Genomic DNA, 72089 nt, shown 5'->3' with positions numbered 1-72089 from the left:
CACGGGGAAGTTGCAGCCGTCGCACGTCACGCCGGGGTGCAGGGGGCCGTGGGGGGCCGGGGCCGGGGCTCCAGGGGCCGGGGCTCCAGGGGCTGGGGGAGGGGGGAAGGCGTGAAGTGGAAAGTCTCTGCGATGTTCCTTCTTCTCTGTTAAGACAAGAAAAGACTAGGGATGATGTTTGATAAGAAATTATCGAGTTTGAGCCCATTATCGAATCCTCTTATCGAACAGATTCCTTATCGATTCTCTTATCGAATCCAGATAAGTTGTTGTATATGGAAAAAAACACAATATTTGGTTGAACAAAAGCTCACTTTTATTTTATAAGAAAAAAATAAAATAAAATAAATAAATATTGACTGTTACCCCCCTAAAAAAAAATTATAATAATATTGACTGCTACCCAAAGTATATTAAGTGGGATTTTTCAGAAAAACAAATATATACAGTAACACAAAAACAACATGTCTCTGTGATCACTATAAGTGTATACATAATAATATAGTGTTACATAAAATCAGTCCCTTGGGCACAAAACTGAAAATAATACAGCTCTCCAAACAGTGCACTTCTGCTGCTATTGGAACATACTAACTACACACACTATGATACTAAGAACACCACAGTCATTAATCAACAATTCTTCCCCCCTTACATGAGAGCGAAGCCTGGCAATAATTGCATATTGCCTGTTCTGCCCTCACTATACGTGTTGAGGTTATACAGCTTGGCAGACAGCTAACAAACAATCCAAAGCTGATTAATCCATTTAGGCTCTTTATTGTTGTTAATCTTGCTTTGTCTTTTCCTCTCTTTACTTTTGTCTTGCACTGGACTGTTTTTTTTGTTCGTTTTTTTAAACTGAAATACACACAATGACAAACGTATAAGCTATGTGATTCAATTAACATACTGAAATGTAATACACAATATGTAAATATTAGCTTCACACAAATATACAGTACTATCATCAAACAAATACTTCTGAGTGTTGAAACTATTTCGATGGTGGAAATATACGACTGGCAGCCATTTTAAGTCCTCAAAACATCCATTGAAACAGTGCACAAAAATCGTTTTTCAATAAACATCTTAGTATCAAACTTAACCACTTTCCACCTTAATATTGAGTTACATAAACAAGTTAAACAGTTTACTTACAGACTTATCTTTTCCAAGGCTTGTAAGAGCTAACAAAACTTGTCTACTTCTCAATTGTCTCAACCCGGAAGTGCCCAATGATGCGTAGTATTTTCATATCGCCACAAGATGTCAGTAAGAGTCTACAATCAAATGGGCATAACATTGCAGGTCCCACAGGGCATTTCCTGTATGTGGGAAGGGATTCGTTCCCAGGGATTCGAATAAAGAACCAACTCTTTTTCTTAACTATAGTGGCCTCGATAACGGGAACCAGTTCTCAAAAAGGGGTTCGAGTCCATGGAATCGGTTCTTTTCTTATCGAACAACCGGGAGAACCGATTTCGAACATCATCCCTAGAAAAGACTAAGGCTGTGCTCCTAAACACACACTTCCACTTCAGTAAGTGCACTCAGCTGTGTCCACTGCCTACTTAGGGTGCCGATTTCAACAATGTAGTGCCGTGCCAAATCCATGACTGTCGTTACGCACTTACAGGAGATGACCTTTGGGTGTGGTGAGTGTAATGATAAAAGTGACCAGTAGATGGCAGTACAGTAGATGTATTTGCTGTGTCTTCTCATGCAGCCAATATTTGCAAACAAAAACATGTCTTTTAAATAAAAGTACTTTTTTTAAAATCGTTTTTGGTTACAACTGAACATTATGTTACTAGCCTTTTCATTGGTCGGCCTTGACCGTATGAACGCGACCGCTGACCACTACTGCCCTCAACACATATGGAGGGGAAATTCCAAAAAACTAGGTTGGACAAAAACTGGCCAATAATATAAAAGCCAAAACTTTGTTTTTGTTTGTTTCAAATAAATTTTTGTTTACAAAACATTATTTTCCATTTTTTAGTTTATATTTTCTTTCAAAGCCATTATTTTTGTTCACAAATATTTCATTTTAAAATCCATTATTTTGGGTTGCAAATTTTTTTTTTTTTCATTCCAAATCCGTTACTTGTTTTTACACTTTTTTTCCAAAGCCATTATTTTAGAACAGTTTTCAAATCCATAGTTTTTGTTTACAAATCGCTTTCTTTCCAAATTCATTACTTTTATTTGCAAATCTTCTTTCTAATTAATTATTTTTGTTCAGAAATCCTTTTTGCCCCCAAAATCAAATACCCTTGTTTTTACTTCTTTTTTCAAAACCATTAATTGTGCTTACGCTTTTTTTTCAAATCCAATACTTTTGTTTACACTTTTTTTTCAAATCCGTCCATTTCTACCGCTTGTACCTTTTGGGGTCACGGGGGGTGCTGGAGCCTATCTCAGCTACAATCGGACGGAAGGCGGGGTACACCCTGAACAAGTCGCCACCTCATCACAGGGCCAACACAGATAGACAACACTCACACACTAGGGCCAATTTAGTGTTGCCAATCAACCTATCCCCAGGTGCATGTCTTTTTTCAAATCCATTATTTTTATTGTACTTTTTTTTTCTTTTCAAATCTATTATCGTTTACAATTTGTTTTTCAAACGTATTTATATTCCATTATTTTGGTTAGCAATTTTCCAAATACGTAATCTTTGTTTACATTCTTTTTCAAATATATTATTATTGTTAAAATTTTTTTACTCCAAATCCATTATTTCCGCTGTCATTTTTTTTTTTTCAAATGCATTATTTTTGTTCAAAAATCTGTTTTTATCTTATTTGGTGACTTATTTTTTTTCAACTACCGTATTTTTCAGACTATAAGTCGCAGTTTTTTTCATAGTTTGGTTGCGACTTATACTCAGGAGCGACTTATGTGTGAAATGATTAACACATTACCGTAAAATATCAAATAATATTATTTAGCTCATTCACGTAAGAGACTAGACGTATAAGATTTCATGGGATTTAGCGATTAGGAGTGACAGATTGTTTGGTAAACGTATAGCATGTTCTATATGTTATAGTTATTTGAATGACTCTTACCATAATATGTTACGTTAACATACCAGGCACGTTCTCAGTTGGCTATTTATGCCTCATATAACGTACACTTATTCAGCCTGTTCACTATTCTTTATTTATTTTAAATTGCCTTTCAAATGTCTATTCCTGGTGTTGGCTTTTATCAAATATATTTCCCCCAAAAATGCGACTTGTGTTTTTTTCCTTCTTTATTATGCATTTTCGCCTGGTGCGCCTTATACTCCGAAAAATGCGGTACATATATATTTTTTGTTGTTTTCTGTTACAAATCCACTTTTTGTGTAGTTGCTTAAAAATACATTTATTTTTCAAACGTATTCCATTATTTTGACTAGCAATTTTCCAAATATGTAATTTTTGTTTACATTCTTTTTCAAATACATCATTATTGTTTACATTTTTTTACTCCAAATCCATTATTCCCATTGTCTTTTTTTTCCCCAAATGCATTATTTTTGTTTACAAATCGTTTTAACTATTTTTGGTTACAAATCTGTTTTTATATCTTATTTTGTTGACTGTTTTTTTTTTCAAACACATATATATTTTTTGTTGTTTTCTGTTACAAATCCACTTTTTGTTTAGCTGCTTAAAAAGACATTTATTTCCATCCATCCATCCATTTTCTACCGCTTGTCCCTTTTCGGGGTCGCGGGGGGTGCTGGAGCCTATCTCAGCTACAATCAGACGGAAGGCGTTGTACACCCTGGACAAGTCGCCACCTCATCACAGGGCCAACACAGATAGACAACATCCACACACTAGGGCCCATTTAGTGTTGCCAATCAACCTATACCCAGGTGCATGTCTTTGGCGGTGGGAGGAAGCCAGAGTACCCGGAGGACCTTCGTATTGTGAGGCAGTCGCACTAACCCATCTTCCACCCACACATTTATTTCCATAAAGTAAAAAAAACTTAACATACAAAAGAGAAACGTTGATGTTTAGTTTTGATGAAAATAATATTCAAAATAAGGGTCCTTCCTATACTGCACACTCACCCTTTGGGGCGTGGCGAGCACAACATCCGGGTACTGGTGGCGCACTTCATTGAGCGCTCTTAAAAGCGGCCATTCGGAACACAATTGAAGCATTGCTAAAAGTGGTCTTGTATGACGGTACCTCTGATGTAAACACGGAACGTGTCGTCCTTCATGCAGGCCAGGCCCATCATCAGCTCATCATCCGAGGAGAACGCCACCAGGTCTCCCTCCTCATCTGTAACCAATCAAGCACATCGATGGTCTCCAACATGTCGCTCACACAAGCAGCTGCCAAGTGTCTGACCTCTGTAGAACATGTAGACTGACCTCGGTAGAACATGTTGAAGGCGGTGTTCTTCAGATTGGAGAACACCTCGCCACTTTTCCCGCTGAGATAGTCGAAGCTGCTGGACACGTCCTGGTCCACCGCGAACCTGCGGATCTCCCTCACCGTCTCCTCTTTGCCCAGCAGGTAGGCTTTCACCGTCACCGACATCTTTGCTTCTTCTTCTAGAATCTTCGACGCTGTTAACTCAAATGTGTCTTGTTCCGACTCGCCACTAAAAGTTCTGACTTTGTGACGCAGCCTTTAAAGCCCACTTGAATTCTACTTCCGTGATGGGCGTCACCGTCGAGAGTAAATATTTGCACGGCACTTGATTGGCTGAAATGTTAAGCCCCGCCCAGAGGGACCAATGAAATGCCGAGCCATGACTAAGCGTTTTCCAATCAGGTTTTTCCGGGATCACGTGACAAAGATGATTCACATTGAGGAAAGTCGCAGAATCGTAGTTAAATAAAGGCATTAAATCATTTCAGAACATTCCCAAATAATACATTTTGTTTAAAGTAGTCATTCGGTTATTAGGAAGTGAATACAAAGTGTTTCCACGCTTAAATATCAATATTTTAGTCTGTTGTTGGTGTTGCATAAGTAATTACGTATTGCCTTCTAGAACATTCTGGTAAGACCACGAAACAAGACATTCAAGTCCGCCTGGAGTCTCCCCAGTCAGGTGACGATGAGTGTTTGTTTTTGTTTTTTTCTTGCTGCCGATGACTCATCACTCAGCTGAGCCTTCCCCACGGTGACGTCACCAAGCGTGATTTTTTTTTTTTAAATTAATTTTCTTAGCCGAGATGTCCTCGTTTTGAAAAAGACAAGATGGCGACTTGAAAGGCTTGAGTAATTAAATGTTTATTTATATTTCTGCACATTGAACGCCACAATATGACCAGATACCATGAATTGATTAACGTGGACCCCGACTTAAACAAGTTGAAAAACTTATTCGGGTGTTACCATTTAGTGGTCAATTGTACGGAATATGTACTGTACTGTGCAATCTACTAATAAAAGTTTCAATCAATCAATCCAATTATCAGATTGAGAGGGGGGTTGTACTGGCGGGGAGTGATGAGGCGTTTGGGGATAGTGGGACATGTCAGCGCGAAGTTTGTGTCACGTGACATTAAAGGAAACTTACCACCATAATGACGTTACAGTAGCGTAGTAGGTCTGAGTATTTACAAAAACCCAAAAGCAGTGAAGTTGGCACGTTGTGTAAATGGTAAATAAAAAGAGAATACAATGATTTGGAAATCCTTTTAAACTTATATTCAATTGAATAGACTGCAAAGACAAAATATTTAATGTTCCAACTGAGAAACTTTTTTTTTTTTTTTTTTGCAAATAATCATTAACTTTGAATTTAAAGGCTCCTCTCTGAGCTGCCACCTTATGTGGTAGTATATATATATATATATATATATATATATATATATATATATATATATATATATATATATATATATATATATATATATATATATATATATATATATAGTCCAAAATTCAAGGGTAACCTCGGGGGTTAGCTCCTCCTGCTTGCCGAGGCTAAAGTTGGTAAGTGTACCATCAGTAATTCCTAGGCTGGGATGGGCGGGAATAGGAAGATAGATAATTAATCATTGTGAGTGTTGACCAATCAGCTCTCCTGGTCTGACTAATTGCAATTGAGATAATAAAATAAATGAAAGATGAAACAATTCTAATTGGAAAATGAATACACCAAATAGAAAAAGCATAATTGGGGAAAAAAAAATGGAGGAAATAAAGCAAGTTTAATAATTTAGTGTTGATAATTAATTATTATAATTATAATTAATTATCCATTTTTTGTATTATCTCAATTTTTTTTTCTCAATTACAATTAGACATGTTTTTAATAATCTTATTTTTTTATTATCCAATTATCTCTATTTTTTTGATTGTATCAATTGCATTTTTTTTTTTATTATCTCATATTGCAATTAGTCAGACCAGGAGAGCTGATTGGTCAACACTCACAATGAATTAATTATCTATCTTCCTATTCCCGCCCATCCCAGCCTACTAATTACTGATGGTACACTTACCAAATTTAGCCTCGGCAAGCAGGAGGAGCTAACCCCCGAGGTTACCCCAGACTTTTGGTCTATAGACTATTTGTTACTATTATTACCCATACTTACCTTTTTAACTATAAGTTAATGAACCAGCTACCACTTAACTTTACTGTGTGTGGGGGATGTGATACACCCCCACATAATGACCTTCCCCACCCTTGCTTACTTTGGTTTGGCAAGCCGATCGACCTGACTGGGATTGAACCCAGAACCCTTTGATTGGGAGCTAGTTGTTTAACCATTCAGCTATCCTTGGTCTTATTATTACCAGATTTCGGGCCCCAATGACATATATAATTGAGAAGCTGTCTCAGTAAACTTTCATACAAAAGATGAATTACTCTGACTCAATATTTACTAGTTTTAGAGTGACCTGACGGGGATTGAACCCAGAACCCTTTGATTGGGAGCTAGCTGTTTAACCCTTCAGCTATCCTTGGTCTTCCACTTCTCATTTTTTCACCAAACTTTTTATACTGTGCGTGAATACACAAAGGTGTGCTTTGCTGGTTGTTGACTTGTTGGAGTGCTAATCAGACATATTTGGTCAGTGCATGACTGCAAGCTAATCAATGCTAACATGCTATTTAGGCTAGCTGTATGAACATATTGCATCATTATGCCTCATTTGTAGGTATATTTGAGCTCATTTAATATCCTTTGCTCTTTGTATATAATTTACTTTTGCATGTCTCATGACACATTATCTGTATGTAATATTGGCTGCATTTCTGATAGTTGTATGTGCGCCATGTTGTTCCAGACCACAGCAAACATTACCTAGCTTGCCAAAGATTGTAATAAATCTATTAAAAGAAGACAGCCTGTCATTTCTTTTAACTTGGACACACACACACCTATACCTAATATCCAGGAGTTATCTCACCTTTTGAGTAGCCTCTGATTTACTAATGGTTTCCGATGTTGTAAAAATGTGTTGAAAAAATATTACGTTTCAACATTTCTGTCAACAAAGATTTGCTTCAGCCTGCGACAAAATTTCTGCAGGAATTTTCTAGTTTTATTTAGCCCTGTTTGACGTTATTCTATATATGTACATATATATATATGTACATATATATATATATATATATATATATATATATATATATATATATATATATATATACATATATATATATATATATATACATGTATATATACATGTATACGTACGTACATACATACATACATTCATACATGTATGCTCGCGCAGTCTGCTTCTCCCTCCTCGGCAGGAGCTCCTCGAAGCTCCGCTGCAAGCACCGCAGGACACGCCCCCGCACACGCCGCGCAGACCGCAGCCACGCGCCTCCACAGCCGGCGGCAATCATCAATCAACGCACCTGGTCTTGACGAGAAGCAGCAGCATAAAGGCTCACTCCACTGACTACTCCACCTGATTCAGTAAGCTTCACGTCTCTGGCTCCTCACCTGTGTCTCTCTCTTTTGCTCGCTTTGTCTCCCTCGTGCCTAGTCCTTATTTGTGCTTGTCATCTACTGTTCCCACAGTACCTCCGTGTCTCCGCAGTGAGCCGTGCGCCTCACCTGCCGATCTTCCCCCTGGACTCTGACTGCCTTTCTCGACCCTCGACCCCCGCACTCGGACCTGGACTTCTGGACGCCTCTCTCCTGCCCCCACGGACCTCGCTCGGATCACAAACCTCTTTTGCTTCGCCCCTCTGGACTTCTTTGCTGCCACAACCAACACGCACTTACAACAACCTCTGGTAACTTATATTTGGTTAACTTCTACACATAGCCCTGCATCCACACACATAGTAGCATAGTACCCTACGTAATTATCAAGCTCAAATAAAACCCGTTGAGCTAGACCTTCTGCTGTCGTGCCGTCTCCGTCCCCCTTCGTCTTACGTAACAGTTTCTTCCGGCCATGATGGAACCAGACGGCACGCGGAGATATCAGGCCACTCCTCTGTCCCGAGCCCCCTCGACACCTGAGATGTCTGCCATGCTGACAGTACTCCAGCAACACCAGACCCGTTTCTCCAAATTGGAGGACCATCTGAACGTCACCTTCTCTAGCCTGCAGGCTAGATTGAACACCCTCATTCCAAGCCAGGTGACACCACCTACGCCTGACCTGGGCACCCCAGCAACACCCCTACCCTGACCTGCCGACCGATGTCTCGCTGGACAGACATTTCCCCCGACTATGTCTCCTGCTACCATCACAGAGCCGATGCAGATAGGCAGGTCTCGATTGTCGATCGAGGAAAGGGAGAGAAGATTCCGGCAACGTCTCTGCCTCTACTGCGGCCTCGCGGACCACATCATCCGCCACTGTCCTTCACGACCGAAAGACCTGGCTCTCCAACCAAGGGGGAATCCTGGTGAGCCATACCGCCGTCCCCACCTTAAAAAGGAAGGAAAGAATGGATCCTGGCATACTTTTTACCGCGACCTTGGCCTGGAACTCGAGGACATTATCAGTTTTGGCCTATATGGACTCCGGGGCCGACGAGAGCTTAATCGACCTGGATTACGCACGAAAAGCCGGTTCCTCTCGAGACCTTCATCTCCGCTTAAGCCTTGGACGGACACCCTTTGGGCCCCATCAAACACCGCACTATACCCCTGTCGTTGACCCTCTCGGGCAACCGTACTGAGACCATCAGCCTCTGGGTACTGGATGTCCCAGTAGCCCCCTTTGTCCTCGGCCGCTCCTGGCTTTGTCAGCACGACCCCCACATATCCTGGTCATCTGGCAAGATACTGGCATGGAGCACTTCCTGCTACGCGCACTGCCTCAGGTCGGCAGCACCTCCCCCATGCAGACCCAAGCCCACTTCACCACCTCCCGATCTCTCCCGTGTCCCTTTGGCTTACCATGACCTGGCGGCTGTCTTCAGCAAGGAACAAGCTCTTTCTCTTCCGCCCCACTGACCCTACGACTGTGCGACCGACCTGATTCCCAACGCGGTCCTCCCATCCAGCCGCCTGTATAATCTATCCCTCCCTGAGAAGCAAACCATGAGGGACTACATCTTCGAGTCTCTCGCCTCCGGGATCATCACCCCATCCAAGTCTCCGGTGGCAGCGGGGGTTTTTTTTGTTAACAAGAAGGACGGTTCTTTAAGACCCTGTATTGACTACCGACAACTCAATGGCATTACCTTTAAGAACAAGTACCCACTACCCCTCCTGAGCTCCTCCTTTGAGCCCCTGCCACCATTTTCACAAAGTTGGATTTACGTAATGCCTACCACCTGGTGCGCATCAAGGAGGGTGATGAGTGGAAAATGGCATTCAATACGCATCTGGGCCACTTTGAGTACCGGGTCATGCCGTTCGGGCTCACCAACGCACCTGCCGTATTCCAAGCCCTTGTGAATGACGTTCTAAGAGACATGATCGATCAGTTTATTGTCGTTTACTTAGATGACATTCTAATTTTTTCTAAGGATCTGCAGGAGCATCACGGACACATCCGCCTCGTTCTTCAGCGACTCCTGGAAAACCGCCTCTTCGTGAAAGCAGAGAAATGTGAGTTTCACGCAACATCTGTTGACTTTCTGGGCTTTATCATTGAAAGAGGTCACATCAAGGCTGAGCCCAAGAAGGTGGAGGCGGTGGTGGAGTGGCCCCAGCCTTCTACTCAGACGGAGCTGAGGCGCTTCCTGGGATTCGCGGGGTTTTACCGACGATTAATTAAAGATTTTAGTAAGCTGGCTGCACCACTCCATGCTCTCACATCTACCAACATTCCCTTTCAGTGGACCCGGGAGGCCGGGATGGCCTTTTGGAGCCTCAAGAGGAGTTTTGTCTCCGCCCCCATCCTTGTTCACCCTGACCCAGACTGTCCGTTTATTGTGGAGGTGGACGCCTCCGATTCAGGGATCGGGGCGGTGTTGTCAGTATCCATCCATGTGCTTATTTTTCCAGACGCCTTTCGCCTGCGGAATGTAACTATGATGCCGGTAACAGGGAGCTGCTGGCAGTCCACAGCGCTTTAACGGAGTGGAGACACTGGCTTGAAGGGGTCAAACACCAATTTCAGGTCCTCACGGATCACCGCAACCTCCTGCATGTCCGGTCAGCTAGAAGGTTGAATGACCGGCAAGCCCGCTGGTCCCAATTCTTTTGCCGGTTTGACTACGTCCTCTCGTTCAGGCCGCACTCCCGCAATACTAAGGCTGATGCCCTGCCCCAGCAGTTCTCGGAGGAGCCCGCCTGCACCGTCTCAGAGGAACCCATCCTTCCTCCGGCCCGAATTATCGGAATGGTCACCTGGGAAGTGGAGAACCAGGTTCAGGCTGCCCTGCGCTCCAATCCCGGACCTGGGGGCGGATCCCCCAACAAGCTCTTTGTTCCCCGAGAGCTACGCGCCATCCGGGATTCCAGCGCACTCTCTCCTTCATCCGCCGGCGGTTCTGGTGGCCATCGGCTTTGGATACCCGTGAGTTTATCGCAGCGTGCAGTACCTGTTCTCGCAACAAGTCTTCCCACAGACAGCCGGCGGGCCTGCTGTGCCCCCTACCTTTCCCCGGTCGTCCCTGGTCACACATCGTGCTGGATTTCATCACATTTCTTTCATCTCGAGGTAACACCACCATTCTTACCATCGTTGATCGCTTCTCCAAAGCCGCACACTTTGTTCCCCTGCCTAAACTTCCCTCTTCTTCCGAGACGGCCGACCTCCTTACCACTCACGTGGTTAAGCAGCATGGCATACCCATTGACATTTTGTCTGACTGTGGCCCCCAGGCCACTTCCCGGTTGTGGCCGGCCTTTTGTAAGGGGATTGGGGCTACGGTCAGTCTTACATCAGGATACCACCCACAGATGTTGTTTATTTTTGATGAAAAGAATATTCAAGTAAGGGTCCTTCCTATACTGCACACTCACCCTTTGGGGCGTGGCGAGCACAACATCCGGGTACTGGTGGGACACTTCATTTAGCGCTCTTAAATGCGGCCATTCAAAAAATTGAGCGTGCTCCACCAAAACAAGGCCACTGGCCTTGACAATATCCCCTCCAGATTCCTCAGGGACTCTGCCACCACCATTGCACCAATCATCACACACATAATAAACCTCTCAATTAAACAAGGCCAAGTACCAAAATATTTCAAGATAGCAAGAGTAACTCCCATTTTTTAAAAAGGAAGTAAATTAGAACCTGGTAACTACCGACCTATTTCTATTCTCAGTTCCATTTTGAAAGTAATGGAAAAAATTTTTTATGAACAGGTCGATAGATACCTTTCAACTAAAAAACTCATGTACAAATTCCAATCCGGCTTCAGAACTAACCATTCCACTGACACATGCCTTCTCTATCTGACCGACCACATCAAACATGAGGTGGACGCGGGCAAATACTGCGGCATGGTCATGCTGGACTTTCAGAAGGCCTTTGACACCGTTAACCACGCTATACTGTTGGATAAGCTTAAAGCAATCGAATTTGACAAAACCTCATCGAGCTGGATGCAATCTTACTTGGAGGGGAGGAAACAGGTGGCAGAGGTGAACGGCACCGTGTCCCCCCCCCCCTCTCAGTAAGCTGTGGAGTCCCCCAAGGCTGTCACGACTTGGTCCATGGCGTGGTTTGTTCTCCCAGAAGGCAACGTAAAATTGGCGCGTGCGAGACGTGAATTTAAATACATTTTAATTCAAACTCAAAAAAAGTACAAACAAAAAGCGCTCACAGCGGAGGTAAAAACTTGACTATGACAAAACAAAAGACTTGCACAAGGGCACAAAAACTATTAAACAAAAACTTACTTGGCATGAGAAGAGGGGCATAACAAAGAGCAGCATGGATCATAAGCATTAGGGTGAACAGAGTGGCAGGAGTGTGAATGTGATGTCGCCAGCACAAACAACAGAAACAGACAGATTTAAATAGTGACACAAAACGTGAAACAGGTGCGTGACAGGACAGGTGAAAACTAATGAGTTGCTATGGAAACAAACAAACCAGGAAGTGCAACCAGGAACTAAAAAGAGTCCAAAAAACAAACACATGGCCAAAACAAAAACATGATCAACAGACATGACAGAGCCCCTCCCTTAAGGAAAGATCCCAGATGTCCAAAAACAAATAAAACAAGGCAGGATCAAGAGTCATGGGAGGGCGGGAGGGGGACATGGCGGTGGGTCGCCAGACCAGGTGTCCCCGAATCCACCGGGGCAGAGTGAGATGCCGGAGACGCGTAGAGCGCCGCTGTACCAGACGAGGTGGACGACCTGGGAATGGCCACATCCGTGGCTGACTAGGAGGTGGATGCGTCGTCATCGTGGCAGGCGGCAAAGCTTGGCGTGGCGCGTCATGCGGCGAAGCTTGGCGTGGCGCGTCAGGCAGCGAAGCTTGGCGTGGCGGGTCTTGGTCTTGGCGTGGCGGGTCTTGATCTTGGCTTGGGGGGTCTTGGTCTTGGTCTTGGCTTGGGGGGTCTTGGTCTTGGTCTTGGCTTGGGGGGTCTTGGTCTTGGTTTGGGGGGTCTTGGACTTGGTCTTGGCTTGGGGTGTCTTGGTCTTGGTCTTGGCTTGGGGGGTCTTGGTGGCGTGGCGCCGCGACTGGCGGCATGGCGCTGCGACTGGCGGAACTTGGCGGCGTGACGCTGCGACTGGCGGCACTTGGCGGGGTGGCGCTGTGACCGGCGGCGCTTGGCGCGGCGCTGTGACCGGCGGCGCTTGACGCGGCGCTGCGACCGGCGGCGCTTGGCGTGGCGCTGCGAGAGGCGGCGCTTGGCGTGGTGCTGCGACTGGCGGCGCTTGGCGTGGAGCTGCGACTGGTGGCGCTTGGGGTGGTGGAGCTAGGCACGTTGATCGCCTTGGAGCAGGGCGTGGAGCAGGTGGAGGTGGCCTAGCTGGGGGTTGCGGCTTGGCAGGCCGAAAGACTGGTGGTGGTGGCCGAACCGGAGGTTGCGGCTTAGCAGGCCGAAAGACTGGTGGTGGTGGCCGTGCTGGAGGCTGTGGCTTGGCAGGCCGAAAGACTGGTGGTGGCGGCCGTGCTGGAGGCTGTGGCATGGCATGACGATGCTGAACCACCCCACCTGAACAGTTCCCAGCCCTAGCCCCCCCCCCCCCCCCCCCCTCAAGGAGCGGATGCCAGACGCGCTCCCCGCGGTCTGGAACCGTTCTTTTGGGTGGTTGGAGGGAGGTCAGGAGGGGGGCAGAAACCTCCCCTTTAAATTGTCCATAAAGTATTTTATTCTTCCCCACCTGGGATTGAGTGGGGGTGGAAAAAAAATGTGTGACTTGGGCGTGGCTTGAGTCCTGGGGTGCGGGGGATCGAAAGAAAAAGAGTTGAAAAAAAATTTCTGATCTGTGCCGTCATCAGGGCGAAGCTGGGCTGCCTGCTGCTTGCTTCCGCCCGGAGGGGGAGGAGCTTGCAGGAGTGAGGCGTCCTCTCTGTTTGCGGAAGTCCTCCGTCTTGGGCGACGCTTCCGCGGCTGGGGTGACGTGCCAACGTCGTCCTCGGACCAAATGGAGCACAATGGCACCAGTCTTCCATCTGGCCCCCACATGTGCTCCATGGAGTAGTAGCGCAGCGTTTCCTCCTCCATCGCGCGCAGGACCGCCCAAGAAGCCTCGTCAAAAACGTCCAATTTTCGTGCGGGAGAATTTTTATGCTGGCGACATAATGTCACGACTTGGTCCATGGCGTGGTTTGTTCTCCCAGAAGGCAACATAAAATTGGCGCGTGCGAGACGTGAATTTAAATACATTTTAATTCAAACTCAAAAAAAGTACAAACAAAAAGCGCTCACAGCGGAGGTAAAAACTTGACTATGACAAAACAAAAGACTTGCACAAGTGCACAAAAACTATTAAACAAAAACTTACTTGGCATGAGAAGAGGGGCATAAAAAAGAGCAGCATGGATCATAAGCATTAGGGTGAACAGAGTGGCAGGAGTGTGAATGTGATGTCGCCAGCACGAACAACAGAAACAGACAGATTTAAATAGTGACATGATCAGTGAAAACAGGTGCGTGACTCAAAACGTGAAACAGGTGCGTGACAGGACAGGTGAAAACAAATGAGTTGCTATGGAAACAAACAAACCAGGAAGTGCAACCAGGAACTAAAAAGAGTCCAAAAAACAAACACATGGCCAAAACAAAAACATGATCAACAGACATGACAAAGGCAGTATATTAGGGCCTTTATTGTTCCTAATATACGTAAACGACAAGTCATCAGCATACGACTGTGAATTGTTGTTTGCGGATGACTCTGCCCCTGCTGGTATCCGGCAAGGACAAATCACAGGTGGAAAAAAACTCAGTGCCGAACTCTGTAGAATTTGCACCTGGCTCGCTGACAATAAGCTATCCATACACATAGGTAAAACGGAATCCATCCTATTTGGGTCCCAAATCAACCTTAAGAAAGTCAGTGACTTCACTATAACAGTGGGTGACATTGTTATCACCAGAAAAGATGAGGTCACCTACCTAGGTTCCATTCTAGAGGCTAATCTTTCCTGTGATAAAATGGAAATTAAGGTAATCAAAAAGGTCAACCAACGAACAAGATTTCTCTACAGAATCTCCTCTCTGGTCAACAAAAGCACCATGAAGATTCTAGCGGGAACTCTAGTTCAACCCTTTTTCGACTACGCATGCACCTCCTGGTACCCCAGCACCTCCAAAACCCTCAAATCAAGACTCCAAACATCCCAGAAGGAGTCAGGTTACTTCTAGACCTCCACCCCAGATCACACCTCACTCCAACGCACTTCTCCAAAGTGGGCTGGCTCAGGGTGGAGGACAGAGTAAAACAACTTGTGAGCCTAGTCTATAAAATCCACTACACCTCCCTGATACCGAAGTACATGTCAAACCACTTCGATAACGTAAATGACCGCCTTAACAACAACAACACCAGGGGGAGCTCCACAAACCACGTTAAACCCAGATTCCGATCTAACAAAGGTCTTAACTCATTCTCCTTCTATGCCACATCAATGTGGAATGCACTCCCAACAGGTGCAAAAGAAAGTGCATCTCTATCCTCCTTCAAAACCGCACTAAAAGAACACCTCCAGGTAACTACAACCCTAGACTAACCCCCTCCCCCCACCACATCCCACTCCTCCTGATTGTAAATAATCAAATGTGAATAATCAAATGTAAATCAAATGTATATACTTGTTCTTATGCTTTCTGAGCTCACTTTGGTCATTGCTCGCTGTACATATCCTTCGAAGTGAGACCGACACTGTTACAATGTCCATTTCTCAGATGATATAATTGTTGACAGAAATATGCTGATAGCAATCTACTAATAAAAGTTTCAATCAATCAGTCACCAGGAACTTGTGGATCTCAGTCACCGCCTCCTCTTCGCCCAGCAGGTAAGCTTTCACTACCACCATCTTGCTTCTTCTTGTTCTTGATCTTCTTGTTCTTGTTCTTCTTCTTCTTCAATGGCGGTTGGCAAGCAACCTTTTGGTGTGCATTACCGCCACCTACTGAAATGGAGTGTGGACCGAGGTGGATCCCTACTCTATATTCTTTTATTTAACCCAATGTTTTTTAAATATGTCACACAATCTCATTCACTTGCATTCTACAGTTAGTTTCCTGAACTATTATCATTACACTTGAGCACTTTACAATTACCTTTTGCCCTTTAATTAAACCGGAAGTAAGGAATTGCTTTTACTGGGAAAATTAAGTTTTTAGCTTCAAAGTTGAAGTTGTGTATTTTTGCAAATTAGCAAATAGCGATTTCAAATCATTATGGCTGTATTTTCAAAAGAATATGATGCACTCTATGAACCTAAAACATCAGTAAGGCCAGTAGCTTTATCTCTTACACCCATGCTACCAGCTATGTTTTAGCTAGCATGGCTAACTTATCTTCCACCGTTAGCGAAAAGCAATATTTAGTTTTGTGTTAGTGACATGTTCAGTATTTGTACGGTAACATAAACATTTATTCTAATAGTACCATATTTTCCAGGCTATAAAGCACACCGGAATATAAGCTGCACCCTCCAAATTTTAGAAGGAAAAAGTATTTTCCATATATTAGCCGCACTGGACTATAAGCTGCAGATATATATGTTGTGAAATGAGTCATCTACACAGAAATATTTAGTAAACCTTTATTTACAAACTTTGTGTATAAAACGCTGATCAAATAACAAGTCATCTTCATAGACCCAAACAGACTCAGAACTCGGGGGCGGTATAGCTCGGTTGGTAGAGCGGCCGTGCCAGCAACTTGAGGGTTGTAGGTTCGATCCCCGCTTCCGCCATCCTAGTCACTGCCGTTGTGTCCTTGGGCAAGACACTTTACCCACCTGCTCCCAGTGCCACCCACACTGGTTTGAATGTAAATTAGATATTGGGTTTCACTATGTAAAGCGCTTTGAGTCACTTGAGAAAAAGCGCTATATAAATGTAATTCACTTCACTTCACTTCAACTCCACGGAGACGTTTCGGTGAATTTATGGAACTGAAAAAATACAAAAAGTATGCCTTTGTAAGTAAATAACACTAACACAGACACTTCTTAGCATATTAGCTAATGCTAACTACGCTAGGGTAGTTAGCATTACATTACAATAGCAGGTACAAATATGTATGAAAACACCCCTACACACATCACACAATGGGCGGTTTAGAGAGTAAGAATTGTTTTAGTTATCTTGTAAAACCTACAAACGTTGCTTGGAGCGATGAATGAAGACTCCAAGCGAGTTGCAACGCCATGGATGGCTAGAAGACGGAAACGGCACTTCTACATCCGGTTCAAAGCTCAGTCTAAACAGAATGGCAACGCAACACTTGCAGTGAGTAAACTCATCCACAAGATGGAGCCATAGAACACAGATTCTTTGCTCTTTTTTTTTTTAATTTGTAACTATTTGCATTATGGCCGTCAGCAAAGATAAATCCATAAATTAGCCGCACCGTTTTACAAACCGCAGGGATAGTAGCGGCTTATAGTCCGGAATTTACAGTTTAATGCTTTTATTTTTTTTACTTATTTCCTTTTTTTATGGTTTGAAACAACACAGTTTGATGATTTGTCTCATTTTTTCAAATGTATTAGCTTGACTATGTTATTCACGCCACTACCTCAATGTACTTCAGAATTTTAAATAACTTTTTCTTGTATTTTTATGACATGTTATTGTTCAAAATACACAACTTTTGAAATTTTAGCAGACACATTACGTATATTTGCACAAAGTATACCGATACGGATATGCATTACCGTTCAAAAGTTTTGGGTCACCCAAACAATTTTGTGGAATAGCTTTCATTTCTAAGAACAAGAATAGACTGTCGAGTTTCAGATGAAAGTTCTCTTTTTCTGGCCATTTTGAGCGTTTAATTGACACCACAAATGTGATGCTCCAGAAACTCAATCTGCTCAAAGGAAGGTCAGTTTTGTAGCTTCTGTAACGAGCTAAACTGTTTTCAGATGTGTGAACATGATTGCACAAGGGTTTTCTAATCATCAATTAGCCTTCTGAGCCAATGAGCAAACACATTGTACCATTAGAACACTGGAGTGATAGTTGCTGGAAATGGGCCTCTGTACACCTATGTAGATATTGCACCAAAAACCAGACATTTGCAGCTAGAATAGTCATTTACCACATTAGCAATGTATAGAGTGTATTTCTTTAAAGTTAAGACTAGTTTAAAGTTCTCTTCATAGAAAAGTACAGTGCTTTTCCTTCAAAAATAAGGACATTTCAATGTGACCCCAAACTTTTGAACGGTAGTGTATATATACACATATATATATACATACATATATACTGTATATGCATACATACATACATATATACATACATATATATATACATACATATATATATACATATACATACATACATACATACATACAAAAATATATATATATATACATACATACATACATACATACATACATACATACATACATATATATATATATATATATATATATATATATATATATATATATATATATATATATATATATATATATATATACACACATGTATATACATATGCATACATACATACATATATTCAAATACATACAGTATATATTTTTTGTCGTTTACTGTTACAAATCCACTTTTTGTTTAGTTGCTTAAAAATACATTTATTTCAATAAAATAAAAAAAAACATTACATACAAAAGAGAAACGTTGGCGGTTTGGGCAAGATGGAGTAGACACGTGTTGAGTCTCCCTCCCACAACTTTTTACATTGCCACTCTTTTAAAACTCCATAAACAAAGCCAGCGAGCGGGTGAATATATTACTCCGGAGTTGCAACCGGCAAGAAATGCCAACTCGAAGCGGAACACCAGAGATACCGGGGCCGGACCTAGCTCTTCCGACGGAGGTGCCGGTGAAGTCAGTATGTCGGCTATAGCTAATCTTCTGGAAGAACACCGCCAGGCCCTCTCCACGGACTTCAGGACAGCAATTTCTACACTCGAGACAAAGATTGATAAGGTACACACCAAGGTCTCTGAACACTCTCAGAAAATTACCTCACTCGAAGAAAATGCTACTTTGCAAGACGAACGCCTGCTAGCACTGGAAGCAACATGTGCTAAGCTAACGGACATCGAGGCTAAGCTACGTGCTAAAGTTAGCGACCTCGAATCCCGGAGTCGGCGAAACAACATCCGAGTGGTCGGCATACCAGAGTCCGTGGAGGGGCCACGTCCAACTACCTTTTTTGCGGAACTACTGAAGGAGATTTTTGACGAGGATTTCTTTGAATCACCGCCGGAGTGCGACCGGGCTCATCGAACACTCGCTAGCAAGCCGAAGCCAGACCAGAGACCGAGGCCCGTTCTGATACGGCTACACAAGTACCAGGTGAAGGAGAGAATTATCCGCGAGGCCAGGGCCAGGAGTGGCAAGCTACAATACCGAGGGTACCCCGTCGCCATCTTCGAGGACTACGCACCTGAAGTGGTGGAACAACGCCAAAAATACCGCGATGTGATGCCGAAGCTCTACCAAATGGGCCTACGACCAGCATTACTGTTCCCGGCCAGGCTTGTCATAGTAACGAAGGATGGTGGTAAGAAGAGACTCGGATCGGTTACAGAGGCTGAGGACTTCTTGACATCAATCCGCACGCAAGATACCTGATGGGCTTGGATGGCTATTTACCACTAAAATACGGCTGGACATGACAACAATTTGCACCAGGACTGTGCAGCTCCTGGAATAAAGACTGTAAGTTCCAACTTTTTCAGAGGCCTGACTTATGATAACTTTACATTCACTGTGGACATTGTGGGCCTTTGTTTGTTTTGCTGTTCTAAGCCTTGACCACCATTTTAGACGTGTGTTCATAATAGGAAGCAATGTTTGAGTGTTGCAATTTACACACTGGCTAACGGTGGTCACATCATTTCCAACATGGATGGTCGTAACTATTTTTGGTCTGTTTGTTTGTTCCGCTCCGTACCGGGCGTTCTTTCTTCTTTTTCCTGAGGGGCCAAGCTATTTGTAACACATTTTGATTATGCATCCTAATTTGTTTTAATCTGAACTAGTTATTCGTACGCACATTATGAGGCACTCCTTGGTCCAAAAAACATCACTAAAGCTACTGGTGCAGTGCACTGTACATTTCGGTATGTGCCTTGTTTGTTTATTTCGGTTTAATATTTCCTATATTACTATACACTCAGGTTGGGATGCGTCTCATGATAGTAGGCTCACTTTAAATTCTTATTTCGCTTTATGGAGTTCATTACTGCTACTGTAAGGGAGGAGACTCCGGAAGTTAACATTAGTCAAGTTAGGCTAAGTAAGAGCGAGAGAGCTCAGATAAGGTTCTGATTTAGGGTGGGTAGTAAGGGTAATTGCATTCTAATCTGTTGGGGTTTGTTGAAATGTGTCTTTCTGTCATTACTAGTTTGGTGTTTTGTACTATTTTGTTATTTTTATTTTTTTTGCTGCTATGTTTTTTCTCTCTCTCCCTCCCGTCCCTCCCCGTGGGGTCTAAGGCGTGTCACACAGATTTACTGTTGGGGTCTAATAGATGGCGGATGCTGGTAGGATGACGAGTGACGGAGTGCGTATCATCTCTTGGAACACCAAGGGCATGAACAACGCGGTCAAAATTGGTAAAGTCTTAACTCGGCTGCAGCATCTTAAAGGGGACATTATGTTTCTGCAAGAAACACACCTGAAGACATCAGAAATTCTCCGTATTAAGAGGTCTTGGATGAGCCACATATTCCATTTCAAATTTTCTGCTAGGGCTAGAGGTTCGGCCATAATTATCCATAAGCGTGTTATGTTTGAGCCAGCAGACGTTATAGAAGATAATGAAGGTCGCTATGTTGTGGTTTCGGGCACGTTACAGAACACACCCGTAATTTTAGTCTCTGTGTATGCACCTAACTGAGATGATAACACTTTTTTCACAAGACTTTTTGCTAGGATCCCAAACGTCGATAGCCACCGCATAATCGTAGGCGGGGATTTTAACTTCGTCCAGGATGCGATTCTTGATCGATCCTCCCATACTCGAAATACACTATCCAAAGCAGTGTCATCTTATGCAAACCAAGTAGGACTTTCAGATCCCTGGAGATTCAGGAACCCGCATGGGAAGGCATTTTCATTCTTCTCACACGTTCACCATTCGTTTTCCCGTATTGATTTATTTTTAATAGATAACAATCTCTTGCATTGTATTAGCGCATGCGACTACCACCCGATAGCCGTCTCTGACCACGCGCCAATCTCAGTCGACATTAAATTTCCGCAAGGTGTGACCGGCCGCACAATGTGGAGGTTCAGCTCTCACTTGCTCTCGGACATTAAGTTCAAAGATTTTGTTGAAACAGAAATTCGTACCTATATTGAGTTTAATGACACCCCTGACATTGAAAATAGCATCTTGTGGGAAGCACTTAAGGCTACTGTCCGGGGACAGGTGATCGCTTATATTTCCAGGATGAGGAGGACTGAGAGGGCTAGGCTGACGGAAATTGCTAAAGAACTCCTCGACCTCGACAATGTATACGCTGTTTGTCCATCTCCATCCCTGTATAAAAAAACGTATTCTGCTACATTCGGAACATGACCTGCTTATGACGCACATAGTAGAAAGACAACTGCGACAATCCAAACAATGCTTCTATGAACATGGAGACAAGGCCGGCCGACTTTTAGCTCAACGGGCCAGGGCTGCTCGCGCATCGCGGTCGATTCCCAAAATTAAACTACCCGATGGTAGTTATACTTGTTATCCAGTTGATATTAATAAGTGTTTTTCTGAATTTTACACTAAATTATACACTTCTGAATGTTCTCCTATCTCCGCGATTTGCCCCAACCCCCTCGATTCATTAACATATCCTTGCATTGATGTAAACATTGCCAGGGAGCTGGGTAGACCCATTTCCTCGTCAGAGATACAGGAGGCAATTCGATCTATGCAAAATGGAAAGTCGCCCGGTCCTGATGGCTTCACAGTTGAATTTTACAAGGCTTACTCATTACTGTTATCCCCCATTTTAGCAAGAATGTTCAATGATTCCTTCAACGCCGGCCGCTTACCAGGGACTCTGTCAGAGGCTTCCATTTCATTACTTCTTAAGAAAGACAGGGATGCTACCTCTTGTGGTAACTACAGACCGATCTCACTTTTGAACGTGGACTGTAAGATTCTGGCGAAAGTTCTCTCTACGCGTCTTCAAACCGTGATGCCCTCAATAATTTTGGCCGATCAGACAGGCTTCATGCTGGGGAGACATCCATTCTTCAATACCAGAAGATTGTTGAACATAGTTCTCACTCCGCCATCTGATACTCCGGAGGTTGCGGTGGCGCTGGATGCGGAGAAGGCGTTCGATAGGGTGGAGTGGGGCTATTTATTTTTTATTATGGAGAAATTTGGTTTTGATCCTAAATTTATTTCTTGGGTTAGAGTCCTGTACGAGACTCCGCTTGCCTCCGTACATACCAACGGCATCCGTTCAGCTTACTTCCCTCTCCAGCGTGGGACCCGGCAGGGATGTCCGCTTTCACCCTTGCTGTTTAATATAGCCATTGAACCGCTTGCTATTTGGCTTAAGAATTCGGAGGAATTTAAGGGTATCACTCGTTTCGGTCGGGTTCATAAGCTCTCCCTATATGCAGATGCTCTTCTGTTGTTCGTTTCGGACCCATCGTCCTCGCTTCCCCATATACTATCGATTCTAGATCAGTTCGGTCGTTTGTCAGGGTACAAACTGAATATTCAGAAAAGCGAACTATTTTTTGTGAATAATTTGGCAAGGTCACTCCCGCGCTCACAATTCCCCTTTAGGATCTCGGAGGACGGTTTTAAATATCTGGGCGTGTTTGTCTCGAATTCTCCCACAGAGCTGTTTCGTAAAAACTTTCAAGCACTGTTAGACAAATGTAAATCGGACTTGTCCAGGTGGGCTGCCCTCCCCCTATCCCTGGTTGGCCGCATTAACCTCATAAAAATGATTTTACTTCCGAAATTTTTATATCTCTTTCAACACATCCCTATATGTCTCAACAAATCATTTTTTGTTGGCCTTGATCAACAACTTCTTGCTTTCATTTGGCAAAACAGGCCAGCCCGCCTTAGGAAAGCCATTCTACAGCTCCCTAAGACGGAGGGTGGTCTAGCACTTCCAAACTTTAGAAATTATTTTTGGGCCTACAATATTAATAAACTTCTGTACTGGGTCCGCTGCGACTCCCCAGCCGCCTGTCCACCTTGGGCTCACATAGAGGTAGCATCGTCTAATGGTTCCCTGCACGCGGTGATTTGCTCACAGCTACCCTTATGTTCATTGGGGACCTCCCTAAACCCAGTTGTTAAAAATACTATTAAAATTTGGACTCAATTTAGGAAACATCATGGCCTGCACAAAGCTTCCAGCGGTGCTCCGATTTTGAACAATCCCGCCTTTATCCCTGCCTGCTCTGATTCTGCGTTTCGCACCTGGTCGACTAACAGCCTTAAAATCCTCAACGACCTGTACCACGATGGAGTGTTCTCTTCGTTCGCTTCTCTGTCAACAAGATACAATATACCTAATACACATTTCTTTCGATACCTTCAAATAAGGCATTTTATTAAAAAACAATTTCCTCATTTTCCCAACCGCCCCCCAGAAGCAGAAATTGATCGGTTTCTCTCCTTTGACTCTGACAAACGACGTTTGATATCTGTAATATATAATGAAATCTGCTTTCTGAATCCACTCAACACTTCACCTGCCAGAGAATCCTGGGAGCATGACCTTGGGGCACCTATACCTGACGGGCGGTGGAGAGAGGCTTTGAGGCTGGTGCATTCATCATCTATATGCGCTAGGCATGGCCTAATACAATGTAAGATACTACATAAAGCACATTTCACTAATGCTAGACTGGCTAAAATATACCCCAACCATAGCGACGCTTGTAACCGCTGTAGACAATCCCCAGCTGACCATTTGCATATGTTCTGGACGTGCTCAAAACTCTCAAGTTTTTGGTCGGCTATTTTTGACACTGTCGGGCAGGCCCTTGATAGAACAATAACACCCAGCCCGCTGACTGCCCTTTTTGGCGTTCCGCAGGTGGACAGTTTACCTGCAACCGCTCGTCATGTCATTGCGTTAACGACTCTGCTGGCTAGGCGTACAATTCTTTTTAAATGGAAGCTTGCGTCTCCGCCGAGCCATAACAGTTGGATACAAGATGTCTTGCGGTGTCTGCAATTAGAGAAGCTTCGGTTCTCGCAGAAAGGATCTGTGGCATCTTTCCATAAAACTTGGGGCCCCCTCCTGGACCTTATTAGGGACAAGCTTGACATCACCCCAAGCGATTCGGGTAACACAACTTAGACAGAACTGACCGCTGAAGACACCCCCCCCCCCCCCCCCGCCCCCCCATTCCTTGTGTTTATTTACTTTTATGTTATACTTTATTGTATATCTTATGTATTATTTATTTATTTATTTGACCTTATTTACTCTTTATTTACCTCAATATAGTTTGTTAGATTGAAGCTAAGTTTGCATATATTCATGTGTGTCTATATTTGTTGTGGGCACTAGGCGACAATTACCTTGGGAATTAAGTGGGTGGGTATTGTAAGGGATGGGGTTTATTATGTTACATATTGAAAAATGTGCAGATACTCCAACTTGCTGTTGCCATGATTCATCATGCTGTATTGTCTGCAAAATTCAATAAAAATATTTGGAAAAAAAAAAAAAGAGAAACGTTGATGTTCATTTTTGATGAAAAGAATATTCCAGTAAGGGTCCTTCCTATACTGCACACTCACCCTTTGGGGCGTGGCGAGCACAACATGAGGCCACCACAGTGTATATGTTTCTTTGACTTTTTATTCGTAGAAGTGGCTGGTTGCATCAGCTCTGCTCTTTTAATGTCTTTAATGTCCTTTGATGTGTGCTATGGCTATGAGTTGTTTTTTCCCTTGGCCTCAGTCTGGAACCCCTCTCCAGGGACCCAGGCTTTGACCGGATTTTTTTTTAATCAGCCTCCCTCCCCCCCGTATCTCACCTTTTCTGTAAGGGCCGCCGGAAGTTGGCAGACCCGTCAGCGATCCTGTTCTGTCTCCCTGTAATGTTTGTCTGATCTTGAATGGGATTGTGCTGAACATTTTAATTTCCCCTCAGCTATTAATAAAGTATTTCTGATTCTGATCCGGGTACTGGTGGCACACTTCATTGAGCGCTCTTAAAAGCGGCCATTCGGAACATAATTGAAGCATTGCTAAAAGTGGTCTTCTATGACGGTACCTTTGATGTAAACAAGGAACAAGTCGCCCGTCATGCAGGCCAGGCCCATCTCCATCTCTTCATCCGAGGAGATCCCCACCAGGTGTCCCTCCTCATCTGTAACCAATCAAGCACATCGATGGTCTCCAACATGTCGCTCACACAAGCAGCTGCCAAGTGTCTGACCTCTGTAGAACATGTAGACTGACCTCGGTAGAAAATGTTGAAGGCGGAGAACACCCCATAGAAGAACAGCCTGGAAATTGTCTCTCGGAGTTCGCAGACGGTGGTGGGCGCGTCCCATTCCTCCTCACAGTCAACCTTGAGATAGCAAGCAGACTTAACACCTTTTTCACCAGCATAGCCACAACTCTAGTTAACAAGCTGTCCCACCACTCTGGTCGCTTTGGTGTAGAACACATTAAAGCCTGCTACAAAAAGCCAGGAGTATTCAACAACGATTTCCATTTAGAAATGGTCTCAGCTGATGAGGTGCACAAAAAATTGAGCGTGCTCCACCAAAACAAGGCCACTGGCCACTTCAGTGCAAAATAGTAGGACATCTAACGTGAGCAATAACCAATTCAAAACAAAAATTCCACAACATAGCATTTCAACTGCTATTAAATAACTGTGTATCTTACAGTAAATCTCACGTTAGCTTTAGTGTAATTTATAATATTTTGCAGAACAATATCAAAACGGGTCTTACCATTAGCAGAGAACAGGAAGTCTACTAATAGCTTCCGGTTTGCGGTCATATCTACAGACTTTTCAGGTACCAGCAGATGGCGCAATTGGACCTCTCATTGCATAACAAAACAATATTCATATTTTAGCAGGAATTTCACTCAAATAATCAAAGTATTTCTTATACCCGTTACATACACCCCCCTGAAATTCTGCTAAATTTAGGAGAGCAACACTTGAGACAAAAAAAAATAAAAATAAGTGCACTACTCGGAACAAAACTGGTGTGCATGTCAGTTCTAAAACTCTCTCAAAAAGGAGTGTGGAAAGAAAGAAGGTGATCAATCTCCTAACTAAACAGACTCAGAGATGCCTATTACACCTCTGAAATGCAAAATGTTGTTCCTATAGCTTCAAGTACAACTTAGACTCTTCTTTGGTCAAATACTTTCATAACTCAAACTGAAATTGCATCTCTAAAGAACTTAAACAAGGTACTAACTGATACTGTGGACACACAATCCTCATCTACTACGTGCTTATTCACCTGACAAATAAGGCGTTGTGGAGGGTTCATGGAACTACGATCCCTGAGACCGTAACGGCCAGGCTGTGTGCAAATTGCTTGAGCTAAAGGGCCTGGAACGTCACTGTTCAGAAAGTCAGTGTCAAGAATGGCTGTCTCAGGAGCATCAGTGTCCGGGGAGTCAATGTCTTGTTGAAGGTCTTTGTCAGGAGGAGCAACGTCTGTGGGGATATTGTCAGAAGGGGACATGTCAGTAGAGTCAGTGTCCAAAGGGGTCACATCTGGATGGACAGTTACGGGAGTGGCAACTTCTGTGTCAGTGACTATATCTTCAGAGCACTGTGGTGAGCTTTCCGCACCATTAACAGCAGCATAGTCAACATCTTCAGGGACTCGCTGACTGTCCTGATTGGACGCAGTGACTGAGAGAGAGTCGGACTGAGCAGCATCCGACCACCGGTCAAACGAGTCATCCTCCTCTTCAGAATGGACTTCCTCTTCTGAATGGACTTCCTCTTCACCCGTCCGCATCAGCCAGTTGACTGTACGTACATCACTGTCTTCCACCAGATCAGGCACGTCAGGACATACATCACTTCCATGCGCAGCAGCGTCACATTCAGAGTGCCCAGAGACATTGTCCAGGTCTCTGTCACATGGCAGGAAGCTAACAGAGAGTAGTAGATTCCGGTGAACGACTCTCTCTGCCTGTCAGGCAATCCTTGACTCTGTAGACATTGAGTTCAGGTCTGACTGAGATGACTTCATAAGGGGTCGACTCCCATTTGTCTGCAACCTTGCGTTTTCCTGGCACACCTCTGTTGGCGATCAGCACTCTGTCTCCAACGACGAGGGGTGAGCCCTTGACTTTGCGGTTGTACAGCTTGGCGTGGCGAGTCTGTTCCCTGAGACTGTTCCTCTGCACAATCTGAGCAGCTTCATGCAGATCTTTCTTCAGTTGGGACACAAAGTCTGAGTGACTGACAACAGCGTCATTGGTGAGAGCATGTTGAAACATGACGTCGACAGGGAGACGAGGGATTCTTCCAAACATTAAGTAGAAGGGTGCAAACCCTGTTGTCTCATGCTCTGCGCAGTTGTAGCAGAAGGTAAGTTGCTGCAGCATTTGTGGCCACTTTGCTTTGGACTGAAGGGGAAGAGACCTGATCATATCTCCCAGGGTCCTGTTAAAACGCTCTGTGACACCATTTCCCATGGGGTGATACGGAGTCGTATGGGACTTCTGTATCCCAGCCATCTCTAGAAGCTCCTTAATCAGATTGCTCTCAAAATTGGCTCCCTGGTCCGAATGGATGCGCCGCGGAAAGCCATAAATTAGAAAGAAGTCATTCCAGAGACAACGAGCGACTTGCCTGGCAGTCTGATTCTTGCATGGGAAGGCGTGTGCCATCTTGGAGAAGTGATCGGTCACAACTAGAACATCCACAGACTTGTTCCCTTGCTCAGCAGTCCAAAAGTCTATGCAGACCACTCCATAGGCTCAGAGGTGACAATGTTTTTGAGAGGCGCACGGCTGTGTGGCTCGGGTGTCTTCCCTACTATGCAGCGCTGACAAGACTGAACATAGTTCACAACATCACGTTCCATGCCACTCCAGAAGAATCGTTGCCTCACCAGAGACAAGGTACGATGCTGGCCTTGGTGACCTGCTGAGTCATGGAGACCTTGGAGGACTTTCTGCTTTAAAGAGTCTGGTACTATGAACTGGAGGATCTTCTTGTTCATCTGGGGATCCTTTCTTATCTTGTACAGCATGCCATTCTGTATGGTCAGTCTACTCCAATGCTTTAGAAGTTTGATCACACTATGTGACTCAACAGCTCGCTCACGCCTGGTAGGTCTCTTGTGTCTCTACACAAAGTACATGGCCCTGCCTACTGTCTTGTCTTGCTCCTGTTGACACACAAGCTGACTCTGAGGGAGTGCAGTGGACTGGTCTTCCTTCTGTAGAAGACTGAAGGCAGCGTCCGCCCCAATCATGTGACTTACACCTCCAGTGGACTGAGCACTGAAGATGGCAGTGACTTCCTCTGACGCAACTGAGCTTCTTGTGTTCGGTGAAATTGCCTCTTGCACTGGCCCGTCTGATGTTTCACGACCTTCGTCCACAACAGCCTGACAGTTGTTGGACACTCTGAACACCTCTTGCACAGTTCTGTCGTTCACACCGTTGACTTGTTCCAACAGTGAGGCATAAGGTACAGTGACAAGGCGATGACCCACACACAACTGAACAAATGGCTCACGGCTCAATGTGTCGGCTACGATGTTCATTGGGCCAGGAATGTACTTCAAGTCGAAGTCATAAGCAGCGAGCTTTGCCACCCACCGCTGTTCACACGCGTCAAGTCTGGGTTTGGTCAGAATATATGTCAAGGGGTTATTGTCAGTCCATGTGGTGAAATGTCTGCCTTTCAACCAGTGGCTGAATTTGTCGCATACTGCCCATTTCAAGGCAAGAAATTCAAGTCGGTGCGCAGGGTAGTTTAGCTGGGAGCGAGAGAGCGTTCTACTCGCAAAGGCGACAGGTCTGGCTACCTTTCCACCAGGCGGAAGTTGCGACAGGACAGCTCCAATCCCATCAAAGGATGCGTCGACAGCCAGAATGAACGGGGCATTGAAATCTGGGTGGGCTAGAGTGACACTTGTCATGAGGTCGTGTTTCAGTGTCTCAAACGCGGTCTGGCATGCGTTGGACCATCAGCAGAAGTCAGCTTCACAGGACCTCCTTTCTTCACAGGTTTGCGACCTTTCTTGCGCTTGCAGTGAGCGCTAGGTTCAGCTGTGAGCCTGAACAGCGGTTTAGCCTTCGCAGAACATGCCTCGATGAAACTTTGGTAGTACATCACCATGCCTAAAAACGATCTGATTTTACTAGGACAAGGTGTTTTACCATCAGATTCCATGATGTCTGCGACATTTAGGTCATTTATGGCTCTGACTTTCTCAGGGTCTGTTCGAACTCCATCTTTACTGATGACGTGCCCGAGAAATTTCACATTCCTCCTGAGGAAGAAGCACTTCTTGGGTGCGAGCTTAAGGTAGTGCTCCTTGAGGCGGGCAAACACCATCTGCAGGCGTTTTAGTGCAACTTCTTCTGTAGGTGCAAATACCATCAGATCGTCGAGGTAACACAACAGGCTCGTGAAATTCTCGTCACCGAATATTGACATCATCATCCTCATGAAGGTAGCTGGACTGTTGCATAGGCCCTGAGGGAGACGGTTATATTCATGAAGTCCAAAGGGTGATGAGAATGCTGTATACTTCTTGTCATCAGGGTGCAAGGGGACATTATAGAAGCCTGATGTCAGGTCCATCGTGGAGAACAGAGCATTTCCACCGAGTGCGGCTAGAGCATCTGCTTGATGCGGCAGTGGGTAGGCATCCTTCACATTTCTTGCGTTGAGCCATCTGAAGTCAGTGCATACTCTGAAGTCTCCATTCCGCTTCCATACGAGAACGAGTGCAGATGCATATTCACTGCTCGACTTTTGAATAATGCCTTTTTCCTCCATCTCATTCAGAGTCGTTCTCAGTTTCTCATATTGGCTTGGTGGTATGCGCCTGTATGGTAGATGGAACGGCTTGTCATCAACAAGGTGGATGCGATGCACAAACTCTTTGGCCTCTCCGCAGTCCATCTTGTGTCTGGAGAAGATTGACTCATATTCTTCAATAATGTGAACAAGCTTGTCTTTCCACTGCAGTGACACTTCGCATGACTTCAGATCAATGTCTTGCAGGCCCAGAGTCTCCAGTGCACGCACCATGTCCTCTTCTGACCTCGGATGCACATCTTCGCTCTGCACACACTGCATGTTGCACTTGACCTCCTCTGCTTTGGGTAGGTCCTCCACTGCGATACAGGGGGACACATCTGCGATCTTGGCGTTCCTTCTCAACACCACAGTTCTGTCTGTAGGGTTAATTACTTTAACGGGCACCCATCTATCTCCCCAAAGTGGAGTAATAACCCTTCCAACAAGGATTTGTTTAGGTCTGGCTTTAGACTGGGTCGGCTCAACGACCACGGTACTGCCTACTGACATCACAGCTGACTCAGGTAACTTGCCTCAGACAAGGTGCTCACTCTGTGGTTTCAGTGTTACACAACTCTTGACTTTCACTGTTCCCACCTTATCTGGAATGCATTCACCTCTCCATCTCTCTGTGTTGGACAGTAGTGACAAGAATTGGCAGTGGTCATCAGTCTGACCATTGTCGGGCGAGGAAACAAGCCTCCAGTAGCCGTCAGTGCTCTTCAGTTGAGTTAGGATATGCTTGATAGCATTGCTGCCAAGGATCATTGCTTCTGTCTGGCCAGGTACAACCATTACCGGAACGATCATCCTGCATCCATAAACGGTAACATCAAGGTTATACATGTCTTTGGGGGAAACGCGGTGTCCACCGCAGCCTACAATGACATAATCATCAGCTGTGTCCTTTGTCATGTTAGGGCATTCCTGCAGCAGGGACTCAACAGCAGACTCACTTATTGTACAGGCCACTGACCCGCTGTCTAACAGTGCTTTGAAAGTGGGGCCATTCTTCACAAGTACAGGCGTGTAGAACAGGCTATCAGTCTCTGCTATTCTCTGGGATCCCTGAAAGATCAGTTTCTTGGACGACACTACTGTACTGCCACTATAACTGCGGTGCGACTCATAGAGGGATTCAATATCAAGCATGTCGGGCTTCTCATAACTGGTTGGAGGTTCAAATAGCTGATCTGCACGGTCCTCCCCTGTGTGCAGATCGGTCAGTTTTCCTGAGGCTGTGGAGTGGTCCTCCTCGCTGGACAGTCATGACGTGAATGGCCTGGAGCATAGCACTTGAAGCAAAGCCTCTTCTCCCGGCAATGAGAGAAAGCACTGTGACCATCTTTGCAAATAATGCATGGCATGTCAGTGAACCCGTCAACTCTGTTCTCAAGACACCTAGGTGGAGCTCGCTTCCTCACTTGTGACTGGTTAGAGGTCCCACGTAGCAGAACCTTTTCCAACATAGCCATCACCTCCGCTAGGGGGACATACTGAGGGCTCTGGGTTTGAGGTGCCTTGTGACCACTGTGGTCAAGGGCTGGACTATGGCTCACCTCAGCTGCGTGTACTGCAATGTCCATCCTCTTCACATTGTGTACTGGGGGAGTTGCTCTGCAGCTCATCTCAGCATGGTACTCGTTCAGCACCTCCAGTACTTCACACGCTGACCATTTGTCGATTGTTTTGGATCTGAAAGTGAGGGCCAGGTCTTTGCAGGGACAGTTCCTAATAAACATGCGAGTCACCTCTGTTTCAGGGTTGTCCAGCGTCTTGCCCTGCTCTCTCAGACAGTCAATGGCGAGGTCAGCTGCTCTGTTCAGTCTCAGCCAGTAGTCATACGGGTCTTCCTGGTCTTTAGGCAAAGTCGAGTAAAAGTCAGCTAAGGGGACAGAAGAGTACCTAGTACAGCTAAAGTGTTTTCTAAGTAGACCATAAATCAGGTCGGGCTGAGCATGCATGTCAATATTACTGTTCCTAATGCCAAACTTCACTACATCCTTAGCTTTTCCCCTCAAATGCATAAGGATCTCCTCAGCCTGCTCTTCAACTCTCACATTACTCCTCTTAATGTTCTCATCAGATCTTCCCATTCATGCACTTTGATTGAATCCGACCCATCTCCTACAAATGATGGCGGTTCCTTAACCTTCCTATGTGTGACAACCTGAACCTGAGATACATTAGACACATGGCTAGTCTGACTCAGTGTGTTTGTTACATCCTGTGTGAAAGTTGAAGCAGAAGTTACTGTGTTATTTGGCTGCATACGCGACATGATGCTATCAGCTAACTGTTGACCTATCTCCTGAATGACAGTCCTCATCTGGTCAGCTACACACTCAGAGACGCTACCAATAGGATTTGGTGTAGACGTGACTTGAGGCAAATAAGAGCTAGTGCGCTGGTTAGCTGCATTATGTACGCTAGCATTGGAAACTGCCTCTAATGAGGGCAAACTAACACCTGGGGCAGGACTATCAACAGAAAAGGGGATGGGAGTAGGCATACCCCTGCTTCTGCCAACTTGAATGGGTGTGCCAAACTTTGGGAAAAGTGGATTACTCTGAAAAGAGATGTTTCAGAAATGTCTGCCACAATACAGTACAGTCCACCCCACTTTGAGAAATAATCAATAAGAAAATGGCAAATAGAATCAAAATGATAAAACAAATCAGCAGTCTGTGTGACACGTTACTGCTATGTCACATAAAATTATCTGTGCCGCTGTGACACACTATAATGAGCTTCACTGCAATATATGCTACCCTTGCAAACTGTGAACACACAAATACTGTGAACCGATGGCTTCATGGAGCGATGTGGTAGGCAGGACGGTCACCGGTTCGACGAACTTGATAGAAGTCTCAGGTCACGGCACCAATGTAACTGCCGTGTACCCGTCCCGCCAAGAACCCACACACAGGCTGGATTGGATGATGTGGTTCTTTACTGGTAGCTGCAATGAGTGATCAGAACGCACATACACACAATATGTGGTTAGCACCTCTGCTGCTTTCGATGTCATTAGCAGAGAACAGGAAGTCTACCCAAGTACATAACATTTTCATATTTTCACAATTACATGAAATGCAATTACAGATGTAACTTAATACAATGGTTTTTAACAGTATACTTTTTTCGTGTGTGATCGTATAGTGGTTTTAACTTGCTTTTATCTTTACTGGTATTACAATTAATTCAATACAACATATTTTTAACTTGGTTTTTAACCAACATCATCCTTTTTTATATATTTATGAAATAGAAAATAGAAAAATACAAAATACAATACAAGACATGACACAAATAATTAAATGGACTTTTAGCACCCTCTAATGGTGACTAGCGAATATGACAGACCACGTTGTTCCCATGTTAAAATGGCGAACAATACAAATTTAAATATGAACGTCTTGACACGTAAAACGCACATAGTGCAACAATTATTACCTGCAATGAGTGATCAGAACGCACATACACACAATATGTGGTTAGCACCTCTGCTGCTTTCGATGTCTACAGGGGGAAAATAATATCGACTTCAGTGCAAAATAGTAGGACATCTAACGTGAAGTGAAGTGAATTATATTTATATAGCGCTTTTTCTCTAGTGACGCAAAGCGCTTTACATAGTGAACCCCAATATCTAAGTTACATTTAAACCAGTGTGGGTGGCACTGGGAGCAGGTGGGTAAAGTGTCTTGCCCAAGGACACAACGGAAGGATGGCGGAAGCGGGGATCGAACCTGCAACCCTCAAGTTGCTGGCACGGCCACTCTACCAACCGCCCCCCAACGTGAGCAATAACCAATTCAAAACGAAAATTCCACAACATAGCATTTCAACTGCTATTAAATAACTGTGTATCTTACAGTAAATCTCACGTTAGCTTTAGTGCAATTCATAATATTTTGCAGAGCAATATCAAAACGTGTCTTACCATTAGCAGAGAACAGGAAGTCTACTAATAGCTTCCGGTTTGCGGTCATATCTACAGACTTTTCAGTTACCAGCAGATGGCGCAATTAGACCTCTCATTGCATAACAAAACAATATTCATCTTTTAGCAGGAATTTCACTCAAATAATCAAAGTATTTCTTATACCCGTTACACATATGAGTTGGGAAATTGTGTTAGATGTAAATATAAACGGAATACAATGATTTGCAAATCCTTTTCAACCCATATTCAGTTGAATGCACTACAAAGACAACATATTTGATGTTCAAACTGATAAACTTTTTTTTTGTTGTTGCAAATAATCATTAACTTTAGAATTTGATGCCAGCAAAGAAGTTGGGAAAGGTGGCAATAAATACTGATAAAGTTGAGGAATGCTCATCAAACACTTATTTGGAAAATCCCACAGGTGAACAGGCACATTGGGAACAGGTGGGTGCCATGATTGGGCATAAAAGTAAATTCCATGAAATGCTCAGTCATTCACAAACAAGGATGGGGCGAGGGTCACCACTTTGTCAACAAATGTGTGAGCAAATTGTTGAACAGTTTAAGAAAAACCTTTCTCAACCAGCTATTGCAAGGAATTTAGGGATTTCACCATCTACGGTCCGTAATATCATCAAAGGGTTCAGAGAATCTGGAGAAATCACTGCACGTAAGCAGCTAAGCCCGTGACCTTCCATCCCTCAGGCTGTACTGCATCAACAAGCGACATCAGTGTGTAAAGGATATCACCACATGGGCTCGGGAACACTTCAAAAACCCACTGTCAGTAACTACAGTTGGTCGCTACATCTGTAAGTGCAAGTTAAAACTCTCCTATGCAAGGCGAAAACCGTTTATCAACAACACCCAGAAACGCCGTCGACTTCGCTGGGCCTGAGCTCATCTAGGATGGACTGATACAAAGTGGAAAAGTGTTCTGTGGTCTGACGAGTCCACATTTCAAATTGTTTTTGGAAACTGTGGACGTCGTGTCCTCCGGACCAAAGAGGAAAAGAACCATCTGGATTGTTATAGGCGCAAAGTTGAAAAGCCAGCATCTGTGATGGTATGGGGGTGTATTAGTGCCCAAGACATGGGTAACTTACACATCTGTGAAGGCACCATTAATGCTGAAAGGTACATACAGGTTTTGGAGCAACATATGTTGCCATCCAAGCAACGTTACCATGGACGCCCCTGCTTATTTCAGCAAGACAATGCCAAGCCACAAGTTACATCAACGTGGCTTCCTAGTAAAAGAGTGTGGGTACTAGACTGGCCTGCCTGTAGTCCAGACCTGTCTCCCATTGAAAATGTGTGGCGCATTATGAAGCCTAAAATACCACAACGGAGACCCCCGGACTGTTGAACAACTTAAGCTGTACATCAAGCAAGAATGGGAAAGAATTCCACCTGAGAAGCTTCAAAAATGTGTCTCCTCAGTTCCCAAACGTTTACTGAGTGTTGTTAAAAGGAAAGGCCATGTAACACAGAGGTGAACATGCCCTTTCCCAACTACTTTGGCACGTGTTGCAGCCATGAAATTCTAAGTTAAATATTATTTGCAAAAAAATAATAAAGTTTATGAGTTTGAACATCAAATATCTTGTCTTTGTAGTGCATTCAAGTGAATATGGGTTGATAAGGATTTGCAAACCATTGTATTCCGTTTATATTTACATCTAACACAATTTCCCAACTCATATGGAAACGGGGTTTGTATGTGCAATACATTTTGGTAGATAATGGCTATGTTGTTAATATGGAAATTAAAGTGCTCTAATGAATAAATGATCACAAATCTGATCATTCCAGTATGTTTCTGATGCTCAAAAAACCTAAAATAGTTCCCCAAAGTATCAAAAGTTAAAGTACACCTAATTTGTACATAGCCGCCATCTTGGAAATATGCTAATTAGATGTCCAGACACACCCAATCATAAAGATGATTTTTCCATCATATTTCTAATTGTCAAACAACATGAAATAGACACCAAGTTTGGATTTGTAGCTCATCTGGTTCAAATGTAGAGGTAAAAGCGTGTTCAGGTGGTGGCCATATTGGATCAGCCGCTGTGGCGACCCCAAAGGTCACCGGCGCGGGCGCTCTAGCCAAATCATTTAAGTTTGCCCTGAGCCACACCTGTGCCAAATTTGGCGATTTTAGACAAAAGTGAACAAACACACCCTAAAATCTCCCTAAGGGCCCCCACTCCCACCAGAAGTTCTGACTTTGTGACGCAGCCTTTAAAGCCCACTTGAATTCTACTTCCGTGATGGCCGTCACCGTCGAGAGTACAAAGCACTTGATTGGCTGAAATGTCAAGCCCCGCCCAGACAGACCAATGAAATGCCGAACCATGACTAAGCGTTTTCCAATCAGGTTTTTCCAGGATCACGTGACAAAGTCGCAGAATCGTAGTTAAATGAAGGCATTAAGTCATTTCACAGCATTCCCAAAAAATGCATTTTGTTTAAAGTAGTCATTCGGTTATTAGGAAGTGAATACAAAGTGTTTCCACGCTTAAATATCAATATTTTAGTCTGTTGGTGGTGTTGCATAAGTAATTACGTAAATATAAACAGCACAGAGACAAGCCTCAAAACTTCTGGAACAAAGTAATTTGGAGTGATGGCTTTCTTCTGGCGACTCGACCATGCAGCCCATTTTTCTTCAAGTGCCTCCTTATTGTGCATCTTGAAACAGCCACACCACCATTTTCCAGAGACTCCTGTATTTCAGCTGAAGTTATTTGTGGATTTTTCTTTGCATCTCGAACAGTTTTCCTGGCAGTTGTAGCTGAAATCTTTGCTGGTCTACCTGAATCCCTCATTTTCCACTTCTTAATCAACGTTTGAACACTGCTGATTGGCATTCTCAATTCCTTGGATAACTTTTTATACCCCTTTCCTGTTTTATGCAGTTCAATTACCTTTTCTCGCAGATCCTCTGACAATTATTTTGCCTTCCCCATGACTCAGAATCCAGAACATCTGTGCAGCACTGGAAAGATGCAATGGTCTGTCAGAAGCCCAGAAAATCACTGACCTTTTATATACACACATTAATTACAAACAATTTTGGCTAATCATTGGAACCTTGATTAGCCATTCAAACCTGTTTGTGTCAACTTTTGTGTGTTATCAGATCAAAGTCACTGGGGTATGTAAACCTTTGATCAGGGTCATTTGGGTACTTTCTTTTGTCATTTTGATATAAAAAAAAAGAGTAAACACAGTTGTTTGCTAATAAATAGCTTCACACAACCATTAAGCATGAGTGGAAGAAAGGTTTTTGTGATATTCATATTCTCTGAAGAATGGCCAAGAAATCATAAATTCTCCCAGGGTATGTAAACTTATGAGCACAACTGTGTATATATAATACATAATTTTTTTCAGCAGGTGAACTACTTATCAAGCTAGCGTCTACAGTCGATGTCCTTGTTTTGAAAAGACAAGATGACAACTTGGAAGAGACTTGAGTAATGAATTGTTTATTTCTATTCCTGCACATAGAACACACAAGAGAGACACACACAAAAGAGTCACAACATCAAATGTAGAGGGGGTGGTACTGGCGGGGGGTGAGGCGTTTGCGACAAGTGGGACACGTGTGAGACCTGGACAGAGCGTCTCGAATGCACTGGCTGCAGAAGACATGTCCGCACTTTGTGGAGACCACCAAGCGGCCGCTGTCCACAATCTGTGAGGACCGCAAAGGTTAAAGATGCACACAGGTGAGCCTGCACCTGTGTCCCAGTCTCACCTCTGAGTAGGAGTCCATACAGACTGGACAGGTGATCGTTCCTGGAGTCCACCTGGAAGACACAGACAAGTACTTGTCTCACTGGTCATTAGGGTCACGTCTACGACCTGGACTTGACTTGTATCTACTATGTGGCACCAGTCTATTACCTGGACTTGACTTGTATCTACTATGTGGCACCAGTCTATTACCTGGACTTGACTTGTATTTACTATGTGGCACTAGTCTATTACCTGGACTTGACTTGTATTTACTATGTGGCACCAGTCTATTACCTGGACTGCACTTGTATTTACTATGTGGCACCAGTCTATTACCTGGACTGCACCTGTATTTACTATGTGGCACCAGTCTATTACCTGGACTTGACTTGTATCTACTATGTGGCACCAGTCTATTACCTGGACTTGACTTGTATCTACTATGTGGCACCAGTCTATTACCTGGACTTGACTTGTATCTACTATGTGGCACCAGTCTATTACCTGGACTTGACTTGTATTTACTATGTGGCACCAGTCTATTACCTGGACTTCACTTGTATTTACTATGTGGCACCAGTCTATTACCTGGACTTGACTTGTATTTACTATGTGGCACCAGTCTATTACCTGGACTGCACTTGTATTTACTATGTGGCACCTGTCTATTACCTGGACTGCACCTGTATTTACTATGTGGCACCAGTCTATTACCTGGACTTGACTTGTATCTCAGTGTTGTCAAATTGCATGGATATTCTCTCTTCTTCATGCATCTACTTGTTCATTTCCTACACTTAACTGGTTACTCCTCGCTCCATTTCACACTTTCCATGCAGGCTAGCTTAGCGGTTAGCATGGCTTCTCCTGGTGTCCTGCTGTGGTTTGCTTTATGTGTGTCCCACTAGTTCCACATTCTACAACAGTCTGTATTACTTTAACAGACTTAAATATTAGATATTTGTTCATCCAGACACAATTATTAACTAGACCTGACTTATATCCAGACCAGGGACACAACCATTAACTGGATCTGACTTGTATCCAGACCAGGGACACAACCATTAACTGGATCTGACTTGTATCCAGACCAGGAACACAACCATTAGCTAGACCTGACTTTTACCCAGAACAGGGACACAACCATTAACTACATCTGACTTGTATCCAGACCAGGCACACAACCATTAACTGGATCTGACTTGTATCCAGACCAGGCACACAACCATTAACTGGATCTGACTGGTATCCAGACCAGGGACACAACCATTAACTGTCCTGACTTTTACCCAGACCAGGGACACGTATATTAGCTGGATCTGACTTGTATCCAGTCCTGGGACATGTATATTAGCTGCATCTGACTTGTATCCAGACATGGGACACTTATATTAACTGGATCTGACTTGTATCCAGACCTGGGACACGCATATTAGCTGGATTTGACTTGTATTTAGACCTGGGACACGTATATTAGCTGGATCTGACTTGTATCCAGACCGGGGACACGTATATTAGCTGGATCTGACTTGTATCCAGACCTGGGACATAGCTGGATCTGACTTGTATCCGGAACAGGAACACGTCTATTAGCTGGATCTGACTTGTATCCAGTCCTGGGACACATCTATTAGCTGGATCTGACTTTTCTCCAGACCTAGGACACGTATATTAGCTGGATCTGACTTGTATCCACTCCTGGGACACGTCTATTAGCTGGATCTGACTTTTCTCCAGACCTAGGATACGCATATTAGCTGGATCTGACTTGTATCCAGACCTGGGACATGTATATTAGCTGGATCTGAATTGTATCCAGACCTGGGACACGTGTATTTGCTGGATCTGAATTGTATCCAGACCTGGGACACGTGTATTTGCTGGATCTGAATTGTATCCAGACCAGGAACACAACCATTAACTAGACCTGACTTTTACCCAGACCGGGGACACAACCATTAACTAGACCTGACTTTTACCAATACCAGGGACAGAAACATTAACTAGACCTGACTTGTATCCAGACCAGGGACACGTATATTAGCTGGATTTGACTTGTATCCAGACCTGGGACACGTATATTAGCTAGATATGACTTTTATCCCGACCTGGGACACGTATATTAGCTGGATCTAACTTGTATCTAGGGCTGCAACTAATGATTCATTTGATAATCGATTAATCTGTCGATTATTACTTCGATTAATCGATTAATAATCGGATAAAAGAGACAAACTACATTTCTATCCTTTCCAGCATTTTATTTGAAAAAAAAACAGCATACTGGCACCATACTTATTTTGATTATTGTTTCTCAGCTGTTTGTAAATGTCGCAGTTTATAAATAAAGATTTATTTAAATAAATAAAAAAATCTTTTTTTTTTTTTTTTTTTAAAGCCTCTGCGCATGCGCATAACATAGATCCAACGAATCGATGACTAAATTAATCGGCAACTATTTTTATAATCGATTATAATCGATTTAATCGATTAGTTGTTGCAGCCCTACTTGTATCCAGACCTTGGACACGTCTATTAGCTAGATCTGACTTGTATCCAGACCAGGGACACGTATATTAGCTGGATCTGACTTGTATGCAGACCTGGGACATGTATATTGGCTGGATCTGACTTGTATCCAGACCAGGGACACGTATATTGGCTGGATCTGACTTGTATCCAGACCAGGGACACGTATATTGGCTGGATCTGACTTGTATCCAGACCTGGGACATCTATATTGGCTGGACCTGACTTGTATCCAGACCTGGGACATGTAGATTAGCTGGATCTGACTTGTATCCAGACCAGGAACATGTCTATTAGCTGGATCTGACTTGTATCTAGACCAGGGACATGTGTATTAGCTGAATCTGACTTTTATCCAGACCGGGCACATGTACATTAGCTAGATCTGACTTGTATCCAGATCGAGGACACGTCTATAAGCTGGAATTGACTTGTGTTTTCTATTAGGGACATGAATATCACCTGGCAGAGCGCTCAGCCTGTAGCGAGGACATCATGGCGTCACCGGCACCAGCAGGCGAGTCTTCATCGTCACTGCTGAGCACGTAACTCTCCCCCGAAGCGTTTCTCCTGTTCTGAGGACCTAATGGAGGACAGGGGTGGCGTCAAGTCACGTCAGCGTGTGCACAGAGTCCAGCTAAGGGACGTTTTGTACCTTCTTCCACCAGCTGGGGCAGCACGGCGGCCACGTGAGAGGAAGCGCGGGAAAAAGAAGAGTTTGTTTCACTGGAGCGCTAGCAGGCTAAGCTAATGCTGTGTTAGAGACTGCTGATAAAAGTGCTGCTGGAAGGCAAAAGTCGGGTGAACAACTTGGACGCACAACTTCAGTGTGATTACAGTAGAAAAGTGAAAAAATCCTACTTCTTGGCATTATGGAATGCCACCAAGCTAACAGCTAGCATTGTAAAGACTTTTTGTGGATACAAAATCAGCTACACTGAACAGTAAGGATGCTATGTGTGTGTGTGTGTGTGTATGTGTGTGTTCTTGTATTTCTACCCTTCTTGAGACATCAACAAGGAAAAGTACTGTCCATATGAGGACTTATGAACAAGTTCGGACCGAAATCACGGTCTAAAAGCTAAATCTGTGTACTCTAACCGTCTACAGGAACAGTTCCGCTCCAATGATTCTGCGGCCGTTTGGAGAGGGCTAAGGGCCCTTACGAACTATAAGCCCAAAACCCCCCAGGCCCTGAATGACCGGACTCTCGCCCTGGTCATTCAGGGCCTCAACACACATTACTGTCGTCATGAACGGCCTTCAGCTCATCAAAGCCCTGCTCCCCCCACCATCACCCTCCCCACCAATGCAAGCACTTCATTAAAGGAGTTAAAGGACTCAAAGTACACCAAGGACATCACAGGACTCCAAGAACATCATAGGACTGTAAAGACCCTCTCTATCCGAGAAGGATGTACGCCGGCAGTTCTTGAAGCTGAATACGCGGAAGGCCCCCGGGCCGGATGGTGTCTCCCCCTCCACTCTCAGACACTGTGCGGACCAGCTGGCTCCTGTCTTCACTGACATTTTTAACACCTCTCTGGAGCTATGCCGCGTGCCGTCCTGCTTTAAGACCTCCACCATTGTCCCTGTCCCTAAGAAAGCACGGATCACAGGACTAAATGACTACAGGCCGGTTGCGCTGACGTCTGTGGTCATGAAGTCCTTTGAGCGCTTGGTCCTGCCCCACCTCAAGGACACCACCGCCCCCCTCCTGGACCCACTGCAGTTCGCCTATAGAGCCAACAGGTCTGTGGATGATGCAGTGAACCTGGCCCTCCACTTCATCCTGGAGCATCTGGACTCCCCAGGAACCTACGCTAGGATCCTGTTTGTGGACTTCAGTTCTACCTTCAACACCATCCTCACTGGACTGCTACGAGACAAGCTTTACCAGCTCAGCGTGCCCGACTCCCTCTGCAGTTGGATCAATGACTTCCTGACAGACCGAAGACAGCACGTGCGGCTGAGGAAGATTGTCTCGGACAGTCGAACCACGAACACTGGTACTTCTCAGGGCTGTGTACTCTCCTCAGGGCTGTGTACTCTCCCCCTGGCTCTTCTCCCTGTATACAAACTGCTGCACCTCCAGTCACCAGTCCGTAAAACTGCTCAAGTTTGCGGATGACACCACCCTCATCGGGCTCATCTCGGATGGCGATGAGTCCGCCTACAGGAGAGAGGTGGACCGGCTGGCGTCCTGGTGTAGCCTCAACAACCTGGAGCTGAACGCCCAGAAAACAGTGGAGATGATCATGGACTTCAGGAAAGTCACAGCCCCACCATCCCCCCTCACCCTGATTGACTCTCCCACCCCCGTCCCCATTGTGGACTCCTTCCGTTTCTTGGGCACCACCATCACCCAAGACCTCAAGTGGGAGCCGACCATCAGCTCCCTCATCAAGAAGGCCCAGCAGAGGATGTACTTCCTGCCGCAGCTGAGGAAACTTAAGGTGCCGACCGAGATGCTGGTGCAGTTTTACTCAGCCATCATAGAGTCCATCCTGACCTCCTCCTTCACAGTGTGGTTCCCCGGCGCCACAGTCCAGGATAAGCATAGACTGCAGCGCATCGTACGTGCTGCTGAGAAGGTGATTGGCTGCAAGCTCCCATCCCTCCAGGACTTGTTCTCCTCCAGGACCAGGAGGCGTGTGGGTCGGATCACAGCTGACTCTTCTCACCCTGGACACAAACTATTCTCCCCTCTCCCCTCAGGCAGGAGACTACGCTCCATCCAGACCTACACCTCCCACCACCTGAACAGTTTTTTCCCCTCGGCCATCAGGCACATGAACAATAACTCCTAACAGTAGCTCCTTGAATTCCTTCTAAGTCTATAACAAGATCTGACAGCTCAGTTACAGCTCTTTTTATTACCAAATATGTGTTATATGTGTTTTATGTTGCAACGATTGCACCAACAAAAATTCCTAGTTTGTGAACCCGTTCTCAAACAATGGCAATAAAACTATTCTGATTCTGGTTCTGATTCTAATACAGAAAACCATTGCATCTAATAGAGAGCCAAATACTAGAGTCCGTGAATATTGCTCCAAAGTCAGGATTTTTGGTTGATTTAATGTGCATACAAAAGTAAACATGGACGGGGGCAAAGGCAGCAATATATGATAAAACAAGCTAAAGAAGGACTTCCCTATTCATCCCCCCAGCTGATTTTACGACTTCCAGTGCTGACGTAAGACAACCCGCATCCCACATGTGACCATAGGATGAACAAATACACTACAGTACTAAGACTATAGTGGCCATTAACAGTTAGCTTCTACAGCTGGGTTGCCCAAAGTGCGGCACAGGGGCCATCTGTGGTCCGTGACTCCTTTGTCATCGGCCTTAAGCACATTACAAAAAAATAAAAATAGAGATCTCATTTCCCTGGTGGTGAAATCTATCAAAATTAGGGTGGTCCTAAAGAGGTAGGCAATTTTCAGAAGTCTCAAGAAGGCAACAAATACAAGCATGTGTGTGTGTGTGTGTGTGTGTGTGTGTGTGTGTGTGTGTGTGTGTGTGTGTGTGTGTGTGTGTGTGTGTGTGTGTGTGTGTGTGTGTGTGTGTGTGTTCACCAGCACAGAGTCGTTGTTGGTCAGGTCTACAACAGTTGACGCTTCTGATGCCTCGCACGTCAGATCCACCACCTCATCCACACCTGCAACAAACGTCTTGTTGATCGCTGACCGCACACGACGACTGACTCGACACCCTATTGATCGCTGATCAGCACTCACTGTCCTCCATGGTGTCCTCCATGGTGTCCGTCACGTCGATCGCCGCAGTGGGGGGAGTCAGGACGGCGGCGGCTCTCGGACTCGTTCTCCTTGCTGCTCCACTGGCTTTCGCCCGTGTGCTGGAACTCCCCCTCCTCCGAGCATTATTAGCACCACTGGGTTTGGCGCGCCTCGTCTTTGGGGTCTTGATGCGCACACACACACACAAAGTAACTATTTATGAGGCCATGATTCATTTCATTGGCAATGATGCATATATGTACTTTAACAGTGCTAAACAAATGTTTTATGTAGATTTAAAAACAAAACTTTGTTATTAGTTATTGATTAACTGTGTGAAAACATAAGATTCTCCCCCAGGGGAGTCAAACGTGTTCAAATGTATTTTCTTGACCATAGGGCGCACTGCCGATGAGCGGGTCTAGTCAGGTCTATTTTGATACAAAAGGCACACCGGATTATAAGGCGCATTAAAGGAGTGATATTATAATTTTTTTTTGTAAATGTAAAAGACTTCCTTGTGGTCTACATAACATGTAATGGTGGTTCTTTGGTCAAAATGTTGCATAGATTATGTTTTACACATCATCAATATGCCGCTTTCTGACAGGATGCGCCGTTTTGTGGGCAGTCTTATTTACGTGGCTCAGCTTCGACAGCGTCTTCTCCCCGTCATCTTTGTTGTAGCGTGCAAGGACGGGAGTGGAAGAAGTGTCAAAAGATGGCGCTAACTGTTTTAATGACATTCCGACTTTACTTCAATCAATAACGGCGCAGCATCCCCTCGTCCGGAAACAACCACACCGGAAATGTGTCCCGTGAAAAACCGTCCGACCAGAACTCTCTAACTAAAGTTCCTTGGGTGAATAATGTAAACTCACTACACCGGTATGTTTTCGTGCTTTCATGGCGAGTTTACTGACAGATATAAGTAAGAACCTTACACTACTTTGTATTAGAAATGGCAACAGCGGAGGATGAATGTCCCATAACAAGAAGATAGAGAAAAAGAAGAAGCTTATCGACTACGGTGTCTGCACCGACTACAAAGGCGGAAGCGCGCAAATTTTCAGGACTTATGCAGATCCCAAATACACATCAGCAGGTACCAGAAGGTAAGAAAAGTTGCTTTTGCATAATATTGCGAAACAAAACGCCAGATAATATGTCTTACCTTATACACACACCATAATAATACTCCTATGTTGAAGCACAGTACAATCCATCAAGCGGTGCGGCTTCATAGCTTACCAAAGTCCTACTAAAACATTGATAGATTTTTGAGAACCGTGTGTTAAGTTCTATATTTTCAATGGAACATGTAACATTTTGGTGATGTTTACTTGAGTTATATTGCAGTCTACACATATTTATTATGTGTGACTGGCCTCATATCCGTACATTAGGCGCATTAACGTATTTTTCGGACTATAAGTCGCAGTTTTTTTCATAGTTTGGCCCAGTGACGTGCTGTGAGGTTCATGGCTGGTGAGGCACTGACTTCATCACAGTCAGATTTACAAATATATGAACCCTAAAGAGTATCTTATTCACCCTTTGATTGGCAGCAGTTAACGGGTTGTGTTTAAAAGCTCATACCAGCATTCTTCCCTGCTTGACACTCAGCATCAAGGGTTGGAATTGGGGGTTAAATCAACAAAAATGATTCCCGGGCGCGGCGCTGCTGCTGCCCACTGCTCCCCTCACCTCCCAGGGGGTGAGCAAGGGGATGGGTCAAATGCAGAGGACAAATTTTACCACACTTAGTGTGTGTGTGACAATCATTGGTACTTTAACTTATCTTTAACTTTACACATACACACTGTAGCACACAAAAAAGCACATTTAATTAAAAAAACGTTATTATGGTCTTACCTTTACTTATAAATGAAGTCCATGCGCCGCTCCTTTTGAACAAAAGCATCGATAACTTGTTTATAGAAGTCTTCCTTATCTTTGTTCAGTTTTAAAAGTCTCTCTGTCTCGATGAAGATCTTCCTTTAATTATTACCTCCTGCTTCGATTGAAAGTCCAGTTTAGAAAACGGTTTTATTTTAGAGATGTAATAAATGATAAATGGGTTATACTTGTATAGCGCTTTTCTACCTTCAAGGTACTCAAAGCGCTTTGACAGTATTTCCACATTCACCCATTCACACACACATTCACACACTGATGGAGGGAGCTGCCATGCAAGGCGCTAACCAGCACCCATCAGGAGCAAGGGTGAAGTGTCTTGCCCAAGGACACAACAGACGTGACTAGGATGGTAGAAGGTGGGGATTGAACCCCAGTAACCAGCAACCCTCCGATTGCTGGCACGGCCACTCTACCAACTTCGCCACGCCGTCCCCATCTTAAAAGTTCAGGCGAGAGGAAAAAATAAACGATCGCTGCTAACTGTTGCTGCTTGTTGACACTTATTCTGCAGCCGAGTAGTCACATGAATGATCTCTGGGATTACTAGCGCCCTCTACCACCAGGAGGCGGGATTACTGCGAGCCTCACCCAGTGCGTCTTCGCAGCTGTTTTATGATTGCTCAGCACAAGAAATACGTTACACACATACAGTTGTTGACAAAATACACTGTACATTATATACCTCAGCTAACTAAAATATGGAAATTTATAATATAATTCATATAGCAATACGGTCTCACTGCACAGCAGGCCAGCAGTTAGCCGAGTCATTCCGCAATCCATGGTGAGGCTCAACTGGCTGGTGACTCACCGCAAGTCTCTTCTCAGTATTTGAACGGCAAATGTGAAAATTCAGCGATTTTTGAATAAAAATAATCTGAAACTGGTGAAGTTAAATGGAAAATAACTTTATAGTATTATCACTGAATACATATAACAATTTAATTTAAAAAATTCCTTTCCACGATGGCACCTGCCTCCCCTGACTGCACGTCACTGGTTTGGCCGGGGGTGCGACTTATACTCAGGAGCGACTTGTGTGAAATTATTAACACATTACCGTAAAACAGGGGTCACCAACGCGGTGCCCGCGGGCACCAGGTCGCCCGTAAGGACCAGATGAGTCGCCCGCTGGCCTGTTCTAAAAATCGTATCTTTTTTTTTTAATTTTTTTTTTTTAAATCAACATAGAAAAAACACAAGATACACTTTCAATCAGTGCATCAACCCAAAAAACCTCCCCCCATTCACACTCATCCACACCCACTCACACAAAAGGGGTTATTTCTTTCTGCTACCAATATTCTGGTTCCCACAACATAGACAACACATCTGCAAGGGACACAGTCCCTGAAGCACACATGATTGTATGTGCTGCTGGTCCACTAACATTTTCATTAATTACAATTTTTTATGTAATTATTTTTATATTGTTTTACTTTCTTTTTTATCCAAGAAAATGTTTTTTATTTATTTATGTTATTTTATTTTATTTTTTAAAAAAGGACCTTATCTTCACCAGACCAGGTTGTCAATGAAATTAGATTTGTTTAAAGGGTTTTTAAAACCAGGTCCAGTCCAGATAATGTCCAAGTCGGACTCAGCAACACACACCTTCATTCATGTACACAGAAAAAAATTAGGGAACACAACAGATTGCATATATTTTATAAACAAAATTACATTTTCAAAATAAGCATTTATGTACAGTCCAGATTATGTCCAGGTCACTCAAATTAGGGAACACAACAACAGATATCATATAATCTATAAACATAATTATACTTTCAAAATAAGCCTTTGAGGACTTCCCATCTTTTTTTTATGTTTTTTGGCATCATTAACATTTTCAACCATGTAACTTTCTAAAGTTAAAAAATACTGAATAAATGTTTTAAAGAAAGTAATACTAAGTGAATATCTGTTTTTGGCCTTAAAAATAAACCTTTTACCGAGTACTATGATTAAATTGACTAAATCATGATTGTCAATGAACTCTCCTAAAATAACAGAAACCACATCAAGCTTCATAAACAACCCAATCCTTAAACACATTTTTTCAACTTCCACCCAAAACGAAGACACAATATGACAATACCAAAACAAATGCAGGGTGGATTCAGACTCCTGGGGCCGTATTTATCAAGCGTCTTAGAGTGCCATTTTACACTTAAGACCTGAGAATTTGCGAAATTTAGTCCTACTCTCAAACTTAAGAATAAAAGCTATTTATCAACTTTCTTAAGTCTAAGAATCACTCCTACTCTCCACGATATTTAAGAGACCTTCAGAGGTGTCCTAAGTGGTTAGGAGTTGCCAGCGGGGGATGGCACTGAGGCGAGAGAGACGTGCGCGAACGTTCAGGGAGAGGAAGGATGTCCTGGCTTTGTTTTTTTGTTGTTTTTTTTTAAATTAATCAATCAACAAAACAATACCACAACAATGCAATCCAATTCTAAAACCAAACCCGTCCCACCAATGTTAGGAATAACAACAAACAGAACAATTGAGAGCAATTGAGGACACACAAACATGACACGGAACAATACAAATGTAGTGAAACAAAAATGAACATTATCGACAACAGCATCAATATTAGTAATAATTTCAAAATAGCAGTGATTAAAAAAAACAACCCTCATTGATATTATCATTAAAAACATCAATAAAAAATAATTTAAAAAATTAGAAATGAACAATAGTGTCACAGTGGCCCACACCTGCATCACATCTCACAAGCTTGACAGCACACTGTGTCCAATATTTTCCACAAAGATATAATAAGTCATATTTTGGTTCATTTAATAGTTGAAACAAATTTAAATAATGGATCCCATATTCCAATATATGACTCATTATTATCTAAACTAAATGCAGTTTGTTCTACTGATATCATCTCCATAGCTTGTGTGTACCAGTCAGTATGAGTTGGACTATCAACAGCTATCCATTTTTTAAATATTACCCTTTTTGTTATTATGCATATTGAAAGAAAAGCATTTTTACTCTTTGATGACACGTTACTAAATTGATGGAGATCCCCAAAAATACAAGTTTGCAGTGTCATTGGGATGTTTATATTAAGGAATGTGATTGCTTCTTTTGTTGTTTTCAACCATAACTCTTTTATTCTCTGACATTCCCACAATAAATGAACAAGAGTTCCCTCAGCTGCCCGACACTTCATACATAACTTGCTATGTACTACACCAATTTTAAACAGCTGAGAAGATGTAAAATACAATTTATTCAATATCTTAAATTGAGTCAGTTTATCTTTAATGCTTCTAAAGGGCTTATTGGCATTTTTCCAAATATCATTCCATGATATGTCTCTTTCATCAAAAATGTTTATGTCCGTCATCCATTTGCGAACACATGCATCATTTGCATTGCTAGTGTGGTGTTCATTTATTATTCCATAAAATAGTTTAATTAATTTCTTAATTGTATCTTGATTAAAAAGTGCATCTTCCAGTTCATGGCTATTTAAAGACATACTTTCAGAGGATATGCATTTATTTACAGCGTGTTTTAATGAGATAACATTTAAAAAATGATTTCTGGGTACATTATATTGTTCAACTAAATCATTGAACGGTTTAAAAGAGTTTTTATTAATAATATGATGAGGTTTAGTAATACCTCTGTCTTTCCATGTTGTCCATTTAACCACATTTTTATTAATTATGATATTAGGATTGTACCAAAGCGGTTGATTTACAGATGTCATTGGGTTGATTCCTAGTATTTTCTGGCACAGTTTTAGAATGTTAAAGGTGGCTTCTATTGGGCTCTGCCTCAATTCATTAGGTATTTTTTTAATATAATATAAGCTCCCCACATCAATGTCCAAATTTATTAACATATTTTTTTCTATGTTGATCCAATCTTTATCTGCAGAAGAATGAAATATGTGGCTTGCTTGTTCACAACCGAAGGAGATATAATAATGTCATAAGTTTGGTAATTGTAGTCCTCCTTTATCTTGTGTACAAGACAACCTTAAGTATGAGCATCTGGCCTTCTTTCCACACCATATAAAATGTGATATCATTGTATGTATTTTCTTAAACCAACTTTTATTAATTAGGACAGGCATCATTTTCAGTATATAATTAACTGCTGGCAGTATACTCATTTTTACTATGTTCACACGACCCCAAAGTGATATTTGGAGACGTGACCAGCGTTCCATTTTGGATTCTATCTTATTTTTTAAATGTTTAAGATTTAGATCTCTACTTGCATAAAGGTTTGGTGTAATATGTAGTCCTAGATATATGATTTCTGCCTCTTTCCATTTAATTTTGGAGTTCTGAACTTGTGATTTCTTGCAGTGTTTATTAAGTGGTAATATTTCACATTTGTCCCAATTGACTTTATACCCTGATAAACAGCCAAACTGGCTTTGTTTGATGACGAGCAGCTGATCAAACGGTATCGTTTAGACAGAGTGGGTATTATTTTTGTCACAGATTTAATAAGGGGCGTCATCTCATCAGCAACATCACGCTTTCAGTTTCAAATTAGTTGCCTAATTAATGAATTGGAAAGAAAAGGAAACATTTATTTTTGATTCATCACCAATATTGTTTGTTTGTTTTGTATTATTTTGTAGTTTATTGTCAAAATATACACTCCCATTGTCCACTTAAATATTTCTAAGATATTTCTTTATTCTTAGACAAGGGATTCTCTTCCGTGATTGGTCATTTCTATGGACACAGAAATGACGTCACCTAAAATTCCGTTTACGGCACATAGTAATGTCGTAATTCAGCTCTGAGTGTGACACTTAAGATTCAGCCCTACACTTCGCTGAAAGTGTGAGTAAGACGCTTGACAACTAACTTTTAAGTGCAGCTTTCAGCGAATAATTTCTTTACTCATAAGTCAACTCTTAGCAGACTTCTTAGGAGTCATTCTAAGAAGCTTGATAAATACGGCCCCGGACAACAAAATCGGCAATCATCTGACTCTGTCATATTCCATAATTTTAACATTTTCCCCGTGGGTAAGAAGTTATAAATAATTTAAATTTGAAAATAACGATTTTGCACATCGATAGTAGTTTTATAGATTAGTTTGAATATTGCATCCCACGGCAACGGGCAGTCAAAAAAGTCCTCCCATTTTACATATGTGTTGTATGGGGCAGCCTTTAAAGATTTCTTTATTAAATAAAAAATATATATTTTTCTATTTATTTTAGTTCCTTTTTGCCAACTAGAATTTCTTATTAGAGGTTTACAAACTAATAATTTAGTAGTTCCATAATTAATTCTTTGTTTCCATCTTTTCCCAATTACTCCAGTTAGTTGATTAAATGAAAAGCTTGAGCAAGCATCACCATACATAGTTCTAAATTCATCATACTTCATCATTTTACCATTCTCATTGATAATACCATTGACAAAAATGATTCCTCTTTCAAACATATTTTTCCAAAAGAAAGGCTTTCCATCTATTACAATATTAGAGTTCATTCATATTATCTGCTGCAAAATATCGTCTCTTTTTTCTGGCGCATCAAATTGAAAACACCACCATGAGTGGATTGTTTCCTTTATGAACCCCGCCATGTTTCCCAGCAGACTCTCTACATAAGAAAAATGGGAGGGATCACTTGTAAAAAAAAGGATACAATTTCTTTTGATACAGTACATGTTTTTTGTCCAACAGGACACTTGTGTACCACTCAGTGTTTAAATACATCTTTGGAACAATTGATGCTTTTAAAGACAGACACATAGCTTCAAGGTTGAGAAGTTTCAGGCCCCCATATTCATACTGGTTGTACAAAACCGTTCATTTAATCTTTTCTGGTTTGCCGTCCCAGACAAAATCAAAGACCCTCCGCTCATAAATCTTAAAAAAGTTTTGTGATGGAGCTGGTAATGACAAAAACAAATAAATAAATTCAGGAATAATTAACAAGTTGACAATAGATATTTTACCATACAAGGTTAAGGATTTCCCTTTTCATAATTGCATAATTTTGTCCAGCGTTCTTAGTCGATTATTATAATTTACTGAGCCTAGATCTTCCAGATTCTCTGGGACAACAACACCAAGTACAGTGTTTCCCACACATTCATTTATTTGTGGCGGCCCGCCACGAAAGAATTAAGGCCGCCACAAAAAAAAAGAAGTCTTTTTTGTTTTGTTTTTTGTTTTAAAAATTTTTTTGTTTTTTTTGTGTGTCCCGTCAAGCTTCTCAGGCAAATCATATAGTTGATGTAGATGCCCATATCGGCTGTTCAGATTTACTTTACAAAAGAGAAGTGTAGGATCAAGATTTTTGGAGCTCTTTGTTCAGTGGATCAGATGTTTGATGAAGCTTTGTGTCTATCTACCACTAGGGATGTCCCGATACAACTTTTTCACTTCCGATACGATACCGATATTGTAGCCTTGAGTATTGTCCGATACCGATATCAATACGATACGATATAGGCACGAATCATACATATATTTATTCCTTATTTTGTTGTGTGGAATGTTAGAAAAGGCTTGATAAAGTGATGTTACTGTTACTGTTGTTGTAGTGTTAAAACAGAAAACAATAGTCAGCAAGAGTAGGTATAGGAAAAACTGACACATTTATTATTAACCAATTGGTTACATAAATTTTAACCTTCAACATAAGAGTATTACCTCAACAAATCCAATAAAAATTTTATATTTAAAGTGCAAAATAACCACTAATACCAACATAATTATACAATTGAATAGAATAAATTAAAAATAAATTAGAAGACCCTGAAAAATAACCTAAATAAATCCAATTTAAAAAATAAATAAAAAGTTTGTGGTGAAGCTTATAGCATTTGCCTTCTCCACGTGTGCGGCAATACACTTTTTAACCTCTTCGTGCATCTGGGGTATAGTTTTGTCTACAATGTAGTGGTGGTTAGGAATAATGTAGCGAGGTTCAAGGTGCTCCATTCAGTGTTTAAACCCGACATTACTCACCACCGACAGGGGCTGGTCATCAAGCACAATAAACTGGGCTATCTTTTCTGTTATGGCCATTGCCTTTTTGCTGTGCCGTGGTAGTTTGTCACGTCTTGCAAAGCTTTCGGCCAGCGTGGGTTGCTGAAGCGAGCCAGAGGTTTGTTGCTTCGTCTTGCTACTCTTGCGAAAACCCTCATGTTCTTTTTTGTGGTGTTTTTTCAAATGTGCGATGAGGTTGCTTGTATTAAACCTTCCCGGTTCTGTCCCTCCACGGGACACTTGCGCCTGACAAATGTTGCATTTAGCGGCAACGTCTTTGTCCGAGTTTACGTTAAAATACTTCCACACAGCCGACATCACTACACTTTGCTGCAAGCACACGCGTTGTTGTGTTGTTGTTGTGCATGCTGGATCAGAGACGCTCTTCTTCCGCGGCCGGCACCAACGTTAATTAAGGGGCATTGCCGCCTCCTACTGTGTTGGAGTGTGATCAAACCAGAGTCACCTATTATAGACGTGCTGCAGCGGTAAATGGGCAGCTTATATCGGAGCGCTTATATCGGAGTTTTTAGATTCAGTCCGATAAAATCCGATATTGACTGTTCCATTGAAAATACAGAACATTACACACGGCGCTCAAAAACCTATCAAAATGTTTTAGTACGACTATGGTAAGCTATGAAGCCGCACCGCTTGATGGATTATACTGTGCTTCAACATACTAGTATTATTATGGTGTGTGTATAAGGTAAGACATATTATCTGGCGTTTTGTTTCGCAATTTTATGCAAAAGCAACTTTTCTTAACTTCTGGTACCTGCTAAACTGTATTTGGGATCTGCATAAATCCTGAAAAATTGCATGTGTCCGCCTTTGTAGTCCGTGACGACACCGTAGTCGATAAGCTTCTTCCTTTTCTCTATCTTCTTGTCATGGTACATTCATCCTCCGCTGTTGCCATTTCTAATATAAAGTAGTGTAAAGTTCTTACTTATATCTGTCAGTAAACTCGCCATGAAAGCGCTAAAACATACCGGTGTAGTGAGTTTACATTATTCACTCAAGGAACTTTAGTTATTAGAGAGTTCCGGTCGGACACATTTCCGGTGTTGTTGTTTCCGGATGAGGAGATGCTGCTCCGTTATTGATTGAAGTAAAGTCAGAATGTCATTAAAACAGTTAGCTCCATCTTTTGACACTTCCACTCCCATCCTCGCACGCTACACCGCTACAACAAAGATGACGGGGAGAAGACGCTGTCGAAGGTGAGCCACGTAAATAAGACTGCCCACAAAATGGCGCATCTGGAAGCGACTGTCAGAAAGTGGCTTGAAGATGATCTGTAAAACATCATCTATGCAACATTTTGACCAAAGAACCACGATTACATGTTATGTAGACCACAAGGAAGTGTTATCCATTTAGAAAAAAAATAATTATAATATGACTCCTTTAATGCGCCTTATACACTACCGTTCAAAAGTTTGGGGTCACCCAAACAATTTTGTGGAATAGCCTTCATTACTAAGAAGAAGAATAGACTGTCGAGTTTCAGATGAAAGTTCTCTTTTTCTGGCCATTTTGAGCGTTTAATTGACCCCACAAATGTGATGCTCCAGAAACTCAATCTGCTCAAAGGAAGGTCAGTTTTGCAGCTTCTGTAACGAGCTAAACTGTTTTCAGATGTGTGAACATGATTGCACAAGGGTTTTCTAATAATCAATTAGCCTTCTGAGCCAATGAGCAAACACATTGTACCATTAGAACACTGGAGTGATAGTTGCTGGAAATGGGCCTCTATACACCTATGTAGATATTGCACCAAAAACCAGACATTTGCAGCTAGAATAGTCATTTACCACATTAGCAATGTATAGAGCAGGGGTGGGCAATTAATTTTTACCGGGGGCCGCATGAGCAACCCGAGCACTGCTGGAGGGCCACATCGACAATATTTCAATTAAATTTTGCTCAATATTATTTTAGATATATACCGTAAGATAAATAATAATAATAATAATTAATATTAATAGTAATACTTCAACATAGTGCGTGTAACAGCATTCCATGACTAACATAAATAAATTAACATTAATAATAAATGACAGTAAAATAAGCACACGTATGACTGAGGAGTCATAGTGTAACTTTGTGTGGTGTTTGAGTTGTCCGACTTTTTGTGTGGTCATAAACGCACCAGTGGTTTAGTGCTATGAGTGTTGGTGACAGATGACAAGTTGGTTTTGGCCTGGTTTGTACGGCAGAAAAGGACTAGTTTTTCGAGATAGAATTGTTTTACTCATGTTTTTGGTGTGGTTATGTCCGAATATAAACAGTTTTGCTCAATAAAGTGATCGATATAATTCCTGTCCTCGAAGCATCTCGATAGACGTTACAATAATTGAACGGTGTTCAATTGAACGGTGTTGATGAACACCGTTAGGGCCGCTTGTTGTCACTGTCACTCAGAGTTGCATTGCAAAATTACATAGAATAAATGTTTATTTTGTTTAGAATTCAGATGGGATTTGATTTGGTGCGCGGCATATATTTGCTGCGCGCAGCAGACGCTTGAGCAGTGCGCAATTGCGCAGGCACGCACCTTAGAGCAGTGGTCCCCAACCTTTTTGTAGCTGGGGACCGGTCAACGCTTGAAAATTTGTCCCACGGACCGGGGGGGGGGTTTCTTTTTTTTTTTTTTCATAAAGAAATACAATCATGTGTGCTTACGGACTGTATACCTGCAGACTGTATTGATCTATATTGACATACACATACACAATATGTATATATAGTGTTTTTATGTTGATTTAATTAAAAAAAAAATAAAATAATAATATTTTAATTTTTTTTTTTTATTTCTTGCGCGGCCCGGTACCAATCGGTCCCGGTGGTTGGGGACCACTGCCTTAGAGGGAACGTTGCTTTGCAGTCCATGTCTTGTTGGAAACACGCCATTCTTCATCAACTTTTCTCTTTTTAGCGTCTCGGGTGTAAACCGTGCATCACTTGTCGCTGTGCACCTTCACTCGCAGGTTACACACGGACACACGCCCATAAATAATACTTTTCAAAATAAAAGCAGCACAGTTGTATTGCGCGCAGGACATAGATGTTTTTTCAACTTTATTTTGTAGTGATTGCAGCTGTTCACATTCACTCACAATCACGCACACGCATACGTCCACACGGAAGTAATACAAATAACGATTTTCAAAACAAAAGCAGCACCATTGTATTGCACACTCGACATAGATACTTTTTAAAATTTATTTTGTAATTTATAATTGGCCTCACGCGGGCCGGACAGGGACGCACAAAGGGCCGGATGCGGCCCGTGGGCCGCAGAATGCCCAGGTCTGGTATAGAGTGTATTTCTTTAAAGTTAAGACTAGTTTGAAGTTATATTTATTGAAAAGTACAGTGCTTTTCTTTCAAAAATAAGGACATTTCAAGGTGACCCCAAACTTTTGAACGGTAGTGTATATGAAAAAACTTTTATTTTTTTATTTTTTTAAATAGACCATTCATCAGCAGTGCGCCTTATAATCCGGTGCGCCCTATGGTCAGGAAAATGCTGTATGCTATATTACAGTAATCAAAACCGCAATGTCGAATCGTTGTCGATGAATTGTGCAGAAGAGAAGATCGGTACGTTTCGTGGATTATCAGCATTGCTGGTGGTTCTTGAACGTAATATTAAAATACATTTTATTTTTAAAAAACAGACATGGGCCAATATATATATATATATATATATATTCTTTTTTTTCAAATGAGCTTGCAGCCTGCTTTAGTGCCTAACCACCCAAACAACATTTAGCCCTATTTACTTTCACGACAATGCAGACAGTTCTTTTTGTCTTTGAGAAACAAGTGAGAGTGAGAATAACTTACAGTGTTGCTCATAGCAGAGACGGCAGCAGGACACACTGAGGAGACAGGAGACATTTTCACATATTAATTAGTAAAGCCATGCCTTCGTTAACACCAATATCTCACCTCAATTTTCTTTTTGTCAAAGTAGTTTTCAAAAGTTGGAGATCCTTTATCATAAAGCTACACACTAAATGCATGCTAAGCAGGAGATACAGTCGTGGTCAAAAGTTTACATACACTTGTAAAGAACATAATGTCATGGCTGTCTTGAGTTTCCAATAATTTCTACAACTCTTATTTTTTTGTGATAGAGTGATTGGAGCACATACTTGTTGATAACTCAATGACGACAACCTTCTTCTTTTTATACGTATACTTTACTGAGGGAACACCATAACAAACCGGCCACTGCCGTTCACATAACAGACTAAACACCGGAGCCCGCGCATAGAGCAATGCATGCTGGGAATTACCGTAAATACACTAAAAGAGTGTACCATAATAATGCGCAATGCAAAAACAGAACATTTACAATCTCCCACTTTTTCTTTTTAGTTTTTTTAACACAAAAAATCAGTCTATTATTAATGTCCATAAGTATGAAAATGTAAGAACATGGTGATCAACAAAAAAACTTATACAAAAAAAACTGTCCACAAAAGAATAGTCTCTATTCCAGTTTCCACTCTCCAACACTGAGTGCCTTTAGGAGCTGAAGTGCGGATGCACCTCGTTTTGTCAAACAGTCAGCTAGCTGCTCTCCAGTAGGTGCCCAGAGAATCTGTTGAATTCTTTTACACTGAAGAAGTTCTTTGATGCCACTTATTTCAAGGCGGAGCCTTTTCTCTGTCACTGACTTAGTAGACTTGATGGCGTCTGCAAGGGAGTGGTTATCAGTGACACACACTATTGGTAAGACATGTTGTGATACATTCCCTGTGGTAAGTTCTGCATGAAGGTCAGATAAAGAAATGGCACTGTCAACAGCATCGGCAAGGGCAAGAGTTTCTCCAGCAAGAGTGCTCCGTACGACTCTTCTGATCTTTTTTGACTGCCAATACACAGGGGAGAATCTTCCTTCCTCACCCATCAGCAGAATGAGATGTCCCCCTTGAGTGCCTCCATCTGTAAGGTTTCCCAGCGAGGCGTCGCAGAACACTACTAGCTTTAGAGAACTGTCTTTTCCCAGGTTCTGAAACTTCAGTGTCACATGTTCTGATTTCAATTTTCTCACCACCTTGTTTGTGTCATGTAAAGTCTGCACAGTAGCATGTTTTATGTTAGCTGCAAGGACACATGTATCAAACATAATATCCGGTCTACTTTGTCTGGCAACCCACAGAAGTTGACCTATTTTTGATCTCAGGTCATCAATTTCACTTTCAGTCAAAAGAGCATCCCGTCTCATGGCTCTGGAGATGTCTATGTGAATTGGCTGGAGATTCTGTATGTAATTGTCTTGATGCATACATGTTACTCCATTTGCAGTGACATACTCCATGCCTACATAGCGAAAGCTGTCATGTTCTTCTCTGCCCACTTGAAAGGCAGATTGCAGGTGAGGGATTATAGTTGTTGTGAAAATCTGTGAACCACCCCAGATGAAATCATCAACATGACAAGCAAGCACCCCAGACACATTACAATCTTTATCCAACCAATAAAATATAGCAGGGTCAATTTGTGACATCTTTCCTCCAGTTTGCAACATTGTTTCTTTAACCCTATTGTACCAGTACAGTGATGCATCATTTAGTCCATAAACACATTTGTTTAGCTTCCATAGAGTTCCCTCACTCTTGGCTTCAGGTGGTGGACGAACATAGATGTCTCGGGATAACTCATTTCCTTGAAGGAATGCTGACTTAATGTCCATAGAGTGGGGTGTCCATCGGTTTTGACATATCACAGACATGAGTAGTCTAAGAGACTCTGAGGCACATGTTGGCGAGTCTTTTGGGAGATCTTTTGTGTTTAGCTCTTCAAATCCTCTCGCCACTAGCCTTGCTTTTGGAACTATGCCGTCTGATGTGTCTTTGAGTGTACACACCCATCTTGTGGAAATACATTTTTGTCCCATGTTTTTTACTTCATCAAACACACCGTGTTTCTCCCAGTTACTGATTTCAGTAAGTTTAGCTGATTCAAATGACACATCCTTTGTAACAAGTACATCCTCGTGATCAGATGGCTGTTCCACCCTGTCCAATGACTGAATCTGCAGTGTGTCAACCTGTGAAAGGTCAGCTGACCTTGTTGTGCCAGTGAGGTTAACTGGCTCAATGTACTCCAGATTGTACCAGTTCTTGTGTTTTCCAGTTGCCTTTCCTGCTCGACCTAGCACTTTTGCTGTGTGTAAAATTCCAGTGTCTCTTTCCCCATACTTAATGAATTGTCCTGCTTTTAGATTCATACTACGGTCTGTTCTTATGATAGAAGGTTGTCTGTCAGATGGATCATTATCTTGCTCATTGCTGTCTCTGTCATTATTAGAGCTCCCTGCCGCATTCTCTGTGTTAGGCACACTGTCTCCATCACTAGATACAGTATTGGGTAGATCTTCAACATGTTCAATACCACATTTTGCTGCATTAAGTTCTGTCTGGCTTTCTTGGCTGTCACGAGACGTGTCAGTGTAGTGATCTGTGGCCTTGCGCAGTCTACAGCGATGCACCCGGACATAGGAGCCTCCATGTCTAACAAATATTACCACCCCGTCTCGTCCAATTACCACCCCAGGGCCTTTCCATTCATTGCAGTCCATTCTTTTGTAGTACACTTTATCTCCAGTTTCGTAGTATTCATCTGTGCTGCGAAGCTGTGTGCGCAGAGCTCTCCTGATTCTCTCAGAGCACTCTGCCTCAGTAAACGCTGTCCTTGCTTCATGTAATGCTGAAATGTGCTGTCCTACCCATTTACTCATTGTAGTGCCCTCCAGGGCAGGTGGTTTATCAACCAGCACAGAAGGTAGGTTCGGGTTTTGTCCAAACACCAGCTGGTATGGACTAAATCCATGCACATTGTGCATTGTATTCTTTGCCATCAAGGCCCAATCTAAGGCTGTTTTCCAGTCACAAACACTGCTTTTCTTCACTTTTAACAGGATCTCTGTAAGGGTCTGGTTATGTCTTTCCATCAATCCATTACTCCATGGACTGTAGGCAGCAGTGGTTTTCACTTCAATATTAAAGTTCTCAGCCATGTCCCTCATTTCCTCGTTATTGAATTCACCTCCATTGTCACAAAAAATCTTAGATGGGGCTCCATGAACACTCACCCAGGAATGAATAAAGTGCCTCACAATTTCACTGGATTTTTTTGTTGTAACAATGCTACCAGCACTGAACCTGGTGAAGTGATCAATCATGTGGAGGTACCACACATTTGGTTCTAGCTCGTGTAGATCTAATGCCACAGTTTCATTATATGTTGAAGCCATTGGTAGACCAACTGATGGCTTTGGTTTGGGCTTGTTGTACTTGAGACATGTTTCACAGCTACTTACGATGTCATTCAGAATAGTAACACTCTCATCATCATTACTTCCAGCACTAATTAGTAATTTTTTGAGTTTATCAACTGAGGCATGTCCAAACTGCTTGTGAAGTTTCACCAATACTTTGAGTTTTTCATCTTTACTCATGCCATCTGTTATGGCCAGAACTTCATCAGTTTGGGGTTCATTCTCACGGGTGGCTGTGCAATCTCTGTCCACTATGTTTACACAGTAGTGTCCTGAGGATGTAATCTCAAGAGGCACTGGTTTCTGAAACATTGTGGCTTTATCATTCTCAATGTCAAGCACTGCTTTTGCCCTCTTAAGTGACGTTTTACTTAGTAGTAAAGGAATGTTCACTGAGACCACCTCAGTCTCTATGTGGCACCTGGTTTGTCCTATTTTTGCTGGGACTTTTACTTTTTTTATGGAATGAACAACTTGTCCATCACCAAACTTAAAAGCTCTTCTACTCTGTGTATTTTCCATTTTTTTCTTGTCACTCTCCTTCAGTGTATGAATGTAATTCTCCAGCCATTTTTCACCACAGACTGTTCTGGTGCATGCAGTGTCAATTACAGCTGAACCTAAGGCTTCTACCATGAGTATTTCAGCATCAGAAACTGACTCTTTAGAAAACAATGTAACATTGCACTCTTCAATTGTTTCTGTCTCTGCATTTTCCTCTGTCATTTTTACATGTTCAGCCTTATTTGGGCAGTCCTTAGCCCAGTGAAATGTACTCTGGCAGATAGCGCACTTAGATCTTCTGCCGAACCTATCCAGTGGGTTTGAGCCAGTCAATGGCGCCCCCTTTTGGTCGGGTTGGGAACGAAATTTCCTTCCGTCTCTTTTCCTTTGATCCACATAAAAAGCAACATCTTCGCGCATGTGAATTCCCCCGCTGCATGTGGGCGGCTGCACATTGTCTCCAAAAATCCTTTTTAAAGCTGACTTCATGCTTGCAAATGTAAGTGTTGAACAAGCTGTAAGCGCAAGCTGTTTATCTTTAACATCGAGACTGGCTGTATCCAACAACTTGAATGCCAAAACAGCGTCGGGAAGAACCATGTCAAATTTGCGCATTTTGTTGTACCTCTGCTCGAACTGAACGATGTAATCCACCATGGAAACTTCGTTTTCTCTCCGAATCTTGTCAAAGTCCGTGTATGCATCATAAGCTCTGTCCTTTTCTTCTTTTAAGAATACATTATCCAATGCCTTTACAAGGGTCTTCATCCCGTCATCTTTGTTCAAATCATCCGCAGGTATTTCCAAAGCTGTATCTCTAGCTCTCCCCCTCAGTGAGAGAGCAACAGCTAATGCTTGTTTCTCCTTATCCAGATCGGTAACACGTATCCACATTTCAACCTCATTTTTCCAGCTCTCATATGACTTCTTTTCTTCAAACGCAGGAGGGACTCTGTAGTTAGCGTTGTTAACCATCCTCTGCTACCATTGATAACTCAATGACGACAACCTTCTTCTTTTTATACGTATACTTTACTGAGGGAACACCATAACAAACCGGCCACTGCCGTTCACATAACAGACTAAACACCGGAGCCCGCGCATAGAGCAATGCATGCTGGGAATTACCGTAAATACACTAAAAGAGTGTACCATAATAATGCGCAATGCAAAAACAGAACATTTACACTTGTTGGTCAAAAAAAACATTCTTTTAGGAATTTATTATGGGTCTACTGAAAATGTGAGCAAATGTGCTGGGTCAGAAGTATACATACAGCAATGTTAATATTTGCTTACATGTCCCTTGGCAAGTTTCACTGCAATAAGGAGCTTTTGGTAGCCATCCACAAGCTTCTGCTTGAATTTTTGACCACTCCTCTTGACAAAATTGGTGCAGTTCAGCTAAATGTCTTGGTTTTCTGACATGGACTTGTTTCTTCAGCATTGTCCACACGTTTAGGTCAGGACTTTGGGAAGGCCATTCTAAAACCTTAATTCTTGCCTGATTTAGCCATTCCTTTACCACTTTTGACGTGTGTTTGGGGTCATTGTCCTGTTGGAACACCCATCTGCGCCCAAGACCCAACCGCCGGGCTGATGATATTAGGTTGTCCTGAAGAATTTGGAGGTACCGGTAATCCTCCTTTTTCATTGTCCCAGTTTCTCTCTATAAAGCCCCAGTTCCATTGGCAGCAAAACAGGCCCAGAGCATAATACTACCACCACCATGCTTGACAGTAGGAATGGTGTTCCTGGGATTAAAGGCCTCACCATTTCTCCTCCAAACATATTGCTGGGTATTGTGGCCAAACAGCTCAATTTTTGTTTCATCTGACCGCAGAACTTTCCTCCTGAAGGACTTATCTTTGTCCATGTGATGTCAGTGAATCTTTTTATTTATTGTTTTTACAACGAAGGCTGCGGCCTGACAAGCCCTGCCCCCTGTGGGAGGAGCCACGCTGCTTCTTTAATGTCCAAGTTTCCTTTCACATTGAGTTTTTAACTGAAGCAGCTGACGTTTACAACGTAATGTGTTACTACTACTTCCTGTCGGTGTATTGAATGATTACCAGATGAAACAAAAATTGAGCTGTTTGGCCACAATACCCAGCAATATGTTTGGAGGAGAAAAGGTGAGGCCTTTAATCCCAGGAACACCATTCCTACTGTAAAGCATGGTGGTGGTAGTACTATGATCTGGGACTGTTTTGCTGCCAATGGAACTGGTGCTTTACAGAGAGTAAATGGGACAATGAAAAAGGAGGATTACCTCCAAATTCTTAAGGACAAGCTAAAATCATCAGCCCGGAGGTTGGATCTTGGGCGCAGTTGGGTGTTCCAACAGGACAATGACCCCAAACACACGTCAAAAGTGGTAAAGGAATGGCTAAATCAGGGGTCACCAACGCGGTGCCCGCGGGCACCAGGTCGCCCGTAAGGATCAGACGAGTCGCCCGCGGGCCTGTTCTAAAAAAAAAAAAAAATGATTATTATTTTTTTTTCAATTAAATCTACATAGAAAAACACAAGATACACTTTCACTCAGTGCATCAACCCAAACAACCTCCCCCATGCACACTCATCCACACCCACTCACACAAAAGGGGTTATTTCTTTCTGCTACCAATATTCTGGTTCCCACAACATAGACAACACATCTGCAAGGGACACAGTCCCTGAGGCACACATGATTGTATAGGCTGCTGGTCCACTAACATTTTCATTAATTACTATTTTTTATGTAATTATTTTTATATTGTTTTACTTTCTTTTTTATCCAAGAAAATGTTTTTTATTTATTTATCTTATTTTATTTTTTAAAAAAGGGCCTTATCTTCAACAGACCAGGTTGTCAATGAAATTAGATTTGTTTAAAGGGTTTTTTAAACCAGGTCCAGTCCAGATAATGTCCAAGTCGGACTCAGCAACACACACCTTCATTTATGTACACAGAAAAAAATTAGGGAACACAACAGATTGCATATAATTTATAAACAAAATTACATTTTCAAAATAAGCATTTATGTACAGTCCAGATTATGTCCAGGTCACTCAAATTAGGGAACACAACAACAGATATCATATAATCTATAAACATAATTATACTTTCAAAATAAGCCTTTGAGGACTTCTCATCTTTTTTTTAATGTTTTTTGGCATCATTATCGTTTTCAACCATGTAACTTTCTAAAGTTAGAAAATACTGAATAAATGTTTTAAAGAAAGTAATACTAAGTGAATATCTGTTTTTGGCCTTAAAAATAAACATTTTACCGAGTACTATAATTAAATTGACTAAATCATGATTGTCAATGAACTCTCCTAAAATAACAGAAACCACATTAAGCTTCATAAACAAACCAATCCTTAAACACATTTTTTCAACTTCCACCCAAAACAAAGACACAATATGACAATACCAAAACAAATGCAGGGTGGATTCAGCCTCCTGACAACAAAATCGGCAATCATCTGACTGTCATATTCCATAATTTTAACATTTTCCCTGTGGGTAAGAAGTTATAAATAATTTTAATTTGAAAATAACGATTTTGCACATCGATAGTGGTTTTATAGATTAGTTTGAATATGGCATCCCATGGCAACGGGCAGTCAAAAAAGTCCTCCCATTTTCCATTTGTGTTGTATGAGGCAGCCTTCAAAGATTTCTTTATTAAATAAAAATCATATATTTTTCCATTTATTTTAGTTCCTTTTTGCCAACTAGAATTTCTTAATAGAGGTTTACAAACTAATAATTTAGTAGTTCCATAATTAATTATTTGTTTCCATCTTTTCCCAATTACTCCAGTTAGTTGATTAAATGAAAAGCTTGAGCAAGCATCACCATACATAGCTCTAAATTAATCATACTTCATAATTTTACCATTCTCATTGATAATACCATTGACAAAAATGATTCCTCTTTCAAACATATTTTTCCAAAAGAAAGGCTTTCCATCTATTACAATATTAGAGTTCATCCATATTAACTGCTGCAAAATATCGTCTCTTTTTTCTGGCACATAAAATTGAAAACACCACTATGAGTGGATTGTTTCCTTTATGAACCCCGCCATGTTTCCCAGCAGACTCTCTGGGAGGGGATCACTTGTAAAAAAGGATACAATTTATTTTGATACAGTACATGTTTTTTGTCCAACAGGACATTTGTGTACCACTCAGTGTTTAAATACATCTTTGGAACAATTGATGCTTTTAAAGACAGACACATTTTATTGAATAAACATTTGGGAGAAAAATGTGTGCGTTTAAAAATTCAGTTTGTTAAATGACAGTGTTTTAAAATGCAGTGTAAAAAATCAGAGCAGGAAAAAAATCTCTCGTCTGGTCCTTACGGGCGACCTGGTGCCCGCGGGCACCGCGTTGGTGACCCCTGGCCTAGATCTTCCAGATTTTCTGGGACAACAACACCAAGATTGTTAACTGGTCCATCTGTCCACAAAACAGGCACTTTGCATTCCATTCGAAAGGACGTTCCCTTTAGATTTCCGATCCTTAACATTTTACATTTATCATAATAAAGCTTAAAGCCAGATTGCTGTGAAAATATGTCCAAAAGATTAAGAAGGTTCCGCAAACAATGAGGAAAAATCTTATCTTTGTGAATCAGCCTTTTCTGACATGAACTTCATCAAGAACAAACACAGAACACGCCTCACTGATGCACATCTGCAAGACTCACTCAGAGTTGCAGTGTCAAGTTACACACCAGAGTACAACACACTAGTTAACTGCATGCAATGCCAGGCTTCCCACTAACTGACAAAGAAACAGATAACAGATTTGGTGTCCAGTTCAAAGTGTGACATGATTTAAAAATTTGAGAGTTGACTTTTGTATTTTACATGAGTTATTATTTGTACAAACATGGTGCAAAGTAATCCATGATTTGTTAAAAAATGTTAGTGGCTAGCTAGTTAAAATGGGATATTGTGATTTCACAAGACTGTCTTAGAAGTGATCATTTGAAAATGTTCAATTTGAAAAATGTGCACTTAGAGAAAATATAAAAATAAAGTGTTGCATATTGATATTTATCTGTTTCTATATATATTTATTGTGAGAAATCATTAAGATGATCAGTGTTTCCACAAAGATAAATATCATTAATTATTAATAATAACAGAGTTAAAGGTAAATTGAGCAAATTGGCTACTTCTGGCAATTTATTTAAGTGTGTATCTAACTGGTAGCCCTTCGCATTAATCAGTACCCAAGAAGTAGCCCTTGGTTTCAAAAAGGTTGGTGACCCCTGGGCTAAATCAAGCTAGAATTAAGGTTTTAGAATGGCCTTCCCAAAGTCCTGACCTAAACGTGTGGACAATGCTGAAGAAACAAGTCCACGTCAGAAAATTATAGACAAATTTCAACCAAATATAATATTTTAAGTTTTACCAATTTTATTTTGTTACACAGTCGAACTGGTTTTTAAATGTTTGGATAACTCTGCTCCCCAATTGCTCTGCAAGGTAATTAATTACAAGACTGCAAAGTGGTAACAGATCTACCACCCGAGCAATGTCAAAAGGCAACTGTTGCGTTCCATTCCGCCGAACATCTTTTGCCTAGACATCCTTTTCAATAAAAAGGACCACAACTACGGAACTCTTTACCTGACACTTTGAAAAGTATACCTGCACTTGTCACTTTCAAAAAACAAACAAAATTGTGGCTAGTTGAGCAACAATCATGTTCCCATGTTTAGTTTTTACTAATTTTTACTAATTGGTTTTTATCTAGTCTGCACTTTGTCTGTATTATTTCTATAATCATTATTATCGACTCATTTTTGCCTTATTCTATTTTTTATTTTCCTATTTTAATGATGTTGGATCTGTGTTGGTGTTGTTGTTAGGGACAAGTGTTGTAAACCCTTTGGTGCATACATTGGATAACTGTTTAAGATGTCTATCTTTCTGTATCTGTACCTATTTCAAATAAACCTAGAAAAAAAAAACCATACATTTTGCTGAACTGCACTAATTTTGTCAAGAGGAGTGGTCAAACATTCAACTACAAGCTTGTGGATGGCTACCAAAAGCGCCTTATTGCAGTGAAACTTGCCAAGGGACATGTAACCAAATTACATATACATACATACATAATAACATTGCTGTATGTATACTTTTGACCCAGTAGATTTGGTCACATTTTCAGTAGACCCATAATAAATTCATAAAAGAACCAAACTTCATGGATGTTTTTTGTGACCAACAAGTACCGTATTTTTCGGAGTATAAGTCGCTCCGGAGTATAAGTCGCACCGGTCGAAAATGCATAATAAAGAAGGAAAAAAACATATATAAGTCGCACTGGAGTATAAGTCGCATTTTTTGGGGACATTTATTTGATTAAACCCAACACCAAGAATAGACATTTGAAAGGCAATTTAAAATAAATAAAGAATAGTGAACAACAGGCTGAATAAGTGTACGTTATATGAGGCATAAATAACCAACTGAGAACGTGCCTGGTATGTTAACGTAACATATTATGGTAAGAGTCATTCAAATAACTATAACATATAGAACATGCTATACGTTTACCAAACAATCTGTCACTCCTAATCGCTAAATCCCATGAAATCTTATACGTCAAGTCTCTTACGTGAATGAGCTAAATAATATGATTTGATATTTTACGGTAATGTGTTAATAATTTCACACATAAGTCGCTCCTGAGTATAAGTCACACCTCCGGCCAAATTATGAAAAAAACTGCGACTTATAGTCCGAAAAATACGGTATGTGCTCCAATCACTCTATCACAGTGGTTCTTAACCTTGTCGGAGGTACCGAACCCCACCAGTTTCATATGCGCATTCACCGAACCCTTCTTTAGTGAAAAATTAAATGTTTTTGGGTTTTTTCAAATTTAAGACAAGTTATATGTTTTTGGTAACACTTTAGTATGGGGAACATATTCTAAGTAACAAAGACTTAATTTAGAGTTTTTTGGACACTAGGGGAACATATTCTAAGTAACAAAGACTTAAGTTAGAGTTATTTGGTTAGGGTTAGGGCCAGGATTAGGGTTATAATTAGGGCTGCAACTAACGATTAATTTGATAATCGATTAATCTGTCAATTATTACTTCGATTAATCGATTAATAATCGGATAAAAGAGACAAACTACATTTCTATCCTATCCAGTATTTTTTGGGGGAAAAAACAGCATACTGGCACCATACTTATTTTGATTATCGTTTGTCAGCTGTTTGTAAATGTTGCAGTTTATAAATAAAGGATTATTTTAAAAACAATTTTAATAAAAATAAAATAAAAAAACTCTGCGCATGCGCATAGCATAGATCCAACGAATCGATGACTAAATTAATCGGCAACTATTTTAATAATCGATTTTAATCGATTTAATCGATTAGTTGTTGCAGCCCTAGTTATAATAAGGCCAACGAATGTAATACGTTGGAAAAAATGTTTTTTTTTAAATAAAAATGTGTAAAAAATAAATAAATAAATAAATCCCAGTCCACGAGCATCCTCATTCACAACACGCTCTCTTAGATTTGCATGTTATGATACATGTTCACATTATTTATTGACTGTATCTAAAAAAGATAAAAATATATTTTTTTTTAAATGAAGATATGAAATAATCCTAAATGAAATACAATGACTTGGTTTATATTATTGTACATACTAAGTTAGGGGTCGGGAACCTTTTTGTTTGAGAGAGCCATGAAAGCCAAATATTTTAAAATGTATTTCCATGAGTCATATAATATTTTTTAACACTGAATACAACTAAATGTGTGCATTTTTAAGTAAGACCAACATTTTTAGAGTATAATAAGTCTCTTTTTCTTTTTTAATAACATTGTTATTCTGAAGCTAACCAACAACAAATAAAATACTTCTTACCATTAACTTCTTGAACAGGTGCGGTAGAAAACAGATGGATGAGAATGCATCAGAATGTTTTATATTTTGAACGGTATTTTTAACACTGTGATTACCAGCGGAATTATTCCTTACTTATGTTAAGCAATGTCAGCTAAGATTTATCTGAGAGCCAGATGCAGTCATCAAAAGAGCCGCATCTGGCTCGAGAGCCATAGGTTCCCTGGATGCAATCTTACTTGGAGAGGAGGGAACAGGTGGTAGAGGTGAACGGCACCGTGCCCCCCCATCTCAGTGAGCTGTGGAGTCCCCCAAGGCAGTATATTAGGGCCTTTACTGTTCCTAATGTACATAAACGACTTGTCATCGGCATGCGACTGTGAATTGTTCTTGTTTGCGGATGACTCGGCCCTGCTGGTATCAGACAGGGACAAGTCACAGGTGGAGAAAATCCTCAGTGCTGAACTCCATACACTTAGGTAAAACGGAATCCATCCTGTTTGGGTCCCACATCAACCTTAAGAAAGTCAACGACTTCACTATAAAAGTGGGTGACATTGTTATCACCAGGAAAGATGAGGTCACCTACCTAGGTTCCATTCTAGAGGCTAATCTTTCCTGTGATAAAATGGCAGCCGAGGTAATCAAAAAGGTCAACCAACGAATGAGATTTCTCTATAGAATCTCCTCTTTGGTCAACAAAAGCACCATGAGGATTCTGGCGGGAACTCTCGTTCAACCCTTTTTCGATTATGCATGCACCTCCTGGTACCCCAGCACCTCCAAAACCCTCAAATCTAAACTCCAAACATCCCAGAACAAGCTAGTCAGGTTACTTCTAGACCTCCACCCCAGATCCCACCTCACTCCTACCCACTTCTACAAAGTGGGCTGGCTCAGGGTGGAAGACAGAGTAAAACAACTTGCACTGAGCCTAGTCTATAAAATCCGCTACACCTCCCTGATACCGAAGTACATGTCAAACTACTTCCTTAACGTAAATGACCACCATAACCACAACACCAGGGGGAGCTCCACTAACCATGTTACACCCAGATTCCGATCTAACAAAGGTCTTAACTCATTCTCTTTCTATGCCACATCAATGTGGAATGCACTCCCAACAGGTATAAAAGAAAGGGCATCTCTATCCTCCTTCAAAACCGCAATAAAAGTTCACCTCCAGGCAGCTACAACCCTAAACTAACACCCTCCCCGGATTGTTAATAATCAAATGTAAACAATCAAATGCAGATACTTTTTCTTATGCCTTCTGATCTCTCTCTATGTCCACTACTTGCTGTACATATCCTACCAAGTCAGACCTACCTACACTGTTTCAATATCCATTTCTCTGTTCTCAATTGTTGATGACTGATAACAACCAAAACTAACCCCCCCCCCCCCCCCCCCCCCCACACACACACACCCGGATTGTAAATAATGTAAATAATTCAATGTGATTATCTTGTGTGATGATTGTATTATGATGATAGTATATATCTGATAGTATATATCTGTATCATGAATCAATTTAAGTGGAACCCGACTTAAACAAGTTGAAAAACTTATTCGGGTGTTACCATTTAGTGGTCAATTGTACAGAATATGTACTTCACTGTGCAACCTACTAATAAAAGTCTCAATCAATCAAAACCCCTGTACTAGGTCATAAAATCAGTGTCAGTTGAGTCGATCCATAGGTTGCCTGTAGGGATTTTTAATGTCCAGCAGATGTCAGTATTTAGTGACACAGTATCAATACAGTTTTGCAAAGTATCGAAACGCTTCATGACGCCTCATCAACCCATCACTATTGGAAACTCAAGACAGCCAGGACATTATGTTCTTTACAAGTGTATGTAAACTTTTGACCACGACTGTATGTCTGTTTTAAGAAACAGGTTTATTCTTATTCTGTTAGGTTAATTTAGGAACTTATTTTAGTGTGTTTATTTTTTTTCTTTGCACAAAAACATTGATCATTGAACAATTACATTACTACCAACTTGTATTTTCCCAAAACCTGCACATCCAACAGTATAAAACTATGTTTGTGTGGATTGTCAGCCATCAGGGCATAGAATCCAAGAAGGTTTCATTAATGCAAATTGACTCTTCCGAATAGTGGTGCAGCTGTAATGTTTGCACATATCTATGATTCCCGGGCGCGGCCACCGCTGCTGCCCACTGCTCCCCTCACCTCCCAGGGGGTGATCAAGGGTGATGGGTCAAATGCAGAGAATAATTTCGCCACACCTAGTGTGTGTGTGACAATCATTGGTACTTTACTTACTTACAAGCTCCTTTCACACAAATAGAAGCTGAGGTGGAGCAGCCCTGCAAGGTGTCCCTTTTTAGGCGGGGTTAGCAAGCCCTGTCATTAGCATGAAGCTAACACATATTCCAACTATAGACGGTCGCAGCGGTTCGACGCCAACTAATAGAAGGTCGACTTTTACTGAACTTGAATCTTGTTGTTCGAGCCGTTGGGAGGGAAAAGACAACTTTCAAATCGCAAAAGTTAGCACTTAGCCGCCATTGCTTACCATTAGCGCTTTCTCTCTCCTTGGTCACAATTGGCTAACCCTCCGTGTTCTCTCTCTTCGGCTACTTGGCGGCTGTCTGGTTTAATTCGACTATTAAACGCAGACAGTCCGACATTAAAATTCCAAATATATTAACTTAGCAGTGTACTCTTTAGCGCTACAGCTAGCAGGTAATGCTTCTGTTAGCAACATCCGGGTACCTGTGTGTCGGTCTTCTTCAAGTGCCCTCGCTTTAAGAATGACAAGAGCGCCCCCGTCTGGACTGGAGGCGAGTGATGGTATTGATTATGGCTGAGTCAGGGATGTTCAAACTTTTTTTACACTGAAAAAATGATTTAAAAAACCAATACAATATTTTTATTTTTTCAAAGTTTTGGTCCTGGGGACCCGGATGTGTCTCAGTCACAAAAATGTAAAAAAACAAGTTATATATATATTTATTTATTTTTATTTTGTTTTGTCAAACCTTTGGATGAGTGTTTTTCAACCTTTTTTTGAGCCAAAGCACATTTTTTGTGTTGAAAAAATCCGGAGGCACACCACCAGCAGAAATTATTAAAAAACGAAACTCGGTTGACAGTAAAAAGTTGTCGTCGCAATTATTGGATATTACTTTAAAGCATAACCAACTAGAGATGTCCGATAATATCGGCCTGCCGATATTATCGGCCGATAAATGCTTTAAAATGTAATATCGGAAATTATCGGTATGGTTTTTTGTTATCGGTATTGGTTTTTTTTGTTTTTTTTTATTAAATCAACATAAAAAACACAAGATACACTTGCAATTAGTGCACCAACCCAAAAAAAACTCCCTCAACCATTCACACTCATTCACACAAAAGGGTTGTTTCTTTCTGTTATTAATATTGTGGTTCCTACATTATATATCAATATATATCAATACAGTCTGCAAGGGATACAGTCCGTAAG

General features: G+C 42.0%; 2 protein-coding genes across 4 annotated transcripts in view; both read right to left on the bottom strand.

Annotated features, from left to right (window-relative positions):
* sqstm1 (sequestosome 1) overlaps window positions 1–4679 on the bottom strand; it is a 9408-nt gene extending 4729 nt beyond the window's left edge. The window contains exons 1-3 of the mRNA XM_062039891.1: window positions 4391–4679; window positions 4203–4298; window positions 1–146 (exon numbers count right to left, since the gene is read on the bottom strand). The exon at window positions 1–146 is cut by the window's left edge and continues 114 nt beyond it. Coding sequence (XP_061895875.1) covers window positions 1–146; window positions 4203–4298; window positions 4391–4559 — 411 coding nt within the window. The 5' untranslated portion in view covers window positions 4560–4679. The remainder of the gene's footprint in view (window positions 147–4202; window positions 4299–4390) is intronic.
* A 32766-nt stretch (window positions 4680–37445) lies between these two features.
* rnf4 (ring finger protein 4) lies at window positions 37446–71424 on the bottom strand. 3 transcript variants are annotated; one of them, XM_062039691.1, is made up of 8 exons: window positions 71357–71424; window positions 56772–56806; window positions 43995–44178; window positions 43833–43915; window positions 40904–40916; window positions 40711–40831; window positions 37739–37790; window positions 37446–37675 (listed from the first exon to the last, which is right to left on the bottom strand). In XM_062039691.1, exons 2-8 carry the CDS (start codon window positions 56781–56783, stop codon window positions 37526–37528), a joined length of 615 nt encoding a protein of 204 aa, XP_061895675.1. In that variant the 5' UTR covers window positions 56784–56806; window positions 71357–71424; the 3' UTR covers window positions 37446–37525. The 3 variants fall into 3 exon arrangements, with proteins under 3 accessions (XP_061895675.1, XP_061895674.1, XP_061895673.1); XM_062039690.1 differs by having other exon boundaries at window positions 71157–71391; XM_062039689.1 differs by lacking the exon at window positions 71357–71424 and adding an exon at window positions 70904–71089.
* Between the last annotated feature and the right edge of the window lie 665 nt (window positions 71425–72089).

This window comes from Entelurus aequoreus, linkage group LG28 (assembly GCF_033978785.1).
Source record: "Entelurus aequoreus isolate RoL-2023_Sb linkage group LG28, RoL_Eaeq_v1.1, whole genome shotgun sequence".
Taxonomy (NCBI): domain Eukaryota; kingdom Metazoa; phylum Chordata; class Actinopteri; order Syngnathiformes; family Syngnathidae; genus Entelurus; species Entelurus aequoreus.
The sequence above is the reverse complement of the archived record's forward strand: the minus strand, read 5'-3'. Positions and strand labels throughout refer to the sequence as shown.

What these genes read in the sequence shown, in the direction of transcription:
- rnf4 (XM_062039689.1), bottom strand. An exon ending in GGAGGACACCATGGAGGACA is followed by an intron (nt 43,916 to 43,994) that starts GTGAGTGCTGAT and finishes CGTTTGTTGCAG; the next exon opens with GTGTGGATGAGGTGGTGGAT. An exon ending in CAGGCTGAGCGCTCTGCCAG is followed by an intron (nt 37,791 to 40,710) that starts GTGATATTCATG and finishes TGTGTCTTCCAG; the next exon opens with GTGGACTCCAGGAACGATCA.